This window comes from Ranitomeya imitator, chromosome 5 (genome assembly GCF_032444005.1).
Source record: "Ranitomeya imitator isolate aRanImi1 chromosome 5, aRanImi1.pri, whole genome shotgun sequence".
Taxonomy (NCBI): Eukaryota; Metazoa; Chordata; class Amphibia; order Anura; family Dendrobatidae; genus Ranitomeya; species Ranitomeya imitator.
In genome coordinates, this window is record NC_091286.1 from 172,445,696 (window position 1) to 172,516,388 (window position 70,693).

Here is a 70,693-nt window from a genome sequence, read left to right on the forward strand (position 1 = left end):
CTGAAAAAAAAAATAAACAGTGGGAGATTAATATTGGCCTTTGTGCTTGTGTGCCAGTCCTGTGTGCCATCTCTCTCAAATAGTGGGCCACAGAAAGCCTAGTGTCTGTTTTGGGTTTTAAAATTCTCCCTGAAAAAAAAAAATAAACAGTGGGAGATTAATATTGGCCTTTGTGCTTGTGTGCCAGTCCTGTGTGCCATATCTCTCAAATAGTGGGCCATAGAAAGCCTAGTGTCTGTTTTTTTTTGTTTTTTTTTGTTTTTGTTTTTAAATTCTCCCTGAAAAAAAAAATAAACAGTGGGAGATTAATATTGGCCTTTGTGCTTGTGTGCCAGTCCTGTGTGCCATCTCTCTCAAATAGTGGGCCACAGAAAGCCTAGTGTCTGTTTTTTTTTGTTTTGTTTTTTGTTTTTAAATTCTCCCTGAAAAAAAAAAATAAACAGTGGGAGATTAATATTGGCATTTCTGCTAGAGTGCCAGTCCTGTGTGCCATCTCTCTCAAATAGTGGGCCACAGAAAGCCTAGTGTCTGTTTTTTTGTTGTTTTGTTTTGGTTTTTAAATTCTCCCTGAAAAAAAAAAAACAGTGGGAGATTAATATTGGCCTTTGTGCTTGTGTGCCAGTCCTGTGTGCCATCTCTCTCAAATAGTGGGCCACAGAAAGCCTAGTGTCTGTTTTGGGTTTTAAAATTCTCCCTGAAAAAAAAATAAACAGTGGGAGATTAGTATTGGCCTTTGTGCTTGTGTGCCAGTCCTGTGTGCCATATCCCTCAAATAGTGGGCCATAGAAAGCATAGTGTTGTTTTTTTTGTTTTTTTTTTGTTTTGGTTTTTAAATTCTCCCTGAAAAAAAAATAAACAGTGGGAGATTAATATTGGCATTTCTGCTAGAGTGCCAGTCCTGTGTGCCATCTCTCTCAAATAGTGGGCCACAGAAAGCCTAGTGTCTGTTTTGGGTTTTAAAATATTCCCTGAAAAAAAAAAACAGTGGGAGATTAATATTGGCCTTTGTGCTTGTGTGCCAGTCCTGTGTGCCATCTCTCTCAAATAGTGGGCCACAGAAAGCCTAGTGTCTGTTTTTTTGTTTTGTTTTTTGTTTTTGTTTTTAAATTCTCCTTGAAAAAAAAATAAACAGTGGGAGATTAATATTGGCCTTTGTGCTTGTGTGCCAGTCCTGTGTGCCATCTCTCTCAAATAGTGGGCCACAGAAAGCCTAGTGTCTGTTTTGGGTTTTAAAATTCTCCCTGAAAAAAAAAATAAACAGTGGGGGAATAATATTGGCATTTGTGCTTGTGTGCCAGTCCTGTGTGCCATCTCTCTCAAATAGTGGGCCACAGAAAGCCTAGTGTCTGTTTGTTTTTTTTTTTTTTGGTTTTTAAATTCTCCCTGAAAAAAAAAATAAACAGTGGAGATTAATATTGGCATTTCTGCTAGAGTGCCAGTCCTGTGTGCCTTCTCTCTCAAATAGTGGGCCACAGAAAGCCTAGTGTCTGTTTTGGGTTTAAAAATTCTCCCTGAAGAAAAAATAAAAAACAGTGGGAGAACAATATTGGCCTTTGTGCTTGTGTGCCAGTCCTGTGTGCCATCTCTCTCAAATAGTGGGCCAGAGAAAGCCTAGTGTCTGTTTTGGGTTTTAAAATTCTCCCTGAAAAAAAAATAAACAGTGGGAGATTAGTATTGGCCTTTGTGCTTGTGTGCCAGTCCTGTGTGTCATATCTCTCAAATAGTGGGCCATAGAAAGCCTAGTGTCTGTTTTTTTTTCTTTTTTTTGTTTTTGTTTTTAAATTCTCCCTGAAAAAAAAATAAACAGTGGGAGATTAATATTGGCCTTTGTGCTTGTGTGCCAGTCCTGTGTGCCATCTCTCTCAAATAGTGGGCCACAGAAAGCCTAGTGTCTGTTTTTTTTTGTTTTTTTTTGTTTTGGTTTTTAAATTCTCCCTGAAAAAAAAAAAAAAAGTGGGAAATTAATATTGGCATTTCTGCTAGAGTGCCAGTCCTGTGTGCCATCTCTCTCAAATAGTGGGCCACAGAAAGCCTAGTGTCTGTTTTGGGTTTTAAAATATTCCCTGAAAAAAAAATAAACAATGGGAGATTAATATTGGCCTTTGTGCTTGTGTGCCAGTCCTGTGTGCCATCTCTCTCAAATAGTGGGCCACAGAAAGCCTAGTGTCTGTTTTGGGTTTTAAAATTCTCCCTGAAAAAAAAATAAACAGTGGGAGATTAATATTGGCCTTTGTGCTTGTGTGCCAGTCCTGTGTGACATCTCTCTCAAATAGTGGGCCACAGAAAGCCTAGTGTCTGTTTTTTTGTTTTTTTTTTGTTTTTGTTTTTAAATTCTCCCTGAAAAAAAAAAAATAAACAGTGGGAGATTAATATTGGCCTTTGTGCTTGTGTGCCAGTCCTGTGTGCCATCTCTCTCAAATAGTGGGCCACAGAAAGCCTAGTGTCTGTTTTGGGTTTTAAAATTCTCCCTGAAAAAAAAAATCAACAGTGGGAGATTAATATTGGCCTTTATGCTTGTGTGCCAGTCCTGTGTACCATCTCTCTCAAATAGTGGGCCACAGAAAGCCTAGTGTCTGTTTGTTTGTTTGTTTTTTGGTTTTTAAATTCTCCCTGAAAAAAAAAATAAACAGTGGGAGATTAATATTGGCATTTCTGCTAGAGTGCCAGTCCTGTGTGCCTTCTCTCTCAAATAGTGGGCCACAGAAAGCCTAGTGTCTGTTTTGGGTTTAAAAATTCTCCCTGAAAAAAAAAAAAAAACAGTGGGAGAACAATATTGGCCTTTGTGCTTGTGTGCCAGTCCTGTGTGCCATCTCTCTCAAATAGTGGGCCATAGAAAGCCTAGTGTCTGTTTTTTTGTTGTTTTGTTTTGGTTTTTAAATTCTCCCTGAAAAAAAAAATAAACAGTGGGAGATTAATATTGGCCTTTGTGCTTGTGTGCCAGTCCTGTGTGCCATCTCTCTCAAATAGTGGGCCACAGAAAGCCTAGTGTCTGTTTTTTTTTTTTTTTGTTTTTTTGTTTTTAAATTCTCCCTGAAAAAAAAAATAAACAGTGGGAGATTAATATTGGCCTTTGTGCTTGTGTGCCAGTCCTGTGTGCCATCTCTCTCAAATAGTGGGCCACAGAAAGCCTAGTGTCTGTTTTGGGTTTTAAAATTCTCCCTGAAAAAAAAAAATAAACAGTGGGAGATTAATATTGGCCTTTGTGCTTGTGTGCCAGTCCTGTGTGCCATATCTCTCAAATAGTGGGCCATAGAAAGCCTAGTGTCTGTTTTTTTTTGTTTTTTTTTGTTTTTGTTTTTAAATTCTCCCTGAAAAAAAAAATAAACAGTGGGAGATTAATATTGGCCTTTGTGCTTGTGTGCCAGTCCTGTGTGCCATCTCTCTCAAATAGTGGGCCACAGAAAGCCTAGTGTCTGTTTTTTTTTGTTTTGTTTTTTGTTTTTAAATTCTCCCTGAAAAAAAAAAATAAACAGTGGGAGATTAATATTGGCATTTCTGCTAGAGTGCCAGTCCTGTGTGCCATCTCTCTCAAATAGTGGGCCACAGAAAGCCTAGTGTCTGTTTTTTTGTTGTTTTGTTTTGGTTTTTAAATTCTCCCTGAAAAAAAAAAAACAGTGGGAGATTAATATTGGCCTTTGTGCTTGTGTGCCAGTCCTGTGTGCCATCTCTCTCAAATAGTGGGCCACAGAAAGCCTAGTGTCTGTTTTGGGTTTTAAAATTCTCCCTGAAAAAAAAATAAACAGTGGGAGATTAGTATTGGCCTTTGTGCTTGTGTGCCAGTCCTGTGTGCCATATCCCTCAAATAGTGGGCCATAGAAAGCATAGTGTTGTTTTTTTTGTTTTTTTTTTGTTTTGGTTTTTAAATTCTCCCTGAAAAAAAAATAAACAGTGGGAGATTAATATTGGCATTTCTGCTAGAGTGCCAGTCCTGTGTGCCATCTCTCTCAAATAGTGGGCCACAGAAAGCCTAGTGTCTGTTTTGGGTTTTAAAATATTCCCTGAAAAAAAAAAACAGTGGGAGATTAATATTGGCCTTTGTGCTTGTGTGCCAGTCCTGTGTGCCATCTCTCTCAAATAGTGGGCCACAGAAAGCCTAGTGTCTGTTTTTTTGTTTTGTTTTTTGTTTTTGTTTTTAAATTCTCCTTGAAAAAAAAATAAACAGTGGGAGATTAATATTGGCCTTTGTGCTTGTGTGCCAGTCCTGTGTGCCATCTCTCTCAAATAGTGGGCCACAGAAAGCCTAGTGTCTGTTTTGGGTTTTAAAATTCTCCCTGAAAAAAAAAATAAACAGTGGGGGAATAATATTGGCATTTGTGCTTGTGTGCCAGTCCTGTGTGCCATCTCTCTCAAATAGTGGGCCACAGAAAGCCTAGTGTCTGTTTGTTTTTTGTTTTTTTGGTTTTTAAATTCTCCCTGAAAAAAAAAATAAACAGTGGAGATTAATATTGGCATTTCTGCTAGAGTGCCAGTCCTGTGTGCCTTCTCTCTCAAATAGTGGGCCACAGAAAGCCTAGTGTCTGTTTTGGGTTTAAAAATTCTCCCTGAAGAAAAAATAAAAAACAGTGGGAGAACAATATTGGCCTTTGTGCTTGTGTGCCAGTCCTGTGTGCCATCTCTCTCAAATAGTGGGCCAGAGAAAGCCTAGTGTCTGTTTTGGGTTTTAAAATTCTCCCTGAAAAAAAAATAAACAGTGGGAGATTAGTATTGGCCTTTGTGCTTGTGTGCCAGTCCTGTGTGTCATATCTCTCAAATAGTGGGCCACAGAAAGCCTAGTGTCTGTTTTTTTTTCTTTTTTTTGTTTTTGTTTTTAAATTCTCCCTGAAAAAAAAATAAACAGTGGGAGATTAATATTGGCCTTTGTGCTTGTGTGCCAGTCCTGTGTGCCATCTCTCTCAAATAGTGGGCCACAGAAAGCCTAGTGTCTGTTTTTTTTTGTTTTTTTTTGTTTTGGTTTTTAAATTCTCCCTGAAAAAAAAATAAACAGTGGGAAATTAATATTGGCATTTCTGCTAGAGTGCCAGTCCTGTGTGCCATCTCTCTCAAATAGTGGGCCACAGAAAGCCTAGTGTCTGTTTTGGGTTTTAAAATATTCCCTGAAAAAAAAATAAACAATGGGAGATTAATATTGGCCTTTGTGCTTGTGTGCCAGTCCTGTGTGCCATCTCTCTCAAATAGTGGGCCACAGAAAGCCTAGTGTCTGTTTTGGGTTTTAAAATTCTCCCTGAAAAAAAAATAAACAGTGGGAGATTAATATTGGCCTTTGTGCTTGTGTGCCAGTCCTGTGTGACATCTCTCTCAAATAGTGGGCCACAGAAAGCCTAGTGTCTGTTTTTTTGTTTTTTTTTTTGTTTTTGTTTTTAAATTCTCCCTGAAAAAAAAAAAATAAACAGTGGGAGATTAATATTGGCCTTTGTGCTTGTGTGCCAGTCCTGTGTGCCATCTCTCTCAAATAGTGGGCCACAGAAAGCCTAGTGTCTGTTTTGGGTTTTAAAATTCTCCCTGAAAAAAAAAAATAAACAGTGGGAGAATAATATTGGCCTTTGTGCTTGTGTGCCAGTCCTGTGTGCCATCTCTCTCAAATAGTGGGCCATAGAAAGCCTAGTGTCTGTTTTTTTGTTGTTTTGTTTTGGTTTTTAAATTCTCCCTGAAAAAAAAAATAAACAGTGGGAGATTAATATTGGCCTTTGTGCTTGTGTGCCAGTCCTGTGTGCCATCTCTCTCAAATAGTGGGCCACAGAAAGCCTAGTGTCTGTTTTGGGTTTTAAAATTCTCCCTGAAAAAAAAATAAACAGTGGGAGATTAGTATTGGCCTTTGTGCTTGTGTGCCAGTCCTGTGTGCCATATCTCTCAAATAGTGGGCCATAGAAAGCCTAGTGTCTGTTTTTTTTTGTTTTTTTTGTTTTTGTTTTTAAATTCTCCCTGAAAAAAAAATAAACAGTGGGAGATTAATATTGGCCTTTGTGCTTGTGTGCCAGTCCTGTGTGCCATCTCTCTCAAATAGTGGGCCACAGAAAGCCTAGTGTCTGTTTTTTTTTGTTTTTTTTTGTTTTGGTTTTTAAATTCTCCCTGAAAAAAAAATAAACAGTGGGAGATTAATATTGGCATTTCTGCTAGAGTGCCAGTCCTGTGTGCCATCTCTCTCAAATAGTGGGCCACAGAAAGCCTAGTGTCTGTTTTGGGTTTTAAAATTCTCCCTGAAAAAAAAATAAACAGTGGGAGATTAGTATTGGCCTTTGTGCTTGTGTGCCAGTCCTGTGTGCCATCTCTCTCAAATAGTGGGCCATAGAAAGCCTAGTGTCTGTTTTTTTTTGTTTTGTTTTGGTTTTTAAATTCTCCCTGAAAAAAAAAAAAAACAGTGGGAGATTAATATTGGCCTTTGTGCTTGTGTGCCAGTCCTGTGTGCCATCTGTTAGGGGTCGAGTTCCCGCTTCTGCACAGGGGGAATCTCGAGCCACTTCCGCTGCGGTCTCCCATTCTTGTCCAGCCGCAGTGGAGCCTGCTCAGCAAGGACGTCGGTCCCAGCGTCTTGCTCATTCTCACTCTGTTCTGAGAGTTAGTGCTGCTTCTCCAGTCTCTGCCATTAAAGTCAGTGCTGGTCAGCAGCGAGCGGACTTCTCTGGGACTAAGTCCTTGTCTGCATGTACTGAGCATGCCCAGCGTAAGGTCTCCCGTTGGAGATCGAGGGTCATGTGCTCAGGCTCTGCAGCACATTCCATTGGTCCTCTTGGCAGGTCCTAGAAGGGCAAAAGTGCTGTGGCCACTTCCTGTGCTGCTGCTATATAAACTGCGCATGACCGCACGGCCATGCGCTAGTATTGTCTAACAATTGCTAATGTGTGTATGTTGTGAGTGCAAGTCGTCCTTGGAAACCCCTACCCTAGTGAATGTCTGTTCGCGGAAGGTGTATGGCTGCTACCTAGCGCCTGACTTAGCCTACAGCACTAAACACACATCTCAGCGTCCTGTAGCTGTGCCTGCCAGTACGGCGCCGTGCGCCTGCCTTGCGCTTTCCATACCCGAGTCTGGGTGGTTAGTGGCGTCCGTTAGTGCGGCATCGCTCGCACTCTTGTGCACTTATATTTCTTTAGGTTCTCTACACACCCAGTTGCGGTGTTACGCCAGCAAGGGTCTAATCGGGCTCCAATCCCTTCTGGGGTTAAGTCCGCTGACCACTTGCTCGCGCACTAGTGCGGTACTGCGGTCCTGTGAATTAACAGGATCGCTTTCTTCACGCTGGGTGAGGTTTAACCCACGCGTGTATCCTTTAGTGTACCGCCAGGGTCTTTTACCTGCACGGTGGACCTCGGACTGCGAACGCACCTAGTTTCTTACCATCTATACTTGGTGCGTTCCGCCAGTCCTTAACACCATCTCTCTCAAATAGTGGGCCATAGAAAGAATAGTGTCTGTTTTGGGTTTTAAAATTCTCCCTGAAAAAAAAAAAACAGTGTGTTAGGAGTCGAGTTTCCTCTGCTGCACAGGGGGAATCTCGATCCGTGTCTGCTGCGGTCTCCCATTCGGTATCGGCCGCAGTGGGCTCTGCTCAGCGGAGACGTCGCTCCCTGCGTCTCGCTGGGGCTGATTCGGTGCATAGGGTCACTACTGCCTTTTCTGGCTTTCCTATGGTACCCTGCAATGATCTGCGGCGAGCGAGCCTCTCTGGGACTAAGTCCTTGTTTACTCACACTGAGCATGCCCAGGGCAGGGTCTCCCATTGGAGGTCGAGGGCCACATGTTCGGTCACATGCTCAGGTGCTGCAGTACATTCCATTGGTCCTTCTGGAAGGTCCTGAAAAGGCAAAACATGCTCAGGTACTGCAGCACTTTCCATTGGTCCTTCTGGAAGGTCCTGAAAGGGCAAAAACTTCAGTAGCAGCTTCCTGTGCTGCAACTATATAAACTGCGCATGACCGCACGGCCATGCGCTAGTATCGTCTTTTGCTATATGCTTTGCGCCAATGTGGTCATGTGTTTGTATGTGTTCAGGGACCCGGCTGAAATAAGCCCCTAGAATGCTGGCACCTCCGGCGAGGAGATTGTGTATAAGAGTGTTCAGGGACCCGGCTGAAATAAGCCCCTAGAATGCTGGCTCCTCCGGCGAGGAGATTGTGTATGCATGCATGACCACTCACTGCTCACATCTGGGTAGTTGGCCTGTGCCTCTGTGAAAGTCTAACAGGGCACAAAGCTCATCTCTCGCGGTTACTCTGTGAAGCTAACAGAGTTGGTATATTCCGCCATATAGAGCCGCCATTATTTAGCAGCAGGTACTTTCCTGCACGGTGGATCCCGGGTTGCGAACGCACTAATTCCATTTAATAAACAATATATTTGGTGCGTTCCGCCAACCCTAACAGTATACTAGCGCCAGGATCTGGCTAAGTAATGGCGGATGAACAGCGATTGCAGGGGTACATCCAGCTGCTGGAGGGCCGGTTGGCGTCTCTTGAGCGTGCAACCTCGGCGGTGGATGTTACCGCAATAGCTGTTCAGGCTGCTAGCGTGGCTGCAGCAGCTTTACCCACTGCCACCTCTGTTCCGACCCTATCTCACCTTCCTTTGCCTGAGAGATACTCTGGGGACAGTAAGTCCTGTAGGGGTTTCGTGAGCCAATGTGGTATACACCTCGAGCTTCTGGCTGCACGTTTCCCTACTGAGCGGGCAAAGGTGGGATTCATAATCTCTCTCCTGTCGGACAGAGCGTTGGAGTGGGCTACGCCGCTGTAGGAGCGCAACGATCATGTGGTGCGGAGTGTTCCTAGGTTTCTGGACACTCTGAAACAGGTCTTTTTAGGACCTCAAGTCACCCATGATACAGCGCTCCAACTGCTGGCTTTGACTCAGGGTTCAACCATGGTCAGCCATTTTGCTGTTCACTTCCGGACATTAGCGTCTGAGTTGGAATGGCCAGATAAAACCCTCATTCCCGTATTTTGGAGGGGGCTGGCTGACCATGTGAAGGACGCTTTGGCCACTAGGGAGATTCCCGCCACACTGGAGGAGCTCATAGCCGTATCTACTCGTATTGACCTCCGTTTTAACGAGCGGAGGTTGGAGCGAGCCCAGTGTAGGCAGAGGTTTCGGCTGGCTCCCACCTTCGCCAAACCTTTGGAATTTCCAGTCCAGGCATCCGAGTCACATGAGGCCTTAGAGGTGACACGAGCGGGATCCAAGTCTCAGTCTGCCCGTGCACATAAGGTCCGTCATGTTTGCCAGCAGTCAGGACACCTTGCCTCCAAGGGTCCTCAGCGGTCGGGGAAACGTCAGCGTCTAGTGGCAGTTGGAGGAGGTACACTAGACACGGCGACGTTTGCCTCAAAGTTGTCCTTCAAGGGGACAATTACCATAGGCCCATCCACTCTTATGGTCGAGCTATGCGTGGATTCTGGGGCAGAGGGTAACTTTATGTCTTCCGCTTTTGCCCAGCGTCACGCAATACCCTTGGTGATGCTCGCCAAGCCGGTAACCGTTCGAGTGGTAAATGGGTCAATGCTACCTTTACAGATTACCCACCAAACCATTCCTTTCACGCTATCTGTGTCTCCATCACATCAGGAGATAATCTCCCTATTAGTCATTCCTGAGGGAATTGATGAGGTCCTGTTGGGGATACCATGGCTTCGCTATCATTCTCCTCATATTGAGTGGTCCTCTGGGAGAATTTTGGGTTGGAGTAAATCTTGCGAGGGTAGATGTCTGAGGGAGTGCGTTCAGGTTGCTACTACACAGGTACCCGCAGATCTTTCCTCTCTCCCCAAGCACTATTGGCCCTATGCAGACGTGTTCTCCAAAAGAGCTGCGGAGACCCTTCCGCCTCACCGCCCCTATGACTGTCCTATTGACCTCTTGCCTGGTGCTGAGCCTCCCCGGGGTCGAGTCTATCCGTTATCTCTCCCGGAGATGGAGGCAATGTCCCAGTACATCCAGGAGAATCTGGCAAGAGGATTCATTAGGAAGTCAGTGTCACCGGCAGGGGCAGGGTTCTTCTTCGTACAGAAGAAGACTGGAGACTTACGTCCATGCATAGACTACAGGGGTCTTAACGCCATCACCGTTAAGAACAGGTACCCACTACCCCTGATATCTGAGCTGTTTGATAGGCTACGGGGAGCGAGGGTATTTACAAAGTTAGATCTGCGGGGTGCTTACAACCTGATTCGTATCCGTGAGGGGGATGAATGGAAGACGGCTTTTAACACCAGGGATGGGCACTATGAATATCTGGTGATGCCCTTCGGGCTCTGTAATGCCCCAGCCGTTTTCCAAGACTTTGTGAACGACATCTTCCGGGATATGCTCACCACCTCGGTCGTAGTCTATCTGGATGATATTCTCATCTTCTCTCCAGATACTGACTCCCATCGGAGAGATGTTCGCAAAGTCTTCGACCTCTTACGGGCAAACTCCCTCTACGCCAAGTTGGAGAAGTGTGTGTTTGAGCAGGAGTCCTTGCCTTTCCTTGGTTATATCATCTCTGCCCAGGGTTTGGCTATGGATCCTGCCAAGCTACAGGCTGTGATGGACTGGCAGGAACCCCATTCTCTTAAAGCGGTGCAGCGCTTTATGGGGTTCATTAATTACTATCGCCAGTTCATTCCACACTTCTCAACTTTGGTAGCTCCCTTGGTTGCCCTCACCAAGAAGGGAGCAAATTCCAAGTTGTGGTCAGAGGAGGTCTCCAAAGCCTTTCTCTCGATCAAGTCACACTTCGCTAGCGCTCCCATCCTACATCGCCCCGATGTTGATAAACCATTTATCTTGGAGGTGGATGCCTCATCCGTTGGTGCTGGAGCAGTCCTTTTCCAAAAGGATGCTCAAGGTCGGAAGCATCCTTGCTTCTTCTTCTCCAAGACCTTCACACCAGCGGAGAGGAATTATTCCATCGGGGACAGGGAGTTGCTGGCCATGAAGTTGGCTTTTTCAGAGTGGAGACATCTCTTGGAGGGAGCTCGCTTTCCCTTCCAAGTCTTCACTGACCACAAGAACTTGGTGTATCTGCAAACGGCCCAGCAGCTGAATTCTCGCCAGGCTAGATGGTCCCTGTTCTTCTCCCGGTTCCATTTTACTCTCCATTTCCTCTCCGGGGAGAAGAACGTTCGTGCTGACGCTCTCTCCCGCTCCGTGGTGTCATCGGAGGAGGAGGAGGAACCTCGGCTTATTGTCCCTTCTGAGAGCCTGAGAACTGTAGCTCCGGTTTCGCTAGAGTCTGTGCCCCCGGGCAAGACTTTCGTACCAGCTAACTTGCGACCGGAGGTTCTCTCTTGGGCTCACTCCTCCAGAGTGGGTGGGCATTTTGGGACCAAGAGGACATCTGAGCTTCTGGCGAGAACATACTGGTGGCCGCATATGGCCCGAGATGTCAAGGACTATATTCAGGCGTGCGTTTCTTGCACCCAGAATCGGTCTCCTCGGCAACGGCCTGCTGGGTTGCTTTACCCTCTACCGGTGGCAGACAGGCCCTGGGAGATGGTCGGGATGGACTTTGTGGTGGGTCTACCCAAGTCGCGTGGCTGCTCCATTATTTGGGTTGTCACCGACCATTTCTCCAAGATGGTGCATTTGGTGCCGCTTCCTCGGTTACCCTCAGCACGGGCCTTGGCGGTGTTGTTCATTAAACACGTTTTCCGTTTGCATGGTATGCCTGATAAGATTGTCAGCGATCGGGGTCCCCAGTTCGCATCTCGGTTTTGGAGAGAGCTCTGCCGTTTACTCAGCATAGAGTTAAACCTCTCCTCTGCATACCATCCCGAGACGAATGGGTTGGTGGAGAGAACCAACCAGACTCTGGTGACATATTTGCGACATTTCGTCTCTGCTAGGCAGGATGACTGGGCATCTTTGCTACCTTGGGCGGAATTTGCCCTGAACAACGCCGTAGCCGATTCCACTGGTCAAACTCCTTTTCTCCTTAATTACGGCCAGCATCCGCGTGTCCATGTGCCCATGCCCGTGTCATCCACCGATTCTAGGGTGGCAGACTGGGCGGTGGAGGCACGTGACATCTGGGACCGCACACAGGATGCCATCCGGGCCTCCAAGGAGAGAATGAGGGTTTCGGCTGATACACACCGGCGCCCCGCTCCGGTCTTTGCTCCTGGCGACTTAGTGTGGCTCTCCGCCCGTAACATCAGGCTGCGAGTTGAGTCCACTAAGTTTGCTCCTCGCTACATTGGCCCATTTAAGGTTCTGGAACAGGTCAACCCTGTGGTCTACCGTTTGGCTATTCCTCCACGCCTTGGTATCACCGATACTTTCCACGTTTCCCTCTTAAAGCCCGTTCATTTGTCCCAGTTTTCCGAGTCATCTGCTGGGACATCGGGTTCATCCATGGATGAGTTTGAGGTGAATGCTATTGTGGGGTGCAAGGTGGTAAGTGGCAAGAAATTTTATCTGGTGGACTGGAAGGGTCACGGCCCAGAGGATAGAACCTGGGAGCCTGTGGAGCACATTCGGGCTCCGCTGCTTATCGCAGCTTTTGAGCGTAGTGAGGCTCAAGGAGCGGGGGGCCCTAGGAGGGGGGGTAATGTTAGGAGTCGAGTTTCCTCTGCTGCACAGGGGGAATCTCGATCCGTGTCTGCTGCGGTCTCCCATTCGGTATCGGCCGCAGTGGGCTCTGCTCAGCGGAGACGTCGCTCCCTGCGTCTCGCTGGGGCTGATTCGGTGCATAGGGTCACTACTGCCTTTTCTGGCTTTCCTATGGTACCCTGCAATGATCTGCGGCGAGCGAGCCTCTCTGGGACTAAGTCCTTGTTTACTCACACTGAGCATGCCCAGGGCAGGGTCTCCCATTGGAGGTCGAGGGCCACATGTTCGGTCACATGCTCAGGTGCTGCAGTACATTCCATTGGTCCTTCTGGAAGGTCCTGAAAAGGCAAAACATGCTCAGGTACTGCAGCACTTTCCATTGGTCCTTCTGGAAGGTCCTGAAAGGGCAAAAACTTCAGTAGCAGCTTCCTGTGCTGCAACTATATAAACTGCGCATGACCGCACGGCCATGCGCTAGTATTGTCTTTTGCTATATGCTTTGCGCCAATGTGGTCATGTGTTTGTATGTGTTCAGGGACCCGGCTGAAATAAGCCCCTAGAATGCTGGCACCTCCGGCGAGGAGATTGTGTATAAGAGTGTTCAGGGACCCGGCTGAAATAAGCCCCTAGAATGCTGGCTCCTCCGGCGAGGAGATTGTGTATGCATGCATGACCACTCACTGCTCACATCTGGGTAGTTGGCCTGTGCCTCTGTGAAAGTCTAACAGGGCACAGAGCTCATCTCTCGCGGTTACTCTGTGAAGCTAAAAGAGTTGGTATATACCACCATATAGAGCCGCCATTATTTAGCAGCAGGTACTTTCCTGCACGGTGGATCCCGGGTTGCGAACGCACTAATTCCGTTTAATAAACAATATATTTGGGGCGTTCCGCCAACCCTAACACAGTGGGAGATTAATATTGGCATTTCTGCTAGAGTGCCAGTCCTGTGTGCCATCTCTCTCAAATAGTGGGCCACAGAAAGCCTAATGTCTGTTTTTTTTTTGTTTTTTTTGTTTTGGTTTTTAAATTCTCCCTGAAAAAAAAAATAAACAGTGTTTTATTAATATTGGCATTTCTGCTAGAGTGCCAGTCCTGTGTGCCATCTCTCTCAAATAGTGGGCCACAGAAAGCCTAGTGTCTGTTTTTGGTTTTTAAATTCTCCCTGAAAAAAAAATAAACAGTGGGAGATTAATATTGGCCTTTGTGCTTGTGTGCCAGTCCTGTGTGCCATCTCTCTCAAATAGTGGGCCACAGAAACCCTAGTGTCTGTTTTGGGTTGAAAAATTCTCCCTGAAAAAAAAAACAGTGGGAGAACAATATTGGCCTTTGTGCTTGTCTGCCAGTCCTGTGTGCCATCTCTCTCAAATAGTGGGCCACAGAAAGCCTAGTGTCTGTTTTTTTGTTTTTTTTTTTGTTTTTGTTTTTAAATTCTCCCTGAAAAAAAAAAATAAACAGTGGGAGATTAATATTGGCCTTTGTGCTTGTGTGCCAGTCCTGTGTGCCATCTCTCTCAAATAGTGGGCCACAGAAAGCCTAGTGTCTGTATATATATATTTTTTTGTTTTGGTTTTTAAATTCTCCCTGAAAAAAAAAATAAACAGTGGGAGATTAATATTGGCATTTCTGCTAGAGTGCCAGTCCTGTGTGCCATCTCTCTCAAATAGTGGGCCACAGAAAGCCTAGTGTCTATTTTGGGTTTTAAAATATTCCCTGAAAAAAAAAAATAAACAGTGGGAGATTAATATTGGCCTTTGTGCTTGTGTGCCAGTCCTGTGTGCCATCTCTCTCAAATAGTGGGCCACAGAAAGCCTAGTGTCTGTTTTTTTGTTTTGTTTTTTTTGTTTTGGTTTTTAAATTCTCCCTGAAAAAAAAAATAAACAGTGGGAGATTAATATTGGCCTTTGTGCTTGTGTGCCAGTCCTGTGTGCCATCTCTCTCAAATAGTGGGCCACAGAAAGCCTAGTGTCTGTTTTGGGTTTTAAAATTCTCCCTGAAAAAAAAAATAAACAGTGGGAGATTAATATTGGCCTTTGTGCTTGTGTGCCAGTCCTGTGTGCCATATCTCTCAAATAGTGGGCCATAGAAAGCCTAGTGTCTGTTTTTTTTGTTTTTTTTGTTTTGGTTTTTAAATTCTCCCTGAAAAAAAAAATAAACAGTGGGAGAATAATATTGGCCTTTGTGCTTGTGTGCCAGTCCTGTGTGCCATCTCTCTCAAATAGTGGGCCATAGAAAGCCTAGTGTCTAGTTTTTTTTGTTTTGCTTTGGTATTTAAATTCTCACTGAAAAAAAAAATAAACAGTGGGAGATTAATATTGGCCTTTGTGCTTGTGTGCCAGTCCTGTGTGCCATCTCTCTCAAATAGTGGGCCACAGAAAGCCTAGTGTCTGTTTTGGGTTTTAAAATTCTCCCTGAAAAAAAAAATAAACAGTGGGAGATTAATATTGGCCTTTGTGCTTGTGTGCCAGTCCTGTGTGCCATCTCTCTCAAATAGTGGGCCACAGAAAGCCTAGTGTCTGTTTTGGGTTTTTAAATTCTCCCTGAAAAAAAAAATAAACAGTGGGAGATTAATATTGGCCTTTGTGCTTGTGTGACAGTCCTGTGTGCCATATCTCTCAAATAGTGGGCCATAGAAAGCCTAGTGTCTGTTTTTTTTGTTTTTTTTGTTTTGGTTTTTAAATTCTCCCTGAAAAAAAAAAATAAACAGTGGGAGAAAAATATTGGCCTTTGTGCTTGTGTGCCAGTCCTGTGTGCCATCTCTCTCAAATAGTGGGCCATAGAAAGCCTAGTGTCTAGTTTTTTTTGTTTTGCTTTGGTATTTAAATTCTCCCTGAAAAAAAAAATAAACAGTGGGAGATTAATATTGGCCTTTGTGCTTGTGTGCCAGTCCTGTGTGCCATCTCTCTCAAATAGTGGGCCACAGAAAGCCTAGTGTCTGTTTTGGGTTTTAAAATTCTCCCTGAAAAAAAAAAATAAACAGTGGGAGATTAATATTGGCCTTTGTGCTTGTGTGCCAGTCCTGTGTGCCATCTCTCTCAAATAGTGGGCCACAGAAAGCCTAGAGTCTGTTTTGGGTTGAAAAATTCTCCCTGAAAAAAAAAAAAACAGTGGGAGAACAATATTGGCCTTTGTGCTTGTGTGCCAGTCCTGTGTGCCATCTCTCTCAAATAGTGGGCCACAGAAAGCCTAGTGTCTGTTTTGGGTTTTAAAATATTCCCTGAAAAAAAAAAAAAAACAGTGGGAGATTAATATTGGCCTTTGTGCTTGTGTGCCAGTCATGTGTGCCATCTCTCTCAAATAGTGGGCCACAGAAAGCCTAATGTCTGTTTTGGGTTTTAAAATTATCCCTGAAAAAAAAAAAAATAAACAGTGGGAGATTAATATTGTCCTTTGTGCTTGTGTGCCAGTCCTGTGTGCCATCTCTCTCAAATAGTGGGCCACAGAAAGCCTAGTGTCTGTTTTGGGTTTTAAAATTCTCCGTGAAAAAAAAAATAAACAGTGGGAGATTAATATTGGCCTTTGTGCTTGTGTGACAGTCCTGTGTGCCATATCTCTCAAATAGTGGGCCATAGAAAGCCTAGTGTCTGTTTTTTTGTTTTTTTGTTTTGGTTTTTAAATTCTCCCTGAAAAAAAAAATAAACAGTGGGAGAATAATATTGGCCTTTGTGCTTGTGTGCCAGTCCTGTGTGCCATCTCTCTCAAATAGTGGGCCATAGAAAGCCTAGTGTCTGTTTTTTTTGTTTTTTTTTGTTTTGGGTTTTAAATTCTCCCTGAAAAAAAAATAAACAGTGGGAGATTAATATTGGCCTTTGTGCTTGTGTGCCAGTCCTGTGTGCCATCTCTCTCAAATAGTGGGCCATAGAAAGCCTAGTGTCTGTTTTGGGTTTTAAAATTCTCCCTGAAAAAAAAAAAACAGTGGGAGATTAATATTGGCCTTTGTGCTTGTGTGCCAGTCCTGTGTGCCATCTCTCTCAAATAGTGGGCCACAGAAAGCCTAATGTCTGTTTTGGGTTTTAAAATTCTCCCTGAAAAAAAAAAAAAAACAGTGGGAGATTAATATTGGCCTTTGTGCTTGTGTGACAGTCCTGTGTGCCATATCTCTCAAATAGTGGGCCATAGAAAGCCTAGTGTCTGTTTTTTTTGTTTTTTTTGTTTTTGTTTTTAAATTCTCCCTGAAAAAAAAATAAACAGTGTGAGATTAATATTGGCCTTTGTGCTTGTGTGCCAGTCCTGTGTGCCATCTCTCTCAAATAGTGGGCCATAGAAAGCCTAATGCCTGTTTTGGGCTTTAAAATTCTCCCTGAAAAAAAAAAAAATAAACAGTGGGAGATTAATATTGGCCTTTGTGCTTGTGTGCCAGTTCTGTGTGCCATCTCTCTCAAATAGTGGGCCACAGAAAGCCTAGAGTCTGTTTTTTTTTTGTTTTTTTTGTTTTGGTTTTTAAATTCTCCCTGAAAAAAAAATAAACAGTGGGAGATTAATATTGGCCTTTGTGCTTGTGTGCCAGTCCTGTGTGCCATCTCTCTCAAATAGTGGGCCACAGAAAGCCTAGTGTCTGTTTTTTTTTGTTTTTTTTTGTTTTTGTTTTTAAATTCTCCCTGAAAAAAAAAATAAACAGTGGGAGATTAATATTGGCCTTTGTGCTTGCGTGCCAGTCCTGTGTGCCATCTCTCTCAAATAGTGGGCCATAGAAAGCCTAGAGTCTGGTTTTTTTTTTGTTTTGTTTTGTTTTTTAAATACTCCCTGAAAAAAAAAATAAACAGTGGGAGATTAATATTGGCCTTTGTGCTTGTGTGCCAGTCCTGTGTGCCATCTCTCTTAAATAGTGGGCCACAGAAAGCCTAGTGTCTGTTTTGGGTTTTAAAATTCTCCCTGAAAAAAAAAAATAACAGTGGGAGATTAATATTGGCATTTCTGCTAGAGTGCCAGTCCTGTGTGCCATCTCTCTTAAATAGTGGGCCACAGAAAGCCTAGTGTCTGTTTTGGGTTTTAAAATTCTCCCTGAAAAAAAAAATAAACAGTGTTTTATTAATATTGGCATTTCTGCTAGAGTGCCAGTCCTGTGTGCCATCTCTCTCAAATAGTGGGCCACAGAAAGCCTAGTGTCTGTTTTTGGTTTTTAAATTCTCCCTGAAAAAAAATAAACAGTGGGAGATTAATATTGGCCTTTGTGCTTGTGTGCCAGTCCTGTGTGCCATCTCTCTCAAATAGTGGGCCACAGAAAGCCTAGTGTCTGTTTTGGGTTGAAAAATTCTCCCTGAAAAAAAAAAAAAACAGTGGGAGATTAATATTGGCCTTTGTGCTTGTGTGCCAGTCCTGTGTGCCATCTCTCTCAAATAGTGGGCCATAGAAAGCCTAGTGTCTGTTTTTTTTGTTTTGTTTTGGTTTTTAAATTCTCCCTGAAAAAAAAAAATAAACAGTGGGAGATTAATATTGGCATTTCTGCTAGAGTGCCAGTCCTGTGTGCCATCTCCTTCAAATAGTGGGCCACAGAAAGCCTAGTGTCTGTTTTAGGTTTTAAAATATTCCCTGAAAAAAAAAAACAGTGGGAGATTAATATTGGCCTTTGTGCTTGTGTGCCAGTCCTGTGTGCCATCTCTCTCAAATAGTGGGCCATAGAAAGCCTAGTGTCTGTTTTTTTTTTGTTTTGTTTTGGTTTTTAAATTCTCCCTGAAAAATAAAAATAAACGGGAGATTAATATTGGCCTTTGTGCTTGTGTGCCAGTCCTGTGTGCCATCTCTCTCAAATAGTGGGCCACAGAAAGCCTAGTGTCTGTTTTTTTGTTTTGGTTTTTAAATTCTCCCTGAAAAAAAAATAAACAGTGTGAGATTAATATTGGCCTTTGTGCTTGTGTGCCAGTCCTGTGTGCCATCTCTCTCAAATAGTGGGCCATAGAAAGCCTAGTGTCTGTTTTGGGTTTTAAAATTCTCCCTGAAAGAAAAAAAAACAGTGGGAGATTAATATTGGCCTTTGTGCTTGTGTGCCAGTCCTGGGTGCCATCTCTCTCAAATAGTGGGCCATAGAAAGGCTAGTGTCTGTTTTGGGTTTTAAAATTCTCCCTGAAAAAAAAAAACAGTGGGAGATTAATATTGGCCTTTGTGCTTGTGTGCCAGTCCTGTGTGCCATCTCTCTCAAATAGTGGGCCACAGAAAGCCTAATGTCTGTTTTGGGTTTTAAAATTCTCCCTGAAAAAAAAAAAAAAAATAAACAGTGGGAGATTAATATTGGCCTTTGTGCTTGTGTGCCAGTCCTGTGTGCCATCTCTCTCAAATAGTGGGCCACAGAAAGCCTAGTGTCTGTTTTTTTTTGTTTTTTTTTGTTTTGTTTTTTAAATTCTCCCTAAAAAAATAAAGAGTGGGAGATTAATATTGGCCTTTGTGCTTGTGTGCCAGTCCTGTGTGCCATCTCTCTCAAATAGTGGGCCATAGAAAGCCTAGTGTCTGTTTTTTTTTGTTTTGTTTTGGTTTTTAAATTCTCCCTGAAAAAAAAAAATAAACAGTGGGAGATTAATATTGGCCTTTGTGCTTGTGTGCCAGTCCTGTGTGCCATCTCTCTCAAATAGTGGGCCACAGAAAGCCTAATGTCTGTTTTTTTTTGTTTTTTTGTTTTGGTTATTAAATTCTCCCTGAAAAAAAAAATTAACAGTGGGAGATTAATATTGGCATTTCTGCTAGAGTGCCAGTCCTGTGTGCCATCTCTCTCAAATAGTGGGCCACAGAAAGCCTAGTGTCTGTTTTTGGTTTTTAAATTCTCCCTGAAAAAAAAAAAAAACAGTGGGAGATTAATATTGGCCTTTGTGCTTGTGTGCCAGTCCTATGTGCCATCTCTCTCAAATAGTTGGCCACAGAAAGCCTAGTGTCTGTTTTGGGTTTTAAAATTCTCCCTGAAAAAAAAATAAACAGTGGGAGATTAGTATTGGCCTTTGTGCTTGTGTGCCAGTCCTGTGTGCCATATCTCTCAAATAGTGGGCCACAGAAAGCCTAGTGTCTGTTTTTTTGTTGTTTTGTTTTGGTTTTTAAATTCTCCCTGAAAAAAAAAATAAACAGTGGGAGATTAATATTGGCCTTTGTGCTTGTGTGCCAGTCCTGTGTGCCATCTCTCTCAAATAGTGGGCCAAAGAAAGCCTAGTGTCTGTTTTGGGTTTTAAAATTCTCCCTGAAAAGAAAATAAACAGTGGGAGATTAGTATTGGCCTTTGTGCTTGTGTGCCAGTCCTGTGTGCCATATCTCTCAAATAGTGGGCCATAGAAAGCCTAGTGTTAGGACTGGCGGAACGCACCTAGAAAGATGATTTAGATGCGTTCGCAGTCCGAGGTCCACCGTGCAGGTGAAAACCCGCTGCTAGTAAATTGCAGACTATCTGGCGGTACACTAAAGTAAACACACGTGGGTTCAACCTCACCCAGCGTGAAGGAAGCAATCCTGTTGCGACACAGGACCGCGGTACCGCACCTAAAGTGCGAGCAAGCAGTCAGCGTACTTAACCCCAACAGGGATTGAAGTCCGATTAGACCCTTGCTGGCACTACACCACAACTGGGTGTGTAAGGAAACTAATTAGAAATATATAAATGCACAGGAGTGTGAGCAATGCCGCACTGTCGGACGCCACCAACCACACAGGCTTGTGTATGGAAAGCGCAAGGCAAGCGCACGGCGCCGTACAGGCGAACACAGCAAGAGGACGCTGTAATGTGTGTATCGTGCAGATGGTTAGTCGGGCGCTAGATAGCTACCAACATCCGCGAGCAGACAACAACTCTAGGGAGGGATATTTAGGAGCTTTCATCCATCGACATACATCCATCTACACACACACATATATCATTATGAGACAATACTAGCGCATGGCCGTGCGGTCATGCGCAGTTTATATAGTTGCAGCACAGGAAGTGGCTACAGAACTTTTGCCCTTCCAAGACCTGCCAAGAGGACCAATGGAATGTGCTGCAGTGCCTGAGCACCTGACCCTCGATCTCCAACGGGAGATCTTGCCCTGGGCATGCTCAGTATGTGCAGACAAGGACTTAGTCCCAGAGAAGTCCGCTTGCTGCTGACCAGTACTGGCTTTAATGGCAGGAGCTGGAGAAGCAGCAGTAACTCTTAGAACAGAGTGAGATTGAGCAAGACGCTGGGACCGACGTCTTTGCTGAGCAGACTCCACTGCGGCTGGAACAGAATGGGAGACCGCAGCGGAGACGGCCCGAGATTCCCCCTGTGCAGAAGCGGGAACTCGACCTCTAACATTACCCCCCCTCCTAAGGCCCCCCCTCCTTGGGCCTCGCTACGTTCGAAGGCAGCAATAAGCTGCGGAGCCCGAATGTGCTCAGCAGGCTCCCAGGACCTGTCCTCAGGGCCGTAACACTTCCAGTCCACCAAAAAATATTTTTTGCCACGTACCACCTTGCACCCCAAGATAGCGTTCACCTCGAAATCGTCCGTAGACGAACCCGATGTCTCGGCAGATGACTCAGAAAACCGGGACATGTATACGGGCTTAAGGAGGGACACATGAAAGGTGTCGGTGATACCAAGGCGTGGAGGAAGAGCCAGACGGTAGACTACAGGATTAACCTGTTCGAGGACCTTGAAGGGACCCAAGTAGCGAGGAGCAAATTTAGTGGACTCAACTCGCAGCCTGATGTTACGGGCGGAGAGCCACACCAAGTCGCCAGGAGCAAAGGTCGGAGCGGGGCGCCGATGAGCATCGGCGGAGGACCTCATTCTCTCCTTAGAGGCCCGAATGGCATCCTGAGTGCGGTCCCAAATATCCCGTGCCTCCACAGCCCAGTCTGCCACCCTGGAGTCTGCGGAAGACACGGGCATAGGCACAGGTACCCATGGATGCTGACCATAGTTGAGGAGGAATGGGGTTTGTTCAGTGGAGTCGGCTACGGCGTTGTTCAGCGCAAACTCTGCCCATGATAGCAAGGATGCCCAGTCATCCTGCCTGGCTGAAACAAAATGTCGCAGGTATGTGACCAAGGTCTGATTGGCCCTCTCTACCAACCCATTCGTCTCGGGATGATAAGCGGAAGAGAGATTCAACTCAATACTGAGTAGACGACAAAGCTCTCTCCAGAACCGAGACGCAAACTGGGGACCTCGGTCACTGACAATTTTGTCAGGCATACCATGTAGGCGGAAGATGTGTTTTATGAACAACGCTGCCAAGGCCCGTGCAGAAGGTAACCGTGGTAGCGGCACCAAATGCACCATTTTTGAGAAATGATCGGTGATGACCCAAATGATGGTACAGCCGCGAGATTTGGGTAAACCCACGACAAAGTCCATCCCGACCATCTCCCAGGGCCTATCTGTCACCGGCCAGGGATAGAGCAACCCAGCTGGCCTTTGACGCGGAGATTTATTTTTGGCGCAGGAGACACACGCCAGAATATAATCCCTGACATCCCGGACCATATGCGGCCACCAGTACGTCCTCGCCAGTAGCTCAGATGTCCTTTTTGTCCCAAAGTGTCCACCCACCCTGGACGAATGAGCCCAAGAGAGAACCTCCGGTCGCAAATTAGTGGGCACAAAAGTCTTGCCCGGAGGCACAGACTCCAGTGAAACCGGCGCTACGGTTCTCAGGCTCTCAGCAGGGACAATAAGCCGAGGCTCCTCTTCCTCCTCCTCAGTTGACATAAGGGAGCGAGAGAGAGCGTCGGCACGAATATTCTTCTCCCCGGCGAGATAGTGAAGAGTAAAATGGAACCGGGAGAAAAATAAGGACCATCTGGCCTGACGAGAATTCAGCCGCTGGGCTGTGTGGAAATACACCAAATTTTTGTGGTCCGTGAAGACCTGGAAAGAAAACCGTGCACCCTCCAGAAGATGTCTCCACTCCGAAAAGGCCAACTTCATCGCTAGCAACTCCCTATCCCCGATGGAGTAATTTCTCTCCGCTGATGTAAAGGTCTTTGAGAAAAAGAAGCATGGATGCTTCCGACCTTGAGCATCCTTTTGATAGAGGACTGCTCCAGCACCAACGGATGAGGCATCCACCTCCATTAGGAATGGCTTATCAACATCGGGGCGACGTAAGATGGGAGCGCTAGCAAAGTGGGACTTAATAGAAGTGAAGGCCTTGGAGACCTCTTCCGACCACAATTTGGGATTCGCTCCCTTCTTGGTGAGGGCTACCAAGGGAGCTACCAGAGTTGAGAAGTGGGGAATGAACTGGCGGTAATAGTTAATGAACCCCATAAAGCGCTGCACCGCTTTAAGAGAATGGGGCTCTTGCCAGTCCATCACAGCCTGTAGTTTGGCAGGATCCATAGCCAATCCCTGGGCGGAGATGATATAGCCCAGGAAAGGTAAGGACTCCTGCTCAAACATACACTTCTCCAATTTCGCATAGAGAGAGTTTGCCCGTAGGAGGTCGAAGACTCTGCCAACATCTCTCCGGTGGGAGTCCATATCTGGAGAAAAGATGAGAATATCATCCAGATAGACTACAACTGAGGAGGAAAGCATATCCCGGAAGATGTCGTTGACAAAGTCTTGGAAAACGGCTGAAGCATTACAGAGCCCGAAGGGCATCACCAGATACTCATAGTGCCCATCTCTGGTGTTAAATGCCGTTTTCCATTCGTCCCCCTCACGGATGCGAATCAGGTTATAAGCACCCCGCAGATCTAATTTAGTAAACACTCTAGCTCCCCGAAGCCTATCGAAGAGCTCGGATATCAAGGGCAAAGGATACTTGTTCTTAACGGTGATAGCGTTAAGACCCCTGTAGTCTATGCATGGACGTAGTTCCCCATTCTTCTTCTGCACGAAGAAGAACCCTGCCCCAGCAGGTGACACTGACTTCCTGATGAACCCTCTTGCCAGATTCTCTTGAATGTACTGAGACATGGCCTCCGTCTCCGGGAGAGATAATGGATAAACTCGACCCCGGGGAGGCTCCGCACCGGGCAAGAGATCGATAGGACAGTCATAGGGGCGATGGGGCGGAAGGGTCTCCGCCGCCTTTTTGGAGAACACGTCTGCATAAGACCAATATTGCTTGGGGAGAGAGGATAGATCTGCGGGTACCTCTGTAGTAGCAACCTGAACGCACTCTCGGTGACACCTACCCCCACATGATTCACCCCATCCCAGAATTCTGCCAGAGGACCACTCGATGTGAGGAGAGTGGTACCGTAACCAAGGTATCCCCAACAGGACCTCATCAATCCCCTCAGGAATGACGAGCAGGGATATAATCTCCTGATGGGATGGTGACATGGACAGAGTAAAAGGGATGGTCTGATGTGTTATCTGTGCGGGGAGTGTCGACCCATTCACCACTCGTACCGTTACTGGTTGAGATAGCATAACCAGGGGTATTGTGTGACGTTGGGCGAAGGCAGAAGACATAAAATTGCCCTCCGCCCCAGAATCCACGCAGAGCTCTACCGAGTGGGAGGATGAGCCAAAAGTAATTGTCCCCTTGAAAGACAATTTGGAGGCAAACGTCGCAGTGTCTAGTGCACCTCCACCTACTACCACTAGACGCTGACGTTTCCTCGACCGCTGATGACATCTGGTGGCAAGATGTCCTGACTGTTGGCATACATGGCAAACCTGGAGTGCACGGGCGGTCCGGGACTTAGATCCCGCTCGTGACACCACCTTAGGTTCATGGGACTCAGGAGCCTGGACTGGAAATTCTAAAGGTTTGGCGAAGGTGGGAGCCAGCCGAAACCTCTGCCTACACTGGGCTCGCTCTAACCTCCGCTCGTGAAAACGGAGGTCAATACGAGTAGATACAGTTATTAATTCCTCCAGTGTGGCGGGAATCTCCCTAGTGGCCAGGGCGTCCTTAACGTGGTCTGCCAGCCCCCTCCAAAATATAGGGATAAGGGCTTTATCCGTCCACTCCAGCTCAGATGCTAGAGTGCGAAAGTGGACGGCAAAAAGGCTGACCAAGGACGAGCCCTGAGTCAATGCCAACAGTTGGAGCGCCGTATCATGGGTGACACGAGGTCCTAAAAAGACCTGTTTCAGAGTGCTCAGGAATAACGGAGCACTCTGCACCACAAGATCGTCACGCTCCCACAGCGGCGTAGCCCACTGCAACGCCCTGTCCGACAATAAGGAAATGATAAAGCCCACCTTAGCCCGCTCTGTAGGGAAACGAGAGGCCAGAAGCTCGAGATGTATTGAGCACTGACTCACGAAACCCCTACAGGACTTACTGTCACCAGAAAATTTCTCTGGTAGCGGGAGGCGAGATCGCGTCGGTACAGGGGCGGCAGTGGACAAGGTAGCTGCAGCCACACTTGCAGCCTGAACAGCGACAGCAGTAACATCCACAGCTGAAGTTGAACGCTCTAGAGCCGCCAACCTTCCCTCCAGCTGCTGGATGTACCGCTGTAAACGCTGATCGTCTGCCATTTACTAGCCAGACCTAGGCGCTAGTATTATGTTAGGACTGGCGGAACGCACCTAGAAAGATGATTTAGATGCGTTCGCAGTCCGAGGTCCACCGTGCAGGTGAAAACCCGCTGCTAGTAAATTGCAGACTATCTGGCGGTACACTAAAGTAAACACACGTGGGTTCAACCTCACCCAGCGTGAAGGAAGCAATCCTGTTGCGACACAGGACCGCGGTACCGCACCTAAAGTGCGAGCAAGCAGTCAGCGTACTTAACCCCAACAGGGATTGAAGTCCGATTAGACCCTTGCTGGCACTACACCACAACTGGGTGTGTAAGGAAACTAATTAGAAATATATAAATGCACAGGAGTGTGAGCAATGCCGCACTGTCGGACGCCACCAACCACACAGGCTTGTGTATGGAAAGCGCAAGGCAAGCGCACGGCGCCGTACAGGCGAACACAGCAAGAGGACGCTGTAATGTGTGTATCGTGCAGATGGTTAGTCGGGCGCTAGATAGCTACCAACATCCGCGAGCAGACAACAACTCTAGGGAGGGATATTTAGGAGCTTTCATCCATCGACATACATCCATCTACACACACACATATATCATTATGAGACAATACTAGCGCATGGCCGTGCGGTCATGCGCAGTTTATATAGTTGCAGCACAGGAAGTGGCTACAGAACTTTTGCCCTTCCAAGACCTGCCAAGAGGACCAATGGAATGTGCTGCAGTGCCTGAGCACCTGACCCTCGATCTCCAACGGGAGATCTTGCCCTGGGCATGCTCAGTATGTGCAGACAAGGACTTAGTCCCAGAGAAGTCCGCTTGCTGCTGACCAGTACTGGCTTTAATGGCAGGAGCTGGAGAAGCAGCAGTAACTCTTAGAACAGAGTGAGATTGAGCAAGACGCTGGGACCGACGTCTTTGCTGAGCAGACTCCACTGCGGCTGGAACAGAATAGGAGACCGCAGCGGAGACGGCCCGAGATTCCCCCTGTGCAGAAGCGGGAACTCGACCTCTAACACCTAGTGTCTGTTTTTTTTGTTTTTTTTGTTTTGGTTTTTAAATTCTCCCTGAAAAAAAAAAAAACAGTGGGAGATTAATATTGGCCTTTGTGCTTGTGTGCCAGTCCTGTGTGCCATCTCTCTCAAATAGTGGGCCACAGAAAGCCTAGTGTCTGTTTTTTTGTTTTTTTTTGTTTTGGTTTTTAAATTCTCCCTGAAAAAAAAAAAATAAACAGTGGGAGATTAATATTGACATTTCTGCTAGAGTGCCAGTCCTGTGTGCCATCTCTCTCAAATAGTGGGCCACAGAAAGCCTACTGTCTGTTTTGGGTTTTAAAATATTCCCTGAAAAAAAAAAACAGTGGGAGATTAATATTGGCCTTTGTGCTTGTGTGCCAGTCCTGTGTGCCATCTCTCTCAAATAGTGGGCCATAGAATGCCTAGTGTCTGTTTTTTTTTGTTTTGTTTTGGTTTTTAAATTCTCCCTGAAAAAAAAATAAACAGTGGGAGATTAATATTGGCCTTTGTGCTTGTGTGCCAGTCCTGTGTGCCATCTCTCTCAAATAGTGGGCCACAGAAAGCCTAGTGTCTGTTTTGGGCTTTAAAAATCTCCCTGAAAAAAAAAAATAAACAGTGGGAGAATAATATTGGCCTTTGTGCTTGTGTGCCAGTCCTGTGTGCCATCTCTCTCAAATAGTGGGCCATAGAAAGCCTAGTGTCTGTTTTTTTTGTTTTGTTTTGTTTTTAAATTCTCCCTGAAAAAAAAAATAAACAGTGGGAGATTAATATTGGCCTTTGTGCTTGTGTGCCAGTCCTGTGTGCCATCTCTCTCAAATAGTGGGCGACAGAAAGCCTAGTGTCTGTTTTGGGTTTTAAAATTCTCCCTGAAAAAAAAAAATAAACAGTGGGAGATTAATATTGGCCTTTGTGCTTGTGTGCCAGTCCTGTGTGCCATATCTCTCAAATAGTGGGCCATAGAAAGCCTAGTGTCTGTTTTTTTTGTTTTTTTTGTTTTGGTTTTTAAATTCTCTCTGAAAAAAAAATAAACAGTGTGAGATTAATATTGGCCTTTGTGCTTGTGTGCCTGTCCTGTGTGTCATCTCTCTCAAATAGTGGGCCATAGAAAGCCTAGTGTCTGTTTTTGGTTTTTAAATTCTCCCTGAAAAAAAAAAACAGTGGGAGATTAATATTGGCCTTTGTGCTTGTGTGCCAGTCCTGTGTGCCATCTCTCTCAAATAGTGGGACACAGAAAGCCTAGTGTCTGTTTTGGGTTTTAAAATTCTTCCTGAAAAAAAAAATAAATAAACAGTGGGAGATTAATATTGGCCTTTGTGCTTGTGTGCCAGTCCTGTGTGCCATCTCTCTCAAATAGTGGGCCACAGAAAGCCTAGTGTCTGTTTTTTTTTGTTTTTTTTTTGTTTTGGTTTTTAAATTCTCCCTGAAAAAAAAAAAAAACAGTGGGAGATTAATATTGGCCTTTGTGCTTGTGTGCCAGTCCTGTGTGCCATCTCTCTCAAATAGTGGGCCACAGAAAGCCTAGTGTCTGTTTTCTTTTGGGTTTTTTTTGTTTTGGTTTTTAAATTCTCCCTGAAAAAAAAAAATAAACAGTGGGAGATTAATATTGGCCTTTGTGCTTGTGTGCCAGTCCTGTGTGCCATCTCTCTCAAATAGTGGGCCATAGAAAGCCTAGTGTCTGGGTTTTTTTTTTGTTTTGTTTTCGTTTTTAAATTCTCCCTGAAAAAAAAAAAACAGTGGGAGATTAATATTGGCCTTTATGCTTGTGTGCCAGTCCTGTGTGTCATCTCTCTCAAATAGTGGGCCACAGAAAGCCTAATGTCTGTTTTTTGTTTGTTTTTTTTGTTTTGGTTTTTAAATTCTCCCTGAAAAAAAAAATTAACAGTGGGAGATTAATATTGGCATTTCTGCTAGAGTGCCAGTCCTGTGTGCCATCTCTCTCAAACAGTGGGCCATAGAAAGCCTAGTGTCTGTTTTGGGTTTTAAAATTCTCCCTGAAAAAAAAAAAACAGTGGGAGATTAATATTGGCCTTTGTGCTTGTGTGCCAGTCCTGTGTGCCATCTCTCTCAAATAGTGGGCCACAGAAAGCCTAGTGTCTGTTTTGGGTTTTAAAATTCTCCCTGAAAAAAAAAAATAAACAGTGGGAGATTAATATTGGCCTTTGTGCTTGTGTGACAGTCCTGTGTGCCATATCTCTCAAATAGTGGGCCATAGAAAGCCTAGTGTCTGTTTTTTTTGTTTTTTTTGTTTTGGTTTTTAAATTCTCCCTGAAAAAAAACATAAACAGTGTGAGAATAATATTGGCCTTTGTGCTTGTGTGCCAGTCCTGTGTGCCATCTCTCTCAAATAGTGGGCCATAGAAAGCCTAGTGTCTGTTTTGGGTTTTAACATTCTCCATGAAAAAAAAAAACAGTGGGAGATTAATATTGGCCTTTGTGCTTGTGTGCCAGTCCTGTGTGCCATCTCTCTCAAATAGTGGGCCACAGAAAGCCTAGTGTCTGTTTTTTTTTTGTTTGTTTTTTTTTGTTTTTAAATTCTCCCTGAAAAAAAAAATAAACAGTGGGAGATTAATATTGGCCTTTGTGCTTGTGTGCCAGTCCTGTGTGCCATCTCTCTCAAATAGTGGGCCATAGAAAGCCTAGTGTCTGTTTTGGGTTTTAAAATTCTCCCTGAAAAAAAAAAAATAAACAGTGGGAGATTAATATTGGCCTTTGTGCTTGTGTGCCAGTCCTGTGTGCCATCTCTCTCAAATAGTGGGCCACAGAAAGCCTAGTGTCTGTTTTTTTTTGTTTTGGTTTTTAAATTCTCCCTGAAAAAAAAAAATAAACAGTGGGAGATTAATATTGGCCTTTGTGCTTGTGTGCCAGTCCTGTGTGCCATCTCTCTCAAATAGTGGGTCACAGAAAGCCTAGTGTCTGTTTTTTTTTGTTTTTGTTTTTAAATTCTCCCTGAAAAAAAAAATAAACAGTGGGAGATTAATATTGGCCTTTGTGTTTGTGTGCCAGTCCTGTGTGCCATCTCTCTCAAATAGTGGGCCACAGAAAGCCTAGTGTGTTTTGGGTTTTAAAATTCTCCCTGAAAAAAAAAATAAACAGTGGGAGATTAATATTTGCCTTTGTGCTTGTGTGCCAGTCCTGTGTGCCATCTCTCTCAAATAGTGGGCCATAGAAAGCCTAGTGTCTGTTTTTTTTTGTTTTGTTTTGGTATTTAAATTCTCCCTGAAAAAAAAAAAAAACAGTGGGAGAATAATATTGGCCTTTGTGCTTGTGTGCCAGTCCTGTGTGCCATCTCTCTCAAATAGTGGGCCATAGAAAGCCTAGTGTCTGTTTTTTTTTGTTTTGTTTTGGTATTTAAATTCTCCCTGAAAAAAAAAATAAACAGTGGGAGATTAATATTGGCCTTTGTGCTTGTGTGCCAGTCCTGTGTGCCATCTCTCTCAAATAGTGGGCCATAAAAAGCCTAGTGTCTGTTTTGGTTTTAAAATTCTCCCTGAAAAAAAAAAAATAAACAGTGGGAGATTAATATTGGCCTTTGTGCTTGTGTGCCAGTCCTGTGTGCCATCTCTCTCAAATAGTGGGCCACAGAAAGCCTAGTGTCTGTTTTTTTTTGTTTGTTTTTGTTTTGGTTTTTAAATTCTCCCTGAAAAAAAAAAATAAACAGTGGGAGATTAATATTGGCCTTTGTGCTTGTGTGCCGGTCCTGTTTGCCATCTCTCTCAAATAGTGGGTCACAGAAAGCCTAGTGTCTGTTTTTTTTTTGTTTTTTTTTTGTTTTTGTTTTTAAATTCTCCCTGAAAAAAAAAATAAACAGTGGGAGATTAATATTGGCCTTTGTGTTTGTGTGCCAGTCCTGTGTGCCATCTCTCTCAAATAGTGGGCCACAGAAAGCCTAGTGTGTTTTGGGTTTTAAAATTCTCCCTGAAAAAAAAAATAAACAGTGGGAGATTAATATTGGCCTTTGTGCTTGTGTGCCAGTCCTGTGTGCCATCTCTCTCAAATAGTGGGCCATAGAAAGCCTAGTGTCTGTTTTTTTTTGTTTTGTTTTGGTATTTAAATTCTCCCTGAAAAAAAAAAATAGACAGTGGGAGATTAATATTGGCCTTTGTGCTTGTGTGCCAGTCCTGTGTGCCATCTCTCTCAAATAGTGGGCCACAGAAAGCCTAGTGTCTGTTTTGGGTTTTAAAATTCTCCCTGAAAATAAAAAAATAAACAGTGGGAGATTAATATTGGCCTTTGTGCTTGTGTGCCAGTCCTGTGTGCCATCTCTCTCAAATAGTGGGTCACAGAAAGCCTAGTGTCTGTTTTTTTTTGTTTTTTTTTTGTTTTTGTTTTTAAATTCTCCCTGAAAAAAAAAAAAACAGTGGGAGATTAATATTGGCCTTTGTGCTTGTGTGCCAGTCCTGTGTGCCATCTCTCTCAAATAGTGGGCCATAGAAAGCCTAGTGTCTGGTTTTTTTTTTTTTGTTTTTGTTTTTAAATTCTCCCTGAAAAAAAAAATAAACAGTGGGAGATTAATATTGGCCTTTGTGCTTGTGTGCCAGTCCTGTGTGCCATCTCTCTCAAATAGTGGGCCACAGAAAGCCTAGTGTCTGTTTTTGGTTTTTAAATTCTCCCTGAAAAAAAAAATAAACAGTGGGAGATTAATATTGGCCTTTGTGCTTGTGTGCCAGTCCTGTGTGCCATCTCTCTCAAATAGTGGGCCACAGAAAGCCTAGTGTCTGTTTTGGGTTTTTAAATTCTCCCTGAAAAAAAAAATAAACAGTGGGAGATTAATATTGGCCTTTGTGCTTGTGTGCCAGTCCTGTGTGCCATCTCTCTCAAATAGTGGGCCACAGAAAGCCTAGTGTCTGTTTTGGGTTTTAAAATTCTCCCTGAAAAAAAAAAATAAACAGTGGGAGATTAATATTGGCCTTTGTGCTTGTGCGCCAGTCCTGTGTGCCATCTCTCTCAAATAATGGGCCACAGAAAGCCTAGTGTCTGTTTTTTTTTGTTTTTTTTGTTTTTGTTTTTAAATTCTCCCTGAAAAAAAAAAACAGTGTTTTATTAATATTGGCATTTCTGCTAGAGTGCCAGTCCTGTGTGCCATCTCTCTCAAATAGTGGGCCACAGAAAGCCTAGTGTCTGTTTTTGGTTTTTAAATTCTCCCTGAAATAAAAAAATAAACAGTGGGAGATTAATATTGGCCTTTGTGCTTGTGTGCCAGTCCTGTGTGCCATCTCTCTCAAATAGTGGGCCACAGAAAGCCTAGTGTCTGTTTTGGGTTTTAAAATTCTCCCTGAAAAAAAAAATAAACAGTGGGAGATTAATATTGGCCTTTGTGCTTGTGTGCCAGTCCTGTGTGCCATATCTCTCAAATAGTGGGCCATAGAAAGCCTAGTGTCTGTTTTTTTTGTTTTTTTTGTTTTGGTTTTTAAATTCTCCCTGAAAAAAAAATAAACAGTGTGAGATTAATATTGGCCTTTGTGCTTGTGTGCCTGTCCTGTGTGTCATCTCTTTTAACTAGTGGGCCATAGAAAGCCTAGTGTCTGTTTTTGGTTTTTAAATTCTCCCTGAAAAAAAAAAACAGTGGGAGATTAATATTGGCCTTTGTGCTTGTGTGCCAGTCCTGTGTGCCATCTCTCTCAAATAGTGGGACACAGAAAGCCTAGTGTCTGTTTTGGGTTTTAAAATTCTCCCTGAAAAAAAAAATAAATAAACAGTGGGAGATTAATATTGGCCTTTGTGCTTGTGTGCCAGTCCTGTGTGCCATCTCTCTCAAATAGTGGGCCACAGAAAGCCTAGTGTCTGTTTTTTTTTGTTTTTTTTTGTTTTTGTTTTTAAATTCTCCCTGAAAAAAAAAAAAAACAGTGGGAGATTAATATTGGCCTTTGTGCTTGTGTGCCAGTCCTGTGTGCCATCTCTCTCAAATAGTGGGCCACAGAAAGCCTAGTGTCTGTTTTCTTTTGGTTTTTTTTTGTTTTGGTTTTTAAATTCTCCCTGAAAAAAAAAATAAACAGTGGGAGATTAATATTGGCCTTTGTGCTTGTGTGCCAGTCCTGTGTGCCATCTCTCTCAAATAGTGGGCCATAGAAAGCCTAGTGTCTGGGTTTTTTTTTTTTGTTTTGTTTTCGTTTTTAAATTCTCCCTGAAAAAAAAAAAACAGTGGGAGATTAATATTGGCCTTTATGCTTGTGTGCCAGTCCTGTGTGCCATCTCTCTCAAATAGTGGGCCACAGAAAGCCTAATGTCTGTTTTTTGTTTGTTTTTTTTGTTTTTGTTTTTAAATTCTCCCTGAAAAAAAAAATTAACAGTGGGAGATTAATATTGGCATTTCTGCTAGAGTGCCAGTCCTGTGTGCCATCTCTCTCAAACAGTGGGCCATAGAAAGCCTAGTGTCTGTTTTGGGTTTTAAAATTCTCCCTGAAAAAAAAAAACAGTGGGAGATTAATATTGGCCTTTGTGCTTGTGTGCCAGTCCTGTGTGCCATCTCTCTCAAATAGTGGGCCACAGAAAGCCTAGTGTCTGTTTTGGGTTTTAAAATTCTCCCTGAAAAAAAAAAATAAACAGTGGGAGATTAATATTGGCCTTTGTGCTTGTGTGCCAGTCCTGTGTGCCATCTCTCTCAAATAGTGGGCCATAGAAAGCCTAGTGTCTGTTTTGGGTTTTAAAATTCTCCCTGAAAAAAAAAAAATAAACAGTGGGAGATTAATATTGGCCTTTGTGCTTGTGTGCCAGTCCTGTGTGCCATCTCTCTCAAATAGTGGGCCACAGAAAGCCTAGTGTCTGTTTTTTTTTGTTTTTGTTTTTAAATTCTCCCTGAAAAAAAAAAATAAACAGTGGGAGATTAATATTGGCCTTTGTGCTTGTGTGCCAGTCCTGTGTGCCATCTCTCTCAAATAGTGGGTCACAGAAAGCCTAGTGTCTGTTTTTTTTTTGTTTTTGTTTTTAAATTCTCAATGAATAAAAAAATAAACAGTGGGAGATTAATATTGGCCTTTGTGCTTGTGTGCCAGTCCTGTGTGCCATCTCTCTCAAATAGTGGGCCACAGAAAGCCTAGTGTGTTTTGGGTTTTAAAATTCTCCCTGAAAAAAAAAATAAACAGTGGGAGATTAATATTGGCCTTTGTGCTTGTGTGACAGTCCTGTGTGCCATATCTCTCAAATAGTGGGCCATAGAAAGCCTAGTGTCTGTTTTTTTTGTTTTTTTTGTTTTGGTTTTTAAATTCTCCCTGAAAAAAAAAAAAAAACAGTGGGAGAATAATATTGGCCTTTGTGCTTGTGTGCCAGTCCTGTGTGCCATCTCTCTCAAATAGTGGGCCATAGAAAGCCTAGTGTCTGTTTTGGGTTTTAAAATTCTCCCTGAAAATAAAAAAATAAACAGTGGGAGATTAATATTGGCCTTTGTGCTTGTGTGCCAGTCCTGTGTGCCATCTCTCTCAAATAGTGGGCCATAGAAAGCCTAGTGTCTGTTTTGGGTTTTAAAATTCTCCCTGAAAATAAAAAAATAAACAGTGGGAGATTAATATTGGCCTTTGTGCTTGTGTGCCAGTCCTGTGTGCCATCTCTCTCAAATAGTGGGTCACAGAAAGCCTAGTGTCTGTTTTTTTTTGGTTTTTTTTTTGTTTTTGTTTTTAAATTCTCCCTGAAAAAAAAAAAAACAGTGGGAGATTAATATTGGCCTTTGTGCTTGTGTGCCAGTCCTGTGTGCCATCTCTCTCAAATAGTGGGCCATAAAAAGCCTAGTGTCTGGTTTTTTTTTTTTTGTTTTTGTTTTTAAATTCTCCCTGAAAAAAAAAAACAGTGGGAGATTAATATTGGCCTTTGTGCTTGTGTGCCAGTCCTGTGTGCCATCTCTCTCAAATAGTGGGCCACAGAAAGCCTAGTGTCTGTTTTTGGTTTTTAAATTCTCCCTGAAAAAAAAAATAAACAGTGGGAGATTAATATTGGCCTTTGTGCTTGTGTGCCAGTCCTGTGTGCCATCTCTCTCAAATAGTGGGCCACAGAAAGCCTAGTGTCTGTTTTGGGTTTTAAAATTCTCCCTGAAAAAAAAAAATAAACAGTGGGAGATTAATATTGGCCTTTGTGCTTGTGCGCCAGTCCTGTGTGCCATCTCTCTCAAATAATGGGCCACAGAAAGCCTAGTGTCTGTTTTTTTTTGTTTTTTTTGTTTTTAAATTCTCCCTGAAAAAAAAATAAACAGTGGGAGATTAATATTGGCCTTTGTGCTTGTGTGCCAGTCCTGTGTGCCATCTCTCTCAAATAGTGGGCCACAGAAAGCCTAGTGTCTGTATATATTTTTTTTTTTTGTTTTGGTTTTTAAATTCTCCTTGAAAAAAAAAAATAAACAGTGGGAGATTAATATTGGCATTTCTGCTAGAGTGCCAGTCCTGTGTGCCATCTCTCTCAAATAGTGGGCCACAGAAAGCCTTGTGTCTGTTTTGGGTTTTAAAATATTCCATGAAAAAAAAAAATAAACAGTGGGAGAATAATATTGGCCTTTGTGCTTGTGTGCCAGTCCTGTGTGCCATCTCTCTCAAACAGTGGGCCATAGAAAGCCTAGTGTCTGTTTTGGGTTTTAAAATTCTCCATGAAAAAAAAAACAGTGGGAGATTAATATTGGCCTTTGTGCTTGTGTGCCAGTCCTGTGTGCAATCTCTCTCAAATAGTGGGCCACAGAAAGCCTAGTGTCTGTTTTGGGTTTTAAAATTCTCCCTGAAAAAAAAAATAAACAGTGGGAGATTAATATTGGCCTTTGTGCTTGTGTGACAGTACTGTGTGCCATATCTCTCAAATAGTGGGCCATAGAAAGCCTAGTGTCTGTTTTTTTTGTTTTGGTTTTTAAATTCTCCCTGAAAAAAAAATAAACAGTGTGAGATTAATATTGGCCTTTGTGCTTGTGTGCCAGTCCTGTGTGCCATCTCTCTCAAATAGTGGGCCATAGAAAGCCTAATGTCTGTTTTGGGCTTTAAAATTCTCCCTGAAAAAAAAAAAAATAAACAGTGGGAGATTAATATTGGCCTTTGCGCTTGTGTGCCAGTCCTGTGTGCCATCTCTCTCAAATAGTGGGCCACAGAAAGCCTAGTGTCTGTTTTTTTTTTTGTTTTTTTTGTTTTGGTTTTTAAATTCTCCCTGAAAAAAAAATAAACAGTGGGAGATTAATATTGGCCTTTGTGCTTGTGTGCCAGTCCTGTGTGCCATCTCTCTCAAATAGTGGGCCACAGAAAGCCTAGTGTCTGTTTTTTTTTGTTTTTTTTTTGTTTGGTTTTTAAATTCTCCCTGAAAAAAAAAATAAACAGTGGGAGATTAATATTGGCCTTTGTGCTTGTGTGCCAGTCCTGTGTGCCATCTCTCTCAAATAGTGGGCCATAGAAAGCCTAGTGTCTGGGTTTTTTTTGTTTTGTTTTGGTTTTTAAATACTCCCTGAAAAAAAAAAATAAACAGTGGGAGATTAATATTGGCCTTTGTGCTTGTGTGCCAGTCCTGTGTGCCATCTCTCTCAAATAGTGGGCCACAGAAAGCCTAATGTCTGTTTTTTTTTTTGTTTTTTTTGTTTTGGTTTTTAAATTCTCCCTGAAAAAAAAAATTAACAGTGGGAGATTAATATTGGCATTTCTGCTAGAGTGCCAGTCCTGTGTGCCATCTCTCTCAAATAGTGGGCCACAGAAAGCCTAGTGTCTGTTTTGGGTTTTAAAATTCTCCCTGAAAAAAAAATAAACAGTGGTAGATTAATATTGGCTTTTGTGCTTGTGTGCCAGTCCTGTGTGCTATCTCTCTCAAATAGTGGGCCATAGAAAGCCTAGTGTCTGTTTTGGGTTGAAAAATTCTCCCTGAAAAAAAAAAAACAGTGGGAGAACAATATTGGCCTTTGTGCTTGTGTGCCAGTCCTGTGTGCCATCTCTCTCAAATAATGGGCCACAGAAAGCCTAGTGTCTGTTTTTTTGTTGTTTTGTTTTGGTTTTTAAATTCTCCCTGAAAAAAAAAATAAACAGTGGGAGATTAATATTGGCCTTTGTGCTTGTGTGCCAGTCCTGTGTGCCATCTCTCTCAAATAGTGGGCCACAGAAAGCCTAGTGTCTGTTTTGGGTTTTAAAATTCTCCCTGAAAAAAAAAAAACAGTGGGAGATTAATATTGGCCTTTGTGCTTGTGTGCCAGTCCTGTGTGCCATCTCTCTCAAATAGTGGGCCACAGAAAGCCTAGTGTCTGTTTTTTTGTTTTGGTTTTTAAATTCTCCCTGAAAAAAAAAATAAACAGTTGGAGATTAATATTGGCCTTTGTACTTGTGTGCCAGTCCTGTGTGCCATCTCTCTCAAATAGTGGGCCACAGAAAGCCTAGTGTCTGTTTTGGGTTTTAAAATTCTCCCTGAAAAAAAAAAAAATCAGTGGGAGAATAATATTGGCCTTTGTGCTTGTGTGCCAGTCCTGTGTGCCATCTCTCTCAAATAGTGGGCCATAGAAAGCCTAGTGTCTGTTTTTTTTTGTTTTGTTTTGGTTTTTAAATTCTCCCTGAAAAAAAAAAATAAACAGTGTGAGATTAATATTGGCCTTTGTGCTTGTGTGCCAGTCCTGTGTGCCATCTCTCTCAAATAGTGGGCCACAGAAAGCCTAGTGTCTGTTTTGGGTTTTAAAATTCTCCCTGAAAAAAAAAACAGTGGGAGATTAATATTGGCCTTTGTGCTTGTGTGCCAGTCCTGTGTGCCATCTCTCTCAAATAGTGGGCCACAGAAAGCCTAGTGTCTGTTTTGGGTTTTAAAATTCTCCCTGAAAAAAAAAAATAATCAGTGGGAGAATAATATTGGCCTTTGTGCTTGTGTGACAGTCCTGTGTGCCACATCTCTCAAATAGTGGGCCATAGAAAGCCTAGTGTCTGTTTTTTTGTTTTTTTTGTTTTGGTTTTTAAATTCTCCCTGAAAAAAAAATAAACAGTGTGAGATTAATATTGGCCTTTGTGCTTGTGTGCCAGTCCTGTGTGCCATCTCTCTCAATTAGTGGGCCATAGAAAGCATAGTGTCTGTTTTGGGTTTTAAAATTATCCCTGAAAAAAAAAAACAGTGGGAGATTAATATTGGCCTTTGTGCTTGTGTGCCAGTCCTGGGTGCCATCTCTCTCAAATAGTGGGCCATAGAAAGCCTAGTGTCTGTTTTGGGTTTTAAAATTCTCCCTGAAAAAAAAAAACAGTGGGAGATTAATATTGGCCTTTGTGCTTGTGTGCCAGTCCTGTGTGCCATCTCTCTCAAATAGTGGGCCACAGAAAGCCTAATGTCTGTTTTGGGTTTTAAAATTCTCCCTGAAAAAAAAAAAATAAACAGTGGGAGATTAATATTGGCCTTTGTGCTTGTGTGCCAGTCCTGTGTGCCATCTCTCTCAAATAGTGGGCCACAGAAAGCCTAGTGTCTGTTTTTTTTTGGTTTTTTTTGTTTTGGTTTTTAAATTCTCCCTGAAAAAAAAAAAATAAACAGTGGGAGATTAATATTGGCCTTTTGTGCTTGTGTGCCAGTCCTGTGTGCCATCTCTCTCAAATAGTGGGCCACAGAAAGCCTAGTGTCTGTTTTTTTTTGTTTTTTTTTGTTTTGGTTTTTAAATTCTCCCTGAAAAAAAAAAAAAACAGTGGGAGATTTATATTGGCCTTTGTGCTTGTGTGCCAGTCCTGTGTGCCATCTCTCTCAAATAGTGGGCCACAGAAAGCCTAATGTCTGTTTTTTTTTTGTTTTGGTTATTAAATTCTCCCTGAAAAAAAAAATTAACAGTGGGAGATTAATATTGGCATTTCTGCTAGAGTGCCAGTCCTGTGTGCCATCTCTCTCAAATAGTGGGCCACAGAAAGCCTAGTGTCTGTTTTGGGTTGAAAAATTCTCCCTGAAAAAAAAAAAACAGTGGGAGAACAATATTGGCCTTTGTGTTGTGTGCCAGTCCTGTGTGCCATCTCTCTCAACTAGTGGGCCACAGAAAGCCTAGTGTCTGTTTTTTTGTTGTTTTGTTTTTGTTTTAAAATTCTCCCTGAAAAAAAAAATAAACAGTGGGAGATTAATATTGGCCTTTGTGCTTGTGTGCCAGTCCTGTGTGCCATCTCTCTCAAATTGTGGGCCACAGAAAGCCTAGTGTCTGTTTTGGGTTTTAAAATTCTCCCTGAAAAAAAAAATAAACAGTGGGAGATTAATATTGGCCTTTGTGCTTGTGTGCCAGTCCTGTGTGCCATATCTCTCAAATAGTGGGCCACAGAAAGCCTAGTGTCTGTTTTTTTGTTTTTTTTGTTTTGGTTTTTAAATTCTCCCTGAAAAAAAAAAAACAGTGGGAGATTAATATTGGCCTTTGTGCTTGTGTGCCAGTCCTGTGTGCCATCTCTCTCAAATAGTGGGCCACAGAAAGCCTAATGTCTGTTTTGGGTTTTAAAATTCTCCCTGAAAAAAAAAAAATAAACAGCGGGAGATTAATATTGGCCTTTGTGCTTGTGTGCCAGTCCTGTGTGCCATCTCTCTCAAATAGTGGGCCACAGAAAGCCTAGTGTCTGTTTTGGGTTTCAAAATTCTCCCTGAAAAAAAAAATAATCAGTGGGAGAATAATATTGGCCTTTGTGCTTGTGTGACAGTCCTGTGTGCCACATCACTCAAATAGTGGGCCATAGAAAGCCTAGTGTCTGTTTTTTTGTTTTTTTTGTTTTGGTTTTTAAATTCTCCCTGAAAAAAAAATAAACAGTGTGAGATTAATATTGGCCTTTGTGCTTGTGTGCCAGTCCTGTGTGCCATCTCTCTCAAATAGTGGGCCATAGAAAGCCTAGTGTCTGTTTTGGGTTTTAAAATTATCCCTGAAAAAAAAAACAGTGGGAGATTAATATTGGCCTTTGTGCTTGTGTGCCAGTCCTGGGTGCCATCTCTCTCAAATAGTGGGCCACAGAAAGCCTAGTGTCTGTTTTGGGTTTTAAAATTCTCCCTGAAAAAAAAAAAACAGTGGGAGATTAATATTGGCCTTTGTGCTTGTGTGCCAGTCCTGTGTGCCATCTCTCTCAAATAGTGGGCCACAGAAAGCCTAGTGTCTGTTTTGGGTTTTAAAATTCTCCCTGAAAAAAAAAAATAATCAGTGGGAGAATAATATTGGCCTTTGTGCTTGTGTGACAGTCCTGTGTGCCACATCTCTCAAATAGTGGGCCATAGAAAGCCTAGTGTCTGTTTTTTTGTTTTTTTTGTTTTGGTTTTTAAATTCTCCCTGAAAAAAAAATAAACAGTGTGAGATTAATATTGGCCTTTGTGCTTGTGTGCCAGTCCTGTGTGCCATCTCTCTCAATTAGTGGGCCATAGAAAGCATAGTGTCTGTTTTGGGTTTTAAAATTATCCCTGAAAAAAAAAAACAGTGGGAGATTAATATTGGCCTTTGTGCTTGTGTGCCAGTCCTGGGTGCCATCTCTCTCAAATAGTGGGCCATAGAAAGCCTAGTGTCTGTTTTGGGTTTTAAAATTCTCCCTGAAAAAAAAAAACAGTGGGAGATTAATATTGGCCTTTGTGCTTGTGTGCCAGTCCTGTGTGCCATCTCTCTCAAATAGTGGGCCACAGAAAGCCTAATGTCTGTTTTGGGTTTTAAAATTCTCCCTGAAAAAAAAAAAATAAACAGTGGGAGATTAATATTGGCCTTTAAGCTTGTGTGCCAGTCCTGTGTGCCATCTCTCTCAAATAGTGGGCCACAGAAAGCCTAGTGTCTGTTTTTTTTTGGTTTTTTTTGTTTTGGTTTTTAAATTCTCCCTGAAAAAAAAAAAATAAACAGTGGGAGATTAATATTGGCCTTTTGTGCTTGTGTGCCAGTCCTGTGTGCCATCTCTCTCAAATAGTGGGCCACAGACAGCCTAGTGTCTGTTTTTTTTTGTTTTTTTTTGTTTTGGTTTTTAAATTCTCCCTGAAAAAAAAAAAAAACAGTGGGAGATTTATATTGGCCTTTGTGCTTGTGTGCCAGTCCTGTGTGCCATCTCTCTCAAATAGTGGGCCACAGAAAGCCTAATGTCTGTTTTTTTTTTGTTTTGGTTATTAAATTCTCCCTGAAAAAAAAAATTAACAGTGGGAGATTAATATTGGCATTTCTGCTAGAGTGCCAGTCCTGTGTGCCATCTCTCTCAAATAGTGGGCCACAGAAAGCCTAGTGTCTGTTTTTGGTTTTTAAATTCTCCCTGAAAAAAAAATAAACAGTGGGAGATTAATATTGGCCTTTGTGCTTGTGTGCCAGTCCTGTGTGCCATCTCTCTCAAATAGTGGGCCACAGAAAGCCTAGTGTCTGTTTTGGGTTGAAAAATTCTCCCTGAAAAAAAAAAAACAGTGGGAGAACAATATTGGCCTTTGTGTTGTGTGCCAGTCCTGTGTGCCATCTCTCTCAACTAGTGGGCCACAGAAAGCCTAGTGTCTGTTTTTTTGTTGTTTTGTTTTTGTTTTAAAATTCTCCCTGAAAAAAAAAATAAACAGTGGGAGATTAATATTGGCCTTTGTGCTTGTGTGCCAGTCCTGTGTGCCATCTCTCTCAAATTGTGGGCCACAGAAAGCCTAGTGTCTGTTTTGGGTTTTAAAATTCTCCCTGAAAAAAAAATAAACAGTGGGAGATTAATATTGGCCTTTGTGCTTGTGTGCCAGTCCTGTGTGCCATATCTCTCAAATAGTGGGCCACAGAAAGCCTAGTGTCTGTTTTTTTGTTTTTTTTGTTTTGGTTTTTAAATTCTCCCTGAAAAAAAAAAAACAGTGGGAGATTAATATTGGCCTTTGTGCTTGTGTGCCAGTCCTGTGTGCCATCTCTCTCAAATAGTGGGCCACAGAAAGCCTAATGTCTGTTTTGGGTTTTAAAATTCTCCCTGAAAAAAAAAAATAAACAGCGGGAGATTAATATTGGCCTTTGTGCTTGTGTGCCAGTCCTGTGTGCCATCTCTCTCAAATAGTGGGCCACAGAAAGCCTAGTGTCTGTTTTGGGTTTTAAAATTCTCCCTGAAAAAAAAAAAAATCAGTGGGAGAATAATATTGGCCTTTGTGCTTGTGTGACAGTCCTGTGTGCCACATCACTCAAATAGTGGGCCATAGAAAGCCTAGTGTCTGTTTTTTTGTTTTTTTTGTTTTGGTTTTTAAATTCTCCCTGAAAAAAAAATAAACAGTGTGAGATTAATATTGGCCTTTGTGCTTGTGTGCCAGTCCTGTGTGCCATCTCTCTCAAATAGTGGGCCATAGAAAGCCTAGTGTCTGTTTTGGGTTTTAAAATTATCCCTGAAAAAAAAAACAGTGGGAGATTAATATTGGCCTTTGTGCTTGTGTGCCAGTCCTGGGTGCCATCTCTCTCAAATAGTGGGCCATAGAAAGCCTAGTGTCTGTTTTGGGTTTTAAAATTCTCCCTGAAAAAAAAAAACAGTGGGAGATTAATATTGGCCTTTGTGCTTGTGTGCCAGTCCTGTGTGCCATCTCTCTCAAATAGTGGGCCACAGAAAGCCTAATGTCTGTTTTGGGTTTTAAAATTCTCCCTGAAAAAAAAAAAATAAACAGTGGGAGATTAATATTGGCCTTTGTGCTTGTGTGCCAGTCCTGTGTGCCATCTCTCTCAAATAGTGGGCCACAGAAAGCCTAGTGTCTGTTTTTTTTTGGTTTTTTTTGTTTTGGTTTTTAAATTCTCCCTGAAAAATAAATAAACAGTGGGAGATTAATATTGGCCTTTGTGCTTGTGTGCCAGTCCTGTGTGCCATCTCTCTCAAATAGTGGGCCATAGAAAGCCTAGTGTCTGTTTTTTTTTGTTTTGTTTTGGTTTTTAAATTCTCCCTGAAAAAAAAAAATAAACAGTGTGAGATTAATATTGGCCTTTGTGCTTGTGTGCCAGTCCTGTGTGCCATCTCTCTCAAATAGTGGGCCACAGAAAGCCTAGTGTCTGTTTTGGGTTTTAAAATTCTCCCTGAAAAAAAAAACAGTGGGAGATTAATATTGGCCTTTGTGCTTGTGTGCCAGTCCTGTGTGCCATCTCTCTCAAATAGTGGGCCACAGAAAGCCTAGTGTCTGTTTTGGGTTTTAAAATTCTCCCTGAAAAAAAAAAAAAATCAGTGGGAGAATAATATTGGCCTTTGTGCTTGTGTGACAGTCCTGTGTGCCACATCTCTCAAATAGTGGGCCATAGAAAGCCTAGTGTCTGTTTTTTTGTTTTTTTTGTTTTGGTTTTTAAATTCTCCCTGAAAAAAAAATAAACAGTGTGAGATTAATATTGGCCTTTGTGCTTGTGTGCCAGTCCTGTGTGCCATCTCTCTCAATTAGTGGGCCATAGAAAGCATAGTGTCTGTTTTGGGTTTTAAAATTATCCCTGAAAAAAAAAAACAGTGGGAGATTAATATTGGCCTTTGTGCTTGTGTGCCAGTCCTGGGTGCCATCTCTCTCAAATAGTGGGCCATAGAAAGCCTAGTGTCTGTTTTGGGTTTTAAAATTCTCCCTGAAAAAAAAAAACAGTGGGAGATTAATATTGGCCTTTGTGCTTGTGTGCCAGTCCTGTGTGCCATCTCTCTCAAATAGTGGGCCACAGAAAGCCTAATGTCTGTTTTGGGTTTTAAAATTCTCCCTGAAAAAAAAAAAATAAACAGTGGGAGATTAATATTGGCCTTTGTGCTTGTGTGCCAGTCCTGTGTGCCATCTCTCTCAAATAGTGGGCCACAGAAAGCCTAGTGTCTGTTTTTTTTTGGTTTTTTTTGTTTTGGTTTTTAAATTCTCCCTGAAAAAAAAATAAATAAACAGTGGGAGATTAATATTGGCCTTTGTGCTTGTGTGCCAGTCCTGTGTGCCATCTCTCTCAAATAGTGGGCCATAGAAAGCCTAGTGTCTGTTTTTTTTTGTTTTGTTTTGGTTTTTAAATTCTCCCTGAAAAAAAAAAATAAACAGTGTGAGATTAATATTGGCCTTTGTGCTTGTGTGCCAGTCCTGTGTGCCATCTCTCTCAAATAGTGGGCCACAGAAAGCCTAGTGTCTGTTTTGGGTTTTAAAATTCTCCCTGAAAAAAAAAACAGTGGGAGATTAATATTGGCCTTTGTGCTTGTGTGCCAGTCCTGTGTGCCATCTCTCTCAAATAGTGGGCCACAGAAAGCCTAGTGTCTGTTTTGGGTTTTAAAATTCTCCCTGAAAAAAAAAAAAAATCAGTGGGAGAATAATATTGGCCTTTGTGCTTGTGTGACAGTCCTGTGTGCCACATCTCTCAAATAGTGGGCCATAGAAAGCCTAGTGTCTGTTTTTTTGTTTTTTTTGTTTTGGTTTTTAAATTCTCCCTGAAAAAAAAATAAACAGTGTGAGATTAATATTGGCCTTTGTGCTTGTGTGCCAGTCCTGTGTGCCATCTCTCTCAATTAGTGGGCCATAGAAAGCATAGTGTCTGTTTTGGGTTTTAAAATTATCCCTGAAAAAAAAAAACAGTGGGAGATTAATATTGGCCTTTGTGCTTGTGTGCCAGTCCTGGGTGCCATCTCTCTCAAATAGTGGGCCATAGAAAGCCTAGTGTCTGTTTTGGGTTTTAAAATTCTCCCTGAAAAAAAAAAACAGTGGGAGATTAATATTGGCCTTTGTGCTTGTGTGCCAGTCCTGTGTGCCATCTCTCTCAAATAGTGGGCCACAGAAAGCCTAATGTCTGTTTTGGGTTTTAAAATTCTCCCTGAAAAAAAAAAAATAAACAGTGGGAGATTAATATTGGCCTTTGTGCTTGTGTGCCAGTCCTGTGTGCCATCTCTCTCAAATAGTGGGCCACAGAAAGCCTAGTGTCTGTTTTTTTTTGGTTTTTTTTGTTTTGGTTTTTAAATTCTCCCTGAAAAAAAAAAAATAAACAGTGGGAGATTAATATTGGCCTTTTGTGCTTGTGTGCCAGTCCTGTGTGCCATCTCTCTCAAATAGTGGGCCACAGAAAGCCTAGTGTCTGTTTTTTTTTGTTTTTTTTTGTTTTGGTTTTTAAATTCTCCCTGAAAAAAAAAAAAAACAGTGGGAGATTTATATTGGCCTTTGTGCTTGTGTGCCAGTCCTGTGTGCCATCTCTCTCAAATAGTGGGCCACAGAAAGCCTAATGTCTGTTTTTTTTTTGTTTTGGTTATTAAATTCTCCCTGAAAAAAAAAATTAACAGTGGGAGATTAATATTGGCATTTCTGCTAGAGTGCCAGTCCTGTGTGCCATCTCTCTCAAATAGTGGGCCACAGAAAGCCTAGTGTCTGTTTTTGGTTTTTAAATTCTCCCTGAAAAAAAAATAAACAGTGGGAGATTAATATTGGCCTTTGTGCTTGTGTGCCAGTCCTGTGTGCCATCTCTCTCAAATAGTGGGCCACAGAAAGCCTAGTGTCTGTTTTGGGTTGAAAAATTCTCCCTGAAAAAAAAAAAACAGTGGGAGAACAATATTGGCCTTTGTGTTGTGTGCCAGTCCTGTGTGCCATCTCTCTCAACTAGTGGGCCACAGAAAGCCTAGTGTCTGTTTTTTTGTTGTTTTGTTTTTGTTTTAAAATTCTCCCTGAAAAAAAAAATAAACAGTGGGAGATTAATATTGGCCTTTGTGCTTGTGTGCCAGTCCTGTGTGCCATCTCTCTCAAATTGTGGGCCACAGAAAGCCTAGTGTCTGTTTTGGGTTTTAAAATTCTCCCTGAAAAAAAAATAAACAGTGGGAGATTAATATTGGCCTTTGTGCTTGTGTGCCAGTCCTGTGTGCCATATCTCTCAAATAGTGGGCCACAGAAAGCCTAGTGTCTGTTTTTTTGTTTTTTTTGTTTTGGTTTTTAAATTCTCCCTGAAAGAAAAAAAACAGTGGGAGATTAATATTGGCCTTTGTGCTTGTGTGCCAGTCCTGTGTGCCATCTCTCTCAAATAGTGGGCCACAGAAAGCCTAATGTCTGTTTTGGGTTTTAAAATTCTCCCTGAAAAAAAAAAAATAAACAGCGGGAGATTAATATTGGCCTTTGTGCTTGTGTGCCAGTCCTGTGTGCCATCTCTCTCAAATAGTGGGCCACAGAAAGCCTAGTGTCTGTTTTGGGTTTCAAAATTCTCCCTGAAAAAAAAAATAATCAGTGGGAGAATAATATTGGCCTTTGTGCTTGTGTGACAGTCCTGTGTGCCACATCACTCAAATAGTGGGCCATAGAAAGCCTAGTGTCTGTTTTTTTGTTTTTTTTGTTTTGGTTTTTAAATTCTCCCTGAAAAAAAAATAAACAGTGTGAGATTAATATTGGCCTTTGTGCTTGTGTGCCAGTCCTGTGTGCCATCTCTCTCAAATAGTGGGCCATAGAAAGCCTAGTGTCTGTTTTGGGTTTTAAAATTATCCCTGAAAAAAAAAACAGTGGGAGATTAATATTGGCCTTTGTGCTTGTGTGCCAGTCCTGGGTGCCATCTCTCTCAAATAGTGGGCCACAGAAAGCCTAGTGTCTGTTTTGGGTTTTAAAATTCTCCCTGAAAAAAAAAAAACAGTGGGAGATTAATATTGGCCTTTGTGCTTGTGTGCCAGTCCTGTGTGCCATCTCTCTCAAATAGTGGGCCACAGAAAGCCTAGTGTCTGTTTTGGGTTTTAAAATTCTCCCTGAAAAAAAAAAATAATCAGTGGGAGAATAATATTGGCCTTTGTGCTTGTGTGACAGTCCTGTGTGCCACATCTCTCAAATAGTGGGCCATAGAAAGCCTAGTGTCTGTTTTTTTGTTTTTTTTGTTTTGGTTTTTAAATTCTCCCTGAAAAAAAAATAAACAGTGTGAGATTAATATTGGCCTTTGTGCTTGTGTGCCAGTCCTGTGTGCCATCTCTCTCAATTAGTGGGCCATAGAAAGCATAGTGTCTGTTTTGGGTTTTAAAATTATCCCTGAAAAAAAAAAACAGTGGGAGATTAATATTGGCCTTTGTGCTTGTGTGCCAGTCCTGGGTGCCATCTCTCTCAAATAGTGGGCCATAGAAAGCCTAGTGTCTGTTTTGGGTTTTAAAATTCTCCCTGAAAAAAATAAACAGTGGGAGATTAATATTGGCCTTTGTGCTTGTGTGCCAGTCCTGTGTGCCATCTCTCTCAAATAGTGGGCCACAGAAAGCCTAATGTCTGTTTTGGGTTTTAAAATTCTCCCTGAAAAAAAAAAAATAAACAGTGGGAGATTAATATTGGCCTTTAAGCTTGTGTGCCAGTCCTGTGTGCCATCTCTCTCAAATAGTGGGCCACAGAAAGCCTAGTGTCTGTTTTTTTTTGGTTTTTTTTGTTTTGGTTTTTAAATTCTCCCTGAAAAAAAAAAAATAAACAGTGGGAGATTAATATTGGCCTTTTGTGCTTGTGTGCCAGTCCTGTGTGCCATCTCTCTCAAATAGTGGGCCACAGACAGCCTAGTGTCTGTTTTTTTTTGTTTTTTTTTGTTTTGGTTTTTAAATTCTCCCTGAAAAAAAAAAAAAACAGTGGGAGATTTATATTGGCCTTTGTGCTTGTGTGCCAGTCCTGTGTGCCATCTCTCTCAAATAGTGGGCCACAGAAAGCCTAATGTCTGTTTTTTTTTTGTTTTGGTTATTAAATTCTCCCTGAAAAAAAAAATTAACAGTGGGAGATTAATATTGGCATTTCTGCTAGAGTGCCAGTCCTGTGTGCCATCTCTCTCAAATAGTGGGCCACAGAAAGCCTAGTGTCTGTTTTTGGTTTTTAAATTCTCCCTGAAAAAAAAATAAACAGTGGGAGATTAATATTGGCCTTTGTGCTTGTGTGCCAGTCCTGTGTGCCATCTCTCTCAAATAGTGGGCCACAGAAAGCCTAGTGTCTGTTTTGGGTTGAAAAATTCTCCCTGAAAAAAAAAAAACAGTGGGAGAACAATATTGGCCTTTGTGTTGTGTGCCAGTCCTGTGTGCCATCTCTCTCAACTAGTGGGCCACAGAAAGCCTAGTGTCTGTTTTTTTGTTGTTTTGTTTTTGTTTTAAAATTCTCCCTGAAAAAAAAAATAAACAGTGGGAGATTAATATTGGCCTTTGTGCTTGTGTGCCAGTCCTGTGTGCCATCTCTCTCAAATTGTGGGCCACAGAAAGCCTAGTGTCTGTTTTGGGTTTTAAAATTCTCCCTGAAAAAAAAATAAACAGTGGGAGATTAATATTGGCCTTTGTGCTTGTGTGCCAGTCCTGTGTGCCATATCTCTCAAATTGTGGGCCACAGAAAGCCTAGTGTCTGTTTTTTTGTTTTTTTTGTTTTTGTTTTTAAATTCTCCCTGAAAAAAAAAAAACAGTGGGAGATTAATATTGGCCTTTGTGCTTGTGTGCCAGTCCTGTGTGCCATCTCTCTCAAATAGTGGGCCACAGAAAGCCTAATGTCTGTTTTGGGTTTTAAAATTCTCCCTGAAAAAAAAAAATAAACAGCGGGAGATTAATATTGGCCTTTGTGCTTGTGTGCCAGTCCTGTGTGCCATCTCTCTCAAATAGTGGGCCACAGAAAGCCTAGTGTCTGTTTTGGGTTTTAAAATTCTCCCTGAAAAAAAAAATAATCAGTGGGAGAATAATATTGGCCTTTGTGCTTGTGTGACAGTCCTGTGTGCCACATCACTCAAATAGTGGGCCATAGAAAGCCTAGTGTCTGTTTTTTTGTTTTTTTTGTTTTGGTTTTTAAATTCTCCCTGAAAAAAAAATAAACAGTGTGAGATTAATATTGGCCTTTGTGCTTGTGTGCCAGTCCTGTGTGCCATCTCTCTCAAATAGTGGGCCATAGAAAGCCTAGTGTCTGTTTTGGGTTTTAAAATTATCCCTGAAAAAAAAAAACAGTGGGAGATTAATATTGGCCTTTGTGCTTGTGTGCCAGTCCTGGGTGCCATCTCTCTCAAATAGTGGGCCATAGAAAGCCTAGTGTCTGTTTTGGGTTTTAAAATTCTCCCTGAAAAAAAAAAACAGTGGGAGATTAATATTGGCCTTTGTGCTTGTGTGCCAGTCCTGTGTGCCATCTCTCTCAAATAGTGGGCCACAGAAAGCCTAATGTCTGTTTTGGGTTTTAAAATTCTCCCTGAAAAAAAAAAAATAAACAGTGGGAGATTAATATTGGCCTTTGTGCTTGTGTGCCAGTCCTGTGTGCCATCTCTCTCAAATAGTGGGCCACAGAAAGCCTAGTGTCTGTTTTTTTTTGGTTTTTTTTGTTTTTGTTTTTAAATTCTCCCTGAAAAAAAAATAAATAAACAGTGGGAGATTAATATTGGCCTTTGTGCTTGTGTGCCAGTCCTGTGTGCCATCTCTCTCAAATAGTGGGCCACAGAAAGCCTAGTGTCTGTTTTTTTTTGTTTTTTTTTGTTTTGGTTTTTAAATTCTCCCTGAAAAAAAAAAAAAACAGTGGGAGATTAATATTGGCCTTTGTGCTTGTGTGCCAGTCCTGTGTGCCATCTCTCTCAAATAGTGGGCCACAGAAAGCCTAATGTCTGTTTTTTTTTTGTTTTGGTTATTAAATTCTCCCTGAAAAAAAAAATTAACAGTGGGAGATTAATATTGGCATTTCTGCTAGAGTGCCAGTCCTGTGTGCCATCTCTCTCAAATAGTGGGCCACAAAAAGCCTAGTGTCTGTTTTGGGTTTTAAAATATTCCCTGAAACAAAAAATAAACAGTGGGAGATTATTATTGGCCTTTGTGCTTGTGTGCCAGTCCTGTGTGCCATCTCTCTCAAATAGTGGGCCATAGAATGCCTAGTGTCTGTTTTTTTTTTGTTTTGTTTTGTTTTTTAAATTCTCCCTGAAAAAAAAAATAAACAGTGGGAGATTAATATTGGCCTTTGTGCTTGTGTGCCAGTCCTGTGTGCCATATCTCTCAAATAGTGGGCCATAGAAAGCCTAGTGTCTGTTTTTTTTGTTTTTTTTGTTTTGGTTTTTAAATTCTCCCTGAAAAAAAAATAAACAGTGTGAGATTAATATTGGCCTTTGTGCTTGTGTGCCAGTCCTGTGTGCCATCTCTCTCAAATAGTGGGCCATAGAAAGCCTAGTGTCTGTTTTGGGCTTTAAAATTCTCCCTGAAAAAAAAAACAGTGGGAGATTAATATTGGCCTTTGTGCTTGTGTGCCAGTCCTGGGTGCCATCTCTCTCAAATAGTGGGCCACAGAAAGCCTAGTGTCTGTTTTTTTTTGGGTTTTTTTGTTTTTGTTTTTAAATTCTCCCTGAAAAAAAATAAAATAAATAAACAGTGGGAGATTAATATTGGCCTTTGTGCTTGTGTGCCAGTCCTGTGTGCCATCTCTCTCAAATAGTGGGCCACAGAAAGCCTAGTGTCTGTTTTTTTTTGTTTTTTTTTGTTTTGGTTTTTAAATTCTCCCTGAAAAAAAAAAATAAACAGTGGGAGATTAATATTGGCCTTTGTGCTTGTGTGCCAGTCCTGTGTGCCATCTCTCTCAAATAGTGGGCCACAGAAAGCCTAATGTCTGTTTTTTTTTTGTTTTGGTTATTAAATTCTCCCTGAAAAAAAAAATTAACAGTGGGAGATTAATATTGGCATTTCTGCTAGAGTGCCAGTCCTGTGTGCCATCTCTCTCAAATAGTGGGCCACAGAAAGCCTAGTGTCTGTTTTTGGTTTTTAAATTCTCCCTGAAAAAAAAAAACAGTGGGAGATTAATATTGGCCTTTGTGCTTGTGTGCCAGTCCTGTGTGCCATCTCTCTCAAATAGTGGGCCACAGAAAGCCTAGTGTCTGTTTTGGGTTGAAAAATTCTCCCTGAAAAAAAAAAAACAGTGGGAGAACAATATTGGCCTTTGTGTTGTGTGCCAGTCCTGTGTGCCATCTCTCTCAAATAGTGGGCCACAGAAAGCCTAGTGTCTGTTTTTTTGTTGTTTTGTTTTGGTTTTAAAATTCTCCCTGAAAAAAAAAATAAACAGTGGGAGATTAATATTGGCCTTTGTGCTTGTGTGCCAGTCCTGTGTGCCATCTCTCTCAAATAGTGGGCCACAGAAAGCCTAGTGTCTGTTTTGGGTTTAAAAATTCTCCCTGAAAAAAAAATAAACAGTGGGAGATTAGTATTGGCCTTTGTGCTTGTGTGCCAGTCCTGTGTGCCATATCTCTCAAATAGTGGGCCATAGAAAGCCTAGTGTCTGTTTTTTTTGTTTTTTTTGTTTTGGTTTTTAAATTCTCCCTGAAAAAAAAATAAACAGTGGGAGATTAATATTGGCCTTTGTGCTTGTGTGCCAGTCCTGTGTGCCATCTCTCTCAAATAGTGGGCCACAGAAAGCCTAGTGTCTGTTTTTTTTGTTTTTTTTGTTTTGGTTTTTAAATTCTCCCTGAAAAAAAAAAATAAACAGTGGGAGATTAATATTGACATTTCTGCTAGAGTGCCAGTCCTGTGTGCCATCTCTCTCAAATAGTGGGCCACAGAAAGCCTAGTGTCTGTTTTGGGTTTTAAAATATTCCCTGAAAAAAAAAATAAACAGTGGGAGATTAATATTGGCCTTTGTGCTTGTGTGCCAGTCCTGTGTGCCATCTCTCTCAAATAGTGGGCCACAGAAAGCCTAGTGTCTGTTTTTTTGTTTTTTTTGTTTTGGTTTTTAAATTCTCCCTGAAAAAAAAATAAACAGTGGGAGATTAATATTGGCCTTTGTGCTTGTGTGCCAGTCCTGTGTGCCATCTCTCTCAAATAGTGGGCCACAGAAAGCCTAGTGTCTGTTTTGGGTTTTAAAATTCTCCCTGAAAAAAAAAATAAACAGTGGGAGATTAATATTGGCCTTTGTGCTTGTGTGCCAGTCCTGTGTGCCATATCTCTCAAATAGTGGGCCATAGAAAGCCTAGTGTCTGTTTTTTTTGTTTTTTTTGTTTTGGTTTTTAAATTCTCCATGAAAAAAAAATAAACAGTGTGTTAAGGACTGGCTGAACGCACCAAGTATAGATGGTAAGAAACTAGGTGCGTTCGCAGTCCGAGGTCCACCGTGCAGGTAAAAGACCCTGCAGCTAGCAAGACGGACAATATGGCGGTACACTAAAGGATACACGCGTGGGTTAAACCTCACCCAGCGTGAAGAAAGCGATCCTGTTAATTCACAGGACCGCAGTACCGCACTAGTGCGCGAGCAAGTGGTCAGCGGACTTAACCCCAGAAGGGATTGGAGCCCGATTAGACCCTTGCTGGCGTAACACCGCAACTGGGTGTGTAGAGAACCTAAAGAAATATAAGTGCACAAGAGTGCGAGCGATGCCGCACTAACGGACGCCACTAACCACCCAGACTCGGGTATGGAAAGCGCAAGGCAGGCGCACGGCGCCGTACTGGCAGGCACAGCTACAGGACGCTGAGATGTGTGTTTAGTGCTGTAGGCTAAGTCGGGCGCTAGGTAGCAGCCATACACCTTCCGCGAACAGACATTCACTAGGGTAGGGGTTTCCAAGGACGACTTGCACTCACAACATACACACATTAGCAATTGTTAGACAATACTAGCGCATGGCCGTGCGGTCATGCGCAGTTTATATAGCAGCAGCACAGGAAGTGGCCACAGCACTTTTGCCCTTCTAGGACCTGCCAAGAGGACCAATGGAATGTGCTGCAGAGCCTGAGCACATGACCCTCGATCTCCAACGGGAGACCTTACGCTGGGCATGCTCAGTACATGCAGACAAGGACTTAGTCCCAGAGAAGTCCGCTTGCTGCTGACCAGCACTGACTTTAATGGCAGAGACTGGAGAAGCAGCACTAACTCTCAGAACAGAGTGAGAATGAGCAAGACGCTGAGACCGACGTCCTTGCTGAGCAGGCTCCACTGCGGCTGGACAAGAATGGGAGACCGCAGCGGAAGTGGCTCGAGATTCCCCCTGTGCAGAAGCGGGAATTCGACCCCTAACATTACCCCCCCCTCCTAGGGCCCCCCCCTCCTTGGGCCTCGCTACGTTCGAAGGCAGCAATGAGCTGCGGAGCCCGAATGTGCTCCACAGGCTCCCAGGTTCTATCCTCTGGACCATGACCCTTCCAATCCACCAAATAAAATTTTTTGCCATGTACCACCTTGCTTCCCACAATAGCATTCACCTCAAACTCATCCGTGGATGAACCCGATGTCCCAGCAGATAACTCAGAAAACCGAGACAAACGAACGGGCTTTAAGAGGGAAACGTGAAAGGTATCGGTGATACCAAGGCGTGGAGGAATGGCCAAACGGTAAACCACAGGATTGACCTGTTCCAGAACTTTAAACGGGCCAATGTAGCGAGGAGCAAACTTAGTGGACTCAACTCGCAGCCTGATGTTACGGGCGGAGAGCCACACTAAGTCGCCGGGAGCAAAGACCGGAGCGGGACGCCGGTGTGTATCAGCCGAAACCCTCATTCTCTCCTTGGAGGCCCGAATGGCATCCTGTGTGCGGTCCCAGATGTCCCGTGCCTCCACCGCCCAGTCTGCCACCCTAGAATCGGTGGATGACACGGGCATGGGCACAGGAACACGCGGATGCTGGCCGTAATTAAGGAGGAAAGGAGTTTGGCCAGTGGAATCGGCTACGGCGTTGTTCAAGGCAAATTCCGCCCAAGGTAGCAAAGATGCCCAGTCATCCTGCCTAGCGGAGACGAAATGTCGCAAATATGTCACCAGAGTCTGGTTGGTTCTCTCCACCAACCCATTCGTCTCGGGATGATATGCAGAGGAGAGGTTTAACTCTATGCTGAGCAAACGGCAGAGCTCTCTCCAAAACCGAGACGCGAACTGGGGACCCCGATCGCTGACAATCTTATCAGGCATACCACGCAATCGGAAAACATGCTTCATGAACAACACCGCCAAGGCCCGTGCTGAGGGTAACCGAGGAAGCGGTACCAAATGTACCATCTTAGAGAAATGGTCGGTGACAACCCAAATAATGGAGCAGCCACGCGACTTGGGTAAGCCCACCACAAAGTCCATTCCGACCATCTCCCAGGGCCTGTCTGCCACCGGTAGAGGGTAAAGCAACCCAGCAGGCCGTTGCCGAGGAGACCGATTCTGGGCGCAAGAAACGCACGCCTGAATATAGTCCTTGACATCTCGGACCATATGCGGCCACCAATATGTTCTCGCCAAAAGCTCAGAAGTCCTCTTGGTCCCAAAATGCCCACCCACTCTGGAGGAGTGAGCCCAAAAGAGAACCTCCGGTCGCAAGTTAGCTGGCACGAAAGTCTTGCCCGGGGGCACAGACTCCAGCGAAACCGGAGCTACAGTTCTCAAGCTCTCAGGCGGGACAATAAGCCGAGGCTCCTCCTCCTCCTCCTCAGATGACACTACGGAGCGGGAGAGAGCGTCGGCATGAACGTTCTTCTCCCCGGAGAGAAAATGGAGGGTAAAATGGAACCGGGAGAAAAACAGGGACCATCTAGCCTGGCGAGAATTTAGCCGCTGGGCCGTCTGTATATACACCAAGTTCTTGTGGTCAGTGAAGACTTGGAAGGGAAAGCGAGCTCCCTCCAAGAGGTGTCTCCACTCTGAAAAAGCCAACTTCATGGCTAGCAACTCCCTGTCCCCGATGGAATAATTCCTCTCCGCTGGTGTGAAAGTTTTGGAGAAGAAGAAGCAAGGATGCTTCCGACCTTGAGCATCCTTTTGGAAAAGAACTGCTCCAGCACCAACGGATGAGGCATCCACCTCCAAGATGAATGGTTTATCTACATCGGGGCGATGTAGGATGGGAGCGCTAGCGAAGTGTGACTTAATCGAGAGAAAGGCCTTGGAGACCTCCTCTGACCACAACTTGGGATTTGCTCCCTTCTTGGTGAGGGCGACCAAGCGAGCTACCAAAGTTGAGAAGTGTGGAATGAACTGGCGATAGTAATTAATGAACCCCATAAAGCGCTGCACCGCTTTAAGAGAATGGGGTTCCTGCCAGTCCATTACTGCCTGTAGCTTGGCAGGATCCATAGCCAAACCCTGGGCAGAAATGATATAACCAAGGAAAGGCAAGGACTCCTGCTCAAACACACACTTCTCCAACTTAGCGTAGAGGGAGTTTGCCCGTAAGAGGTCGAAGACTTTGCGAACATCTCTCCGATGGGAGTCTATATCTGGAGAGTAGATGAGAATGTCATCCAGATAGACTACGACCGAGGTGGTGAGCATATCCCGAAAGATGTCGTTCACAAAGTCTTGGAAAACGGCTGGGGCATTACAGAGCCCAAAGGGCATCACTAGATATTCATAGTGCCCATCCCTGGTGTTAAAAGCCGTCTTCCATTCATCCCCCTCACGGATGCGAATCAGGTTGTAAGCACCCCGCAGATCTAACTTTGTAAATACCTTTGCTCCCCGTAGCCTATCAAAGAGCTCAGATATCAGGGGTAATGGGTACTTGTTCTTAACGGTAATGGCGTTAAGACCCCTGTAGTCTATGCATGGACGTAAGTCTCCAGTCTTCTTCTGTACGAAGAAGAACCCAGCCCCTGCCGGTGACACTGACTTCCTAATGAATCCTCTTGCCAGATTCTCCTGAATATACTGGGACATTGCCTCCGTCTCCGGGAGAGATAACGGGTAGACTCGACCCCGGGGAGGCTCAGCACCAGGCAAGAGGTCAATAGGACAGTCATAGGGGCGGTGAGGCGGAAGAGTCTCCGCAGCTCTTTTGGAGAACACGTCTGCATGGGACCAATAGTGCTTGGGGAGAGAGGAAAGATCTGCGGGTACCTGTGTAGTAGCAACCTGAACGCACTCCCTCTGACATCTACCCTCACAGGATTTACTCCATCCCAAAATTCTCCCAGAGGACCACTCAATATGAGGAGAATGGTAGCGAAGCCATGGCATCCCCAACAGGACCTCATCAATTCCCTCAGGAATGACTAATAGGGAGATTATCTCCTGATGTGATGGAGACACAGATAGCGTGAAAGGAATGGTTTGGTGGGTAATCTGTGAAGGTAGTGTTGACCCATTTACCACTCGAACGGTCACTGGCTGGGCGAGCATCACCAAGGGTATTGCGTGACGCTGGGCAAAGGCGGAGGACATAAAGTTACCCTCTGCCCCAGAATCCAAGCATAGCTCGACCGTAAGAGTGGATGGGCCTATGGTAATTGTCCCCTTGAAGGACAACTTTGAGGCAAACGTCGCCGTGTCTAGTGTACCTCCTCCAACTGCCACTAGACGCTGACGTTTCCCCGACCGCTGAGGACTCTTGGAGGCAAGACGTCCTGACTGCTGGCAAACATGACGGACCTTATGTGCACGAGCGGACTGAGACTTAGATCCCGCTCGTGTCACCTCCAAGGTCTCATGTGACTCAGATGCCTGGACTGGGGATTCCAAAGGTTTGGCGAAGGTAGGAGCCAGCCGAAACCTCTGCCTACACTGGGCTCGTTCCAACCTCCGCTCGTTAAAACGGAGGTCTATACGAGTAGAAATAGATATTAACTCCTCCAGTGTGGCAGGAATCTCCCTAGTGGCCAGAGCGTCCTTAACATGGTCAGCCAGGCCCCTCCAGAATATGGGGATAAGGGCTTTATCCGACCACTCCAGCTCGGAAGCTAAAGTACGGAATCGGACGGAAAAATGGCTGACCAAGGACTCACCCTGAGTTAATGCCAGTAGTTGGAGCGCTGTATCATGGGTGAGTTGAGGTCCTAGAAAGACCTTTTTCAGCGTGCCCAGAAACAACGGAGCACTCTGCACCACATGATCATCACGCTCCCACAGCGGCGTAGCCCACTCCAACGCCCTGTCCGACAACAGCGAGACAATAAATCCCACCTTAGCCCGCTCTGTAGGAAAACGTGCAGCCAGGAGCTCGAGGTGGATAGAGCACTGACTCACGAATCCCCTACAAGTTTTGCAATCTCCAGAAAATTTTTCTGGCAACGGGAGGCGGGATAATGTCGGAACAGGGGTGGCAGTGGACAAGGTTGCTGCCGCCACGCCAGCAGCCTTTACAGCAACTGCGGTAACATCCACAGCTGAGGTTGAGTTCTCGAGAACCTTCAACCTACCCTCCAACTGCTGGATATACCGCAAAGATTGCTGAATGTCCGCCATACTAGCCAGACCTTGGCGCTAGTATTATGTTAAGGACTGGCGGAACGCACCAAGTATAGATGGTAAGAAACTAGGTGCGTTCGCAGTCCGAGGTCCACCGTGCAGGTAAAAGACCCTGCAGCTAGCAAGACGGACAATATGGCGGTACACTAAAGGATACACGCGTGGGTTAAACCTCACCCAGCGTGAAGAAAGCGATCCTGTTAATTCACAGGACCGCAGTACCGCACTAGTGCGCGAGCAAGTGGTCAGCGGACTTAACCCCAGAAGGGATTGGAGCCCGATTAGACCCTTGCTGGCGTAACACCGCAACTGGGTGTGTAGAGAACCTAAAGAAATATAAGTGCACAAGAGTGCGAGCGATGCCGCACTAACGGACGCCACTAACCACCCAGACTCGGGTATGGAAAGCGCAAGGCAGGCGCACGGCGCCGTACTGGCAGGCACAGCTACAGGACGCTGAGATGTGTGTTTAGTGCTGTAGGCTAAGTTGGGCGCTAGGTAGCAGCCATACACCTTCCGCGAACAGACATTCACTAGGGTAGGGGTTTCCAAGGACGACTTGCACTCACAACATACACACATTAGCAATTGTTAGACAATACTAGCGCATGGCCGTGCGGTCATGCGCAGTTTATATAGCAGCAGCACAGGAAGTGGCCACAGCACTTTTGCCCTTCTAGGACCTGCCAAGAGGACCAATGGAATGTGCTGCAGAGCCTGAGCACATGACCCTCGATCTCCAACGGGAGACCTTATGCTGGGCATGCTCAGTACATGCAGACAAGGACTTAGTCCCAGAGAAGTCCGCTCGCTGCTGACCAGCACTGACTTTAATGGCAGAGACTGGAGAAGCAGCACTAACTCTCAGAACAGAGTGAGAATGAGCAAGACGCTGGGACCGACGTCCTTGCTGAGCAGGCTCCACTGCGGCTGGACAAGAATGGGAGACCGCAGCGGAAGTGGCTCGAGATTCCCCCTGTGCAGAAGCGGGAACTCGACCCCTAACACAGTGTGAGATTAATATTGACCTTTGTGCTTGTGTGCCAGTCCTGTGTGCCATCTCTCTCAAATAGTGGGCCATAGAAAGCCTAGTGTCTGTTTTGGGCTTTAAAATTCTCCCTGAAAAAAAAAACAGTGGGAGATTAATATTGGCCTTTGTGCTTGTGTGCCAGTCCTGTGTGCCATCTCTCTCAAATAGTGGGCCATAGAAAGCCTAGTGTCTGTTTTTGGTTTTTAAATTCTCCCTGAAAAAAAAAAAACAGTGGGAGATTAATATTGGCCTTTGTGCTTGTGTGCCAGTCCTGTGTGCCATCTCTCTCAAATAGTGGGACACAGAAAGCCTAGTGTCTGTTTTGGGTTTTAAAATTCTCCCTGAAAAAAAAAAAATAAACAGTGGGAGATTAATATTGGCCTTTGTGCTTGTGTGCCAGTCCTGTGTGCCATCTCTCTCAAATAGTGGGCCACAGAAAGCCTAGTGTCTGTTTTTTTTTGTTTTTTTTTGTTTTGGTTTTTAAATTCTCCCTGAAAAAAAAAAACAGTGGGAGATTAATATTGGCCTTTGTGCTTGTGTGCCAGTCCTGTGTGCCATCTCTCTCAAATAGTGGGCCACAGAAAGCCTAGTGTCTGGGTTTTTTTTTTGTTTTGTTTTGGTTTTTAAATTCTCCCTGAAAAAAAAAAATAAACAGTGGGAGATTAATATTGGCCTTTGTGCTTGTGTGCCAGTCCTGTGTGCCATCTCTCTCAAATAGTGGGCCATAGAAAGCCTAGTGTCTGGGGTTTTTTTTTTGTTTTGTTTTCGTTTTTAAATTCTCCCTGAAAAAAAAAAAACAGTGGGAGATTAATATTGGCCTTTATGCTTGTGTGCCAGTCCTGTGTGCCATCTCTCTCAAATAGTGGGCCACAGAAAGCCTAGTGTCTGTTTTGGGTTTTAAAATTCTCCCTGAAAAAAAAAAATAAACAGTGGGAGATTAATATTGGCCTTTGTGCTTGTGTGCCAGTCCTGTGTGCCATCTCTCTCAAATAGTGGGCCACAGAAAGCCTAGTGTCTGTTTTGGGTTTTAAAATTCTCCCTGAAAAAAAAAATAAACAGTGGGAGATTAATATTGGCCTTTGTGCTTGTGTGCCAGTCCTGTGTGCCATCTCTCTCAAATAGTGGGCCACAGAAAGCCTAGTGTCTGTTTTGGGTTGAAAAATTCTCCCTGAAAAAAAAAAAAAACTGTGGGAGAACAATATTGGCCTTTGTGCTTGTGTGCCAGTCCTGTGTGCCATCTCTCTCAAATAGTGGGCCATAGAAAGCCTAGTGTCTGTTTTTTTGTTGTTTTGTTTTGGTTTTTAAATTCTCCCTGAAAAAAAAATAAACAGTGGGAGATTAATATTGGCCTTTGTGCTTGTGTGCCAGTCCTGTGTGCCATCTCTCTCAAATAGTGGGCCATAGAAAGCCTAGTGTCTGGTTTTTTTTTTGTTTTTTTTTGTTTTTAAATTCTCCCTGAAAAAAAAAATAAACAGTGGGAGATTAATATTGGCCTTTGTGCTTGTGTGCCAGTCCTGTGTGCCATCTCTCTCAAATAGTGGGCCACAGAAAGCCTAGTGTCTGTTTTGGGTTTTAAAATTCTCCCTGAAAAAAAAATAAACAGTGGGAGATTAATATTGGCCTTTGTGATTGTGTGCCAGTCCTGTGTACCATATCTCTCAAATAGTGGGCCATAGAAAGCCTAGTGTCTGTTTTTTTTGTTTTTTTTGTTTTTGTTTTTAAATTCTCCCTGAAAAAAAAATAAACAGTGTGAGATTAATATTGGCCTTTGTGCTTGTGTGCCAGTCCTGTGTGCCATCTCTCTCAAATAGTGGGCCATAGAAAGCCTAGTGTCTGTTTTGGGTTTTAAAATTCTCCTTGAAAAAAAAAACAGTGGGAGATTAATATTGGCCTTTGTGCTTGTGTGCCAGTCCTGGGTGCCATCTCTCTCAAATAGTGGGCCATAGAAAGCCTAGTGTCTGTTTTTGGTTTTTAAATTCTCCCTGAAAAAAAAAATAAACAGTGGGAGATTAATATTGGCCTTTGTGCTTGTGTGCCAGTCCTGTGTGCCATCTCTCTCAAATAGTGGGCCACAGAAAGCCTAGTGTCTGTTTTGGGTTTTAACCCCTTCCCGACCCATGACGCCACGTAGACGTCATGAAAGTCGGTGCCATTCCGACCCATGACGCCTATGCGGCGTCATGGAAAGATCGCGTCCCTGCAGGCCGGGTGAAAGGGTTAACTCCCATTTCACCCGATCTGCATGGACAGGGGGAGTGGTAGTTTAGCCCAGGGGGGGTGGCTTCACCCCCTCGTGGCTACGATCGCTCTGATTGGCTGTTGAAAGTGAAACTGCCAATCAGAGCGATTTGTAATATTTCACCCATTATAACGGGTGAAATATTACAATCCAGCCATGGCCGATGCTGAAATATCATCGGCCATGGCTGGAAATACTAGTGTGCCCCCACCCCACCCCACCGATCGCCCCCCCAGCCCTCCGATCTGGCCGGTACACTGCTCCGGCTCCCCTCCGTCCAGTGCTCCGCTCCCCCCCGTGCTCTTGTCCGCTCCCCCCGTGCTCCAATCACCCCCCCCGTGCTCCAATCACCCCCCCTGCACTCCGATCCACCCCCCGGTGCTCCGTTCCACCCCCCCGTGCTCCATTCCAGCCCCCCCGTGCTCCGTTCCACGCCCCCCGTGCTCCGTTCCACCCCTCCCGCACTCCGATCCCCCCCCCGTGCTCCGATCCCCCCCCCGTGGTCCCCCCCACCCCATCATACTTACCGATCCAGCCGGGGTCCCGTCCGTCTTCTCCCTGGGCGCCGCCATCTTCCAAAATGGCGGGCGCATGCGCAGTGCGCCCGCCGAATCTGCCGGCCGGCAGATTCGTTCCAAAGTGCATTTTGATCACTGAGATAGATTATATCTCAGTGATCAAAATAAAAAAAATAATAAATGACCCCCCCCCTTTGTCACCCCCATAGGTAGGGACAATAAAAAAATAAAGAAATTTTTTTTTTCCACTAATGTTAGAATAGGGTTAGGGTTAGGGTTAGGGGTAGGGTTAGGGGTAGGGTTAGGGGTAGGGTTAGGGGTAGGGTTAGGGTTAGGGGTAGGGTTAGGGGTAGGGGTAGGGTTAGGGGTAGGGTTAGGGTTAGGGTTAGGGGTAGGGGTAGGGTTAGGGGTAGGGTTAGGGTTAGGGCTAGGGTTAGGGTTTCGGTATGTGCACACGTATTCTGGTCCTCTGCGGATTTTTCCGCTGCGGATTTGATAAATCCGCAGTGCTAAACCGCTGCGGATTTATGGCGGATTTACCGCGGTTTTTCTGCGCATTTCACTGCGGTTTTACAACTGCGATTTTCTATTTGAGCAGTTGTAAAACCGCTGCGGAATCCGCACAAAGAAGTGACATGCTGCGGAATGTAAACCGCTGCGTTTCCGTGCAGTTTTTCTGCAGCATGTGTACAGCGATTTTTGTTTCCCGTAGGTTTACATTGAACTGTAAACTCATGGGAAACTGCTGCGGATCCGCAGCGTTTTCCGCAGCGTGTGCACATACCTTTAGAATTAGGCCATGTGCACACGGTGCGGATTTGGCTGCGGATCCGCAGCAGTGTTCAATCAGGTTTACAGTACCATGTAAACATATGAAAAACCAAATCCGCTGTGCCCATGGTGCGGAAAATACCGCGCGGAAACGCTGCGTTGTATTTTCCGCAGCATGTCAATTCTTTGTGCGGATTCCGCAGCGTTTTACACCTGTTCCTCAATAGGAATCCGCAGGTGAAATCCGCACAAAAAACACTGAAAATCCGCGGAAAATCCGCAGGTAAAACGCGGTGCCTTTTACCCGCGGATTTTTCAAAAATGGTGCGAAAATATCTCACACGAATCCGCAACGTGGGCACATAGCCTTAGGGTTAGGGTTGGAATTAGGGTTGTGGTTATGGTTAGGGGTGTGTTGGGGTTAGGGTTGTGGTTAGGGGTGTGTTGCGGTTAGGGTTGTGTTTAGGGTTATGGCTACAGTTGGGATTAGGGTTAGGGGTGTGTTGGGGTTAGTGTTGGAGGTAGAATTGAGGGGTTACCACTGTTTAGGCACATCAGGGGTCTCCAAACGCAACATGACGCCACCATTGATTCCAGCCAATCTCGTATTCAAAAAGTCAAATGGTGCTGCCTCACTTCCGAGCCCTGAAGTGTGCCCAAACAGTGGTTTACCCCCACATATGGGGTACCAGCATACTCAGGACAAACTGCGCAACAATTACTGGGGTCCAATTTCTCCTGTTACCCTTGTGAATCAAAAAAAATGCTTGCTAAAACATAATTTTTGAGGAAAGAAAAATGATTTTTTATTTTCACGGCTCTGCGTTGTAAACGTCTGTGAAGCACTTGGGGGTTCAAAGTGCTCACCACATATCTAGATAAGTTCCTTGGGGGGTCTAATTTCTAAAATGGTGTCACTTGTGGGGGTTTCTACTGTTTAGGCACACCAGGGGCTCTGCAAACGCAACGTGACGCCCGCAGACCATTCCATCAAAGTCTGCATTTCAAAAGTCACTACTTCCCTTCTGAGCCCCGACGTGTGCCCAAACAGTGGTTTACCCCCACTCATGGGGTATCAGCGTACTCAGGAGAAACTGGACAACAACTTTTGGGGTCCAATTTCTCCTGTAACCCTTGGGAAAATAAAAAATTCTGGGCTAAATAATTATTTTTGAGGAAAGAAAACGTATTTATTATTTTCACGGCTCTGCATTATAAACTTCTATGAAGCACTTGGGGGTTCAAAGTGCTCACCACACATCTAGATAAGTTCCTTTCGGGGTCTAGTTTCCAAAATGGGGTCACTTGTCGGGGGTTTCTACTGTTTAGGCACATCAGGGGCTCTGCAAACGCAACGTGACGCCCGCAGAGCATTCCATCAAAGTCTGCATTTCAAAACGTCACTACTTCAATTCCAAGCCCCGGCATGTGCCCAAACAGTAGTTTACCCCCACATATGGGGTATCACCGTACTCAGGAGAAACTGGACAACAAATATTGGGGTCAAATTTCTCCTGTTACCCTTGGGAAAATTAAAAAATTCTGGGCTAAATAATTATTTTTGAGGAAAGAAAACGTATTTATTATTTTCACGGCTCTGCATTATAAACTTCTATGAAGCACTTGGGGGTTCAAAGTGCTCACCACACATCTAGATAAGTTCCTTTCAGGGTCTAGTTTCCAAAATGGGGTCACTTGTGGGGGGTTTCTACTGGTAAGCCACATCAGGGGCTCTGCAAACGCAACGTGACGCCCACAGAGCATTCCATCAAAGTCTGCATTTCAAAACGTCACTACTTCACTTCCGAGCCTCGGCATGTGCCCAAACAGTGGTTTACCCCCACATATGGGGTATCAGCGTACTCAGGAGAAACTGGACAACAACTTTTGGGGTCCAGTTTCTTCTGTAACCCTTGGGAAAATAAAAAATTCTGGGCTAAATAATTATTTTTGAGGAAAGAAAACGTATTTATTATTTTCACGGCTCTGCATTATAAACTTCTATGAAGCACTTGGGGGTTCAAAGTGCTCACCACACATCTAGATAAGTTCCTTTGGGGGTCTAGTTTCCAAAATGGGGTCACTTGTGGGGGGTTTCTACTGTTAAGCCACATCAGGGGCTCTGCAAACGCAACGTGACGCCCACAGAGCATTCCATCAAAGTCTGCATTTCAAAACGTCACTACTTCACTTCCGAGCCCCGGCATGTGCCCAAACAGTGATTTACCCCCACATATGGGGTATCATCATACTCAGGAGAAACTGGACAACAACTTTTGGGGTCAAATTTCTCCTGTTACCCTTGGGAAAATAAAAAATTGCAGGCTAAAAGATCATTTTTGAGAAAATAATTTTTTTTTTTTTTCATGGCTCTGCGTTATAAACTTCTGTGAAGCAGTTGGGGGTTCAAAGTCCTCACCACACATCTAGATTAGTTCCTTTGGGGGTCTAGTTTCCAAAATGGTGTCATTTCTGGGGGATCTCCAATGTTTAGGCACACAGGGGCTCTCCAAACGTGACATGGTGTCCGCTAATGATTGGAGCTAATTTTCCATTTAAAAAGCCAAATGGCGTGCCATCCCTTCCGAGCCCTGCCGTGCGCCCAAACAGTGGTTTACCCCACATATTGGGTATCTGCGTACTCAGGACAAACAGGACAACAATATTTGGGGTCCAATTTCTCCTATTATCTTTGGCAAAATAGGAAATTCCAGGCTAAAAAATCATTTTTGAGGAAAGAAAAATTATTTTTTATTTTCATGGCTCTGCGTTATAAACTTCTGTGAAGCACCTGGGGGTTTAAAGTGCTCAATATGCATCTAGATAAGTTCCTTGGGGGGTCTAGTTTCCAAAATGGGGTCACTTGTGGGGGAGCTCCAATGTTTAGGCACACAGGGGCTCTCCAAACGCGACATGGTGTCCGCTAACAATTGGAGCTAATTTTCCATTCAAAAAGTCAAATGGCGCGCCTTCCCTTCCGAGCCCTGCCGAGTGCCCAAACAGTGGTTTACCCCCACATATGAGGTATCGACGTACTCGGGAGAAATTGCCCAACAAATTTTATGATCCATTTTACCCTACTGCCCATGTGAAAATGAAAAAATTGAGGCGAAAAGAATTTTTTTGTGAAAACAAAGTACTTTTTCATTTTTACAGATCAATTTGTGAAGCACCTGAGGGTTTAAAGTGCTCACTAGGCATCTAAATAAGTTCCTTGGGGGGTCTAGTTTCCAAAATGGGGTCACTTGTGGGGGAGCGCCAATGTTTAGGCACACAGGAGCTCTCCAAACGCGACATGTTGTCCGCTAACGATGGAAATAATTTTTCATTCAAAAAGTCAAATGGCGCTCCTTCCCTTCCGAGCCTTACCATGTGCCCAAACAGTGGTTTACCCCCACATGTGAGGTATTGGTGTACTCAGGAGAAATTGCCCAACACATTTTAGGATCCATTTTATCCTGTTGCCCATGTGAAAATGAAAAAATTGAGGCTAAAAGAATTTTTTTGTGAAAAAAAAGTACTTTTTCATTTTTACGGATTAATTTGTGAAGCACCTGGGGGTTCAAAGTGCTCACTATGCATCTAGATAAGTTCCTTGGGGCGTCTAGTTTCCAAAATGGGGTCACTTGTGGGGGAGCTCCAATTTTTAGGCACACGGGGGCTTTCCAAACGTGACATGGTGTCCGCTAAAGAGTGGAGCCAATTTTTGATTCAAAAAGTCAAATGGCACTCCTTCCCTTCCAAGCCCTGCCGTGCGCCCAAACAGTGGTTTACCCCCACATATGAGGTATCAGCGTACTCAGGACAAATTGGACAACAACTTTCGTGGTTCAGTTTCTCCTTTTACCATTGGGAAAATAAAAAAATTGTTGCTAAAAGATAATTTTTGTGACTAAAAAGTTAAATGTTCATTTTTTCCTTCCATGTTGCTTCTGCTGCTGTGAAGCACCTGAAGGGTTAATAAACTTCTTGAATGTGGTTTTGAGTACCTTGAGGGGTGCAGTTTTTAGAATGGTGTCACTTTTGGGTATTTTCAGCCATATAGACCCCTCAAACTGACTTCAAATGTGAGGTGGTCCCTAAAAAAAATGGATTTGTAAATTTCGTTGTAAAAATGACAAATCGCTGGTCAAATTTTAACCCTTATAACTTCCTAACAAAAAAAAATTTTGTTTCCAAAATTGTGCTGATGTAAAGTAAACATGTGGGAAATGTTATTTATTAACTATTTTGTGTCACATATCTCTCTGGTTTAACAGAATAAAAATTCAAAATGTGAAAATTGCGAAATTTTCAAAATTTTCGCCAAATTTCCGTTTTTAGCACAAATAAACGCAGAATTTATTGACCTAAATTTACCACTAACATGAAGCCCAATATGTCACGAAAAAACAATCTCAGAACCGCTAGGATCCGTTGAAGCGTTCCTGAGTTATTACCTCATAAAGGGACACTGGTCAGAATTGCAAAAAACGGCAAGGTCTTTAAGGTCAAAATAGGCTGGGTCATGAAGGGGTTAAAATTCTGCCTGAAAAAAAAAAAATAAACAGTGGGAGATTAATATTGGCCTTTGTGCTTGTGTGCCAGTCCTGTGTGCCATTTCTCTGAAAGAGTGGGCCATAGAAAGCCTAGTGTCTGTTTTTGGTTTTTAAATACTCCCTGAAAAAAAAAACAGTGGGAGATTAATATTGGCCTTTGTGCTTGTGTGCCAGTCCTGTGTGCCATCTCTCTCAAATAGTGGGCCATAGAAAGCCTAGTGTCTGTTTTGGGTTTTAAAATTCTCCCTGAAAAAATAAATAAACAGTGTGAGATTAATATTGGCCTTTGTGCTTGTGTGCCAGTCCTGTGTGCCATCTCTCTCAAATAGTGGGCCATAGAATGCCTAGTGTCTGTTTTGGGTTTTAAAATTCTCCCTGAAAAAAAAAAATAAACAGTGGGAGATTAATATTGGCATTTGTGCTTGAGTGACAGTCCTGCTTGTGTGGCATCTCTCTCATTTGGTGCCACAGAAAACCGAGTGTGTAACATTGTGCCTGATTTTCCTTGCAGTCTCACCCACCTATAAAGGGATATCTAAATCCTACAGAAGTTTGAGTTCACCTTGTAAGTTGTTTTACAGTAACAAATACCGTTACTTTGGTTACGTTTTTAAAACAATAAGGAAGTCTAATGGAAGAGGTCGTGGCCGTGGGCGTTCATTGCCAGATGGTAATGATGGTAGTGGTGGTGGAGCATCAGGTGGTCGTGGGAAAAACAATATAGCACCTAAGTCTCCAGCTGTAGCGCCAGGTTCGTCATCTGGCTACACAAGGCCTCGAACGCTCCCTTTTCTGGGAGTAGGAAAACCACTTTTAAAGCCGGAGCAGCAAGAGCAAGTTTTGGCTTACCTTGCTGACTCAGCCTCTAGCTCTTTTGCCTCCTCTTCTGAAACTGGTAAATGTAAAAGCAGCGCGTCGTTAGTGGATGTTCACGGTCAGGGACAGGGACAAGTCGCTTCCTTGTCCTCTTCAGCAAAAACAACAACAGAGAAGGATGCGTCAGGCGACACAATGGGTTACTCCATGGAGCTCTTTACACATTCCGTCCCTGGCTTAGAATGTGAAGCAGTTAACAGGCCATGCCCATTACAAGTTGAATCAGACATGGAGTGCACTGATGCACAGCCACAGCCAGATTAATATGCTGTTCCTTTGACTCAGACCACAACATTGCCCTCGCAGTGTACTGATCCAGAATCAGACCCTGATGAGACTATGGTGCCCCGTCACGAACGCTATACCACCGACTTACACGGTGACACAGACGAAGTTGCACACGAGATAGAAGAGGAGGTCATAGATGACCCAGTTGTTGACCCCGATTGGCACCCATTGGGGGAACAGGGTGCAGGCGGCAGTAGTTCTGAAGCGGAGGAGGAGGGGCCGCAGCAGGCATCAACATCGCAACAGGTTCCATCTGCCGGGCCCGTATCTGGCCCAAAACGCGTGGCAAAGCCAAAACCTGTTGGAGGACAGCGTGGCCATCCGGTTAAAGCTCAGTCTGCAATGCCTGAAAAGGTATCCGATGCTAGAAAGAGTGCAGTCTGGCATTTTTCAAAACAACATCCAATTGATCAGCGCAAAGTCATCTGTCAAAAATGTTCAACTACCTTAAGCAGAGGTCAGAATCTGAAAAGTCTAAATACAAGTTGCATGCATAGACATTTAACCACCATGCATTTGCAAGCCTGGACTAACTACCAAACGTCCCTTAAGGTTGTAGCACCCTCGGCCAATGAAGCTAGTCAGCAACGCAACATCCCTTCTGTCACTGTAAGGCCACCATTTTCCGCACCACCTGCAGTATCTGTGCAGGTTTCGTTGCCAGGCCAAAGCAGTCAGGGTCAGGGAATCACCAGTTTAGTAGTAGGAAACGCTGCATCTAGGGCATGTCCACCGGCACCCCCGCTAGTTCCATGATCTCCAGCTCTCCAGTCCAGCTCACCCTACATGAGACTCTCGTTAGAAAAAGGAAGTACTTAGCCTCGCATCCGCGTACACAGGGTTTGAACGCCCACATAGCTAGACTAATCTCGTTAGAGATGATGCCCTACCGGTTAGTTGAAAGCGAAGCTTTCAAAGCCCTGATGGACTACCCTGTACCACGCTACGAGCTACCCAGTCGACACTTCTTTTCCAGAAAAGCCATCCCAGCCCTCCACAAGCATGTTAAAGAGCGCATCGTCCATGCACTCAGGCAGTCTGTGAGCACAAAGGTGCACCTGACAACAGATGCATGGACCAGTAGGCATGGCCAGGGATGTTACGTGTCCATCACGGCACACTGGGTGAATGTGGTGGATGCAGGGTCCACAGGGGACAGCAATTTTGGGACAGTTCTGCCTAGCCCACGGTCTAGGAAACAGTTGGCTGTAGCCGTTCGCACCTCCTCCTCCTCCTCCTCCTCGTCCTCCTGCAGAAGCGAGAGCTCGTCCACATACTGCAGTCGCACAACCACTCCATCCGCAGCTGCCACTGTTGCACACCAGGTGTCCCATTATGGGGCAGCTACTGGCAAGCGTCAGCAGGCTGTATTGGCTATGAAGTGTTTGGGTGACAACAGACACACCGCGGAAGTTCTGTCCGAGTTCTTGCAGAAAGAAACGCAGTCGTGGCTGGGCACTGTAGATCTTGAGGCAGGCAAGGTAGTGAGTGATAACGGAAGGAATTTCATGGCTGCCATCTCCCTTTCCCAACTGAAACACATTCCTTGCCTGGCTCACACCTTAAACCTGGTGGTGCAGTGCTTCCTGAAAAGTTATCCGGGGTTATCCGACCTGCTCCTCAAAGTGCGCGGACTTTGCTTGCATATCCGCCGTTCGCCCGTACACTCCAGCCGTATGCAGACCTATCAGCGGTCTTTGAACCTTCCCCAGCATCGCCTAATCATCGACGTTGCAACAAGGTGGAACTCAACACTGCTCATGCTTCAGAGACTGTGCGAACAGAGGCGTGCTGTTACGTATTTGTGGGAGGATACACATACACGGGCAGGCAGTAGGATGGCAGACATGGAGTTGTCAGGTGTGCAGTGGTCGAAGATACAAGACATGTGTCAAGTCCTTCAGTGTTTTGAGGAATGCACACGGCTGGTTAGTGCAGACAACGCCATAATAAGCATGAGCATCCCCCTAATGCGTCTGCTGATGCAAAGTTTGACGCACATAAAGGAGCAGGCGTCTGCAGCAGAGGAAGAGGAAAGCCTTGATGACAGTCAGCCATTGTCTGTTCAGGGCAGTGTACAGGACGAGGTAGCGGGCGAACAGGAGGAGGAGGATGATGGGGATGATTATTTTTGTAATGAGGAAGCTTCTCCGGGGCCAATAGCAACTGGTGGCGTTGCAAGGCCGGGGTCAGGTTTTTTTAGGGAGACAAGTGACTTAGATGTGCCTGAAACTGCCCCTCAACCCAGCACAACCGCAGATTTGACAACTGGAACTTTGGCCCACATGGCGGATTATGCCTTACGTATCCTCAAAAGGGACACACGTATTTGTAAAATGATGGCCGATGACGATTACTGGTTGGCCTGCCTCCTTGATCCTCGCTATAAAGTCAAATTGCAAAATATTATGCCACATGAAAACCTGGAACAAATATTAGCAACCAAACAATCAACTCTGGTTGACCGTTTGATTCAGGCATTCCCAGCACACAGCACCGGTGATCGTTATCACACGAGCTGCAGGGGGCAGCAGGCCAGAGGTGTTAGAGGTGCACAAATCAGAAGTGGCGTTGGACAGAGAGGTTTTCTAACCAGGTTGTGGAGTGATTTTGCTATGACCACAGACAGGACAGGTACTGCAGCATCAATTCAAAGTGACAGGAGACAACATTTGTCCAGTATGGTTACTAACTATTTTTCATCCCTTATCGACGTTCTCCCTCAACCGTCATTCCCATTTGATTACTGGGCATCCAAATTAGACACCTGGCCAGAATTGGCAGAATATGCATTGCAGGAGCTTGCTTGCCCAGCAGCTAGTGTCCTATCAGAAAGAGTATTCAGTGCTGCAGGTTCAATATTAACCGAAAAAAGGACTCGTCTGGCTACCCAAAATGTTGATGATCTAACCTTCATTAAAATGAACCACAACTGGATTTCGAATTCTTTTGCCCCACCTTGCCCGGCTGACACCTAGCTTTCCTATGAAAAGGTCTTGCTTGTGGACTGATCTGACTGACTTTTCCAATCTCGTAATTTGCAGCAGCTGTTTGTCCAGCATACGACATGTTTACACCTCCCTAAATGGCCAAACTCCCCCCACGGGGCCGTGGTCTGGCCACTTGGCGGAAGCACCCGTGAGAGTGCCGTTTGTCTGAAGAGGTGGGTGTGCACGCTTTTGGTCGACGGCACTGCCACTGGGTCCCTCATAGTATATATCCCCCATCCTCTGGAACTCTCTGCCCCAACACGTCCGACTATCAACCACAGTCGGATCCTTCAGACGGAACCTGAAAACTCATCTCTTCAGGAAAGCCTACAGCCTGCACTGACACCGCTGCTGCCTCATCACTATCGAAGCTACCGCCTCACCAACACCGGAGCTACCGCCTCACCAACACCGGAGCTCCAGCAACTCTCAACCTACTGTCTCCTTCTCCATAATCCTGTAGAATGTAAGCCCGCAAGGGCAGGGTCCTCGCCCCTCTGTATCAGTCCGTCATTGTTAGTTTGTTTACTGTATGTGATATTTGTAACTTGTATGTAACCCCTTCTCATGTACAGCACCGTGGAATCAATGGTGCTATATAAATAAATAAATAATAATAATAATAGTACAATAAAGTGTCTCTGGCGGTGGTGGTGCGCACCCAACGTCAGACACACCGTTGTAACATGAGGGGCCCTGGGCCTGTACCGCCGGCCACAAGAGAGTTCCCCCCCAGCTCAAACTGTGCTCTACCACTTGCAAAATTATTTCTCACAGTTCCACCAATGTTTAGTCTATGCGCTGACATCCTTCAATGCCTGGCGCTGACAATACCAATGTGTTGACATGTATGATGGTACTTAAAATAGTCAGGGGCAGTGTCCTATATTTACACCAGTAAATACTTAGCGCCAAATTACTAGGTCTGAAACTCAGCAGAGGAGCCCACCCCTGTACGTTATTATTCCACCCTTTTCTGTTTTGGTTTTGTTGTATTGTGAGACATTAACATCTATTTATTTTTTGTGAGTACTAACTGTCAGACACTCATTACAATCGGCCTCCGCTGACAACACCAATGCTGCCTGTGTACCCCTGCAAGAGAATTCCAAGTGTCTACAGCCCACTTTTGTTATGTTAGGCCTACTAAACCTGTCTGCGGTCCCTCCTTCCACTAGTCCACCACTGACCAGACCACTGCTGCGCGTGTACCCCTGGAACCTATTTTAAAGTGCCTACAGCCTAATTTTGTTATGTTAGGCCTACTATGCCTGTCTGCGGTCCCTCCTTCCAATAGTCCTCCACTGACCAGACCACTGCTGCCCGTGTACCCCTGGAACCTATTTGAAAGTGCCTACAGCCTAATTTTGTTATGTTAGGCCTACTATGCCTGTCTGCGGTCCCTCCTTCCACTAGTCCTCCACTGACCAGACCACTGCTGCCCGTGTACCCCTGGAACCTATTTTAAATTGCATAGAGCATCCTTTTTTTAATAGTAGGTGTACAAACTCTGTCTGCGGTCCATAATTGAAATTGTCCTCCACTGAAGAGACCAATGCTGCCTGTGTACCCCTGTAACCTTTTTTAAACTGCATTGAGCCAAATTTTGTGTTTAAGGCCTACTACCTGTGTCTGTCTGCGCCACTCAATACAGCTGTCCTCCTTTTA